Source organism: Parasteatoda tepidariorum, chromosome 5, assembly GCF_982258835.1.
Source record: "Parasteatoda tepidariorum strain Cologne lab strain chromosome 5, Ptep-v5.0, whole genome shotgun sequence".
NCBI classification, from domain to species: Eukaryota; Metazoa; Arthropoda; class Arachnida; order Araneae; family Theridiidae; genus Parasteatoda; species Parasteatoda tepidariorum.
Genome location: NC_141759.1, coordinates 77,022,722 through 77,094,810, shown reverse-complemented (window position 1 = coordinate 77,094,810; position 72,089 = coordinate 77,022,722). Strand labels below are relative to the sequence as shown.

The 72,089-nt window shown below is 29.1% G+C and overlaps 2 protein-coding genes across 2 annotated transcripts; both read left to right on the top strand.

Annotated features, from left to right (window-relative positions):
• Positions 1 to 617: 617 nt before the first annotated feature.
• Positions 618 to 1,841, top strand: LOC139426559 (putative glutamate receptor). The gene has a single exon (XM_087162865.1). It carries the CDS (start codon positions 618 to 620, stop codon positions 1,839 to 1,841), a length of 1,224 nt encoding a protein of 407 aa, XP_087018991.1.
• Positions 1,842 to 20,265: 18,424 nt separating this feature from the next.
• On the top strand, positions 20,266 to 71,530 carry LOC139426466 (uncharacterized). The gene is made up of 10 exons (XM_087162864.1): positions 20,266 to 20,380; positions 28,420 to 28,471; positions 29,520 to 29,615; positions 30,746 to 30,952; positions 31,547 to 31,654; positions 33,262 to 33,354; positions 34,934 to 35,055; positions 64,272 to 65,497; positions 65,606 to 66,214; positions 66,356 to 71,530. Exons 1-10 carry the CDS (start codon positions 20,266 to 20,268, stop codon positions 71,528 to 71,530), a joined length of 7,803 nt encoding a protein of 2,600 aa, XP_087018990.1.
• Positions 71,531 to 72,089: the final 559 nt, after the last annotated feature.

Here is a 72,089-nt window from a genome sequence, read left to right as displayed (position 1 = left end):
ACACACCGAGATTCGTGAGAATAGATTACAGTAATATTTTTGCATATTATTATGGAAATTGTGTTATAATTGAAGGTGTGAGTGGTTATTTATCCCACCACTCTGAATTACAATATAAATACCTACTTTAAAATTCTGAAAGAAAAAAGAGAAAAAACTTACCGTTCGTTAGAATATTTTTGAACTGATTTTCAGACTGAAAGTTTCCAAACTAATTAGCATTTAATAATTCATTATAAATTATAATTTAAGCATAAAAAGGAAACTATAAACCAATAGAAGAGAAAGATAAAAAAAAAGGGTAGATAAACCAATTTTTGAACCAATTCATGAACATAAACCAATTTTTTTGTCAATGTTTATCCTTTTTTTCTCTGTCATATTTTAAGAACTGAATTGACTTCGAACACGAATATCAACTAAAAATTTTATGCACAAACGCAAAATTTTCACGCTTATTCCAGAAGATTATTTCCATGAAGAAAATATTCATGTTATGGAGAACTGCTAACTTTTCTGAAAGGCGCGACATCTCTATACTCTGTTAGTATTCAAGAACTGATTTAACTATAAGAACTTGATCTGAAAATTAACCAAAAAGGATTTTGTTAAAGAAGATGGCATATTTTCCCTCGAAACTTAGACTAGCAGTTGAACCCTTGAGCAAAGCCATAAAAGTTACAAGAATCGACAACACTACCATTATTTCGGGAGTTGAAGCCGAATTTATTAAAGTATTGGCTCAAGCATTAAATTTCGAATATGAGGTTTTTACTTCCCCAGATCATTTCGGGGAAATGGATACATCCGGAAACTACACTGGAGTGATGGGAATGCTGCAAAGGAATGAAGTTGATATGGGATTGACCTATTTAGATATTACCTATGAGCGTTCAAAAATTGTAGACTCCAGTGCGCCTTACTACTATCTTGAAAAAAAGTTTATGATGAATTATGCTCCGTTCTTGTCAAAAACATCAGCATTCATGTATCCTTTCAGCACACTCACATGGATTTTATTCCTTATCACGCTGCTCTCGGTGTCAGTTCTATTTCGAACTTTGATTTCACCAAAAGATTCAATTATTTCCGTTTTCTTCAATTTGTGGGGATCTTCTTTCGGACAAGGAATGAGCTACAGCCCTCGTTCCCTGACCAGGCGGATACCACTTGGAATTTGGCTCCTTTATTCATACGTGCTAATTTTATGTTACAGCTCCGTCCTGTTATCATTTTTGACTTCTCCCATCAGAATGAAACAAATAAAAGATTTCAAGGATCTCTATCTCGCTGTCAAGGAGGGGAAAATGGTGTGTCTATCATTGAAGGTAACTAAGGAAGTAGATAATTTGATGGAAAGCCTTTCACCTCACTTAAGAGGATTAGGGGAATACATTAAAAAGAATGACTGGTATTATTATGACCCTGAAGAAGTCAAAGTTCCGGAACATGTAGCAATACTTGGTTCAGCTGATCTATTTCGTGCGGCTGTTGGGCCACCTGAAAAGTACTTTTATTCGGAGGACACTTTTGGATATTTTCATTACGGTATTGCAATCAAGAAAACATTTTGCTGCAAAGAGCGCTTGAATAGAATCGTACTCCGAATTGTAAGTAGTGGCTTATATGAAAAATTCAAAGAAGATTACTTCTTTAAAAAAGATGCAATGAGAAATTTAAATAAGAGCCATCCTGAGAGCACATTAGCATCACCTATAAGGCTATCAAATTTTAATGGGGTGTTTATTATTCTTGGTATGGGCTGGGCGGCAGGTATTATTGTTCTAATGATGGAAATCACCTACTTTCGATGGTCACGCCCAAAACATCGCCAAACCTGAAATGCAAATGAGTTTTTGCTTATATAGCCTTCACTATCACCTTTTTCAAAGCATATTATTATTATAAACTTTCAAATTAGTTGAGTTGTTAAATCGTATTTTAACTCCGTGACCAACTTTCCATTCTAAATCTTGTACAACTAAAATGAAACACGTCATATTTAGAACATTATATTTAACACTCCTTTATTATATCTAAATTGTAACTTTCCAAAATCGTACCTTCGCTGATTAATAAGAAAATGTAGTTTTCTGATATTTCTGGTGGATAATTTAAGAAGTTTTTTTAAGGCGATGATCCATACAGAAAAGTCAAGTCCCTTTAAACTTGCGACAAATTATTCTTTAAAACAATCCTTTTCATAAATTTTAATTTTGAATTTTAAACATTCTCTCTATGTTCAAAATTTTCTGCATGGATAAACCGGATCAAAAGTAATGTAAAGATTATTAAATACATCATACGTAAATGTTAAGCAATTTATTTTTTATGTTCCTCCTGTTACTTTGCTAGCTAACTATTGCTTGAAGCTTGAAATGGCACTTTGCTTCTGTCTGAATCTTACCATCTACGTTCGCAGTTTTAAATCGTACCGTGTATTAAGTAGGATAAACTAAAACATATGAACTCTTACTACTAAACAGGTCCATTTTTAGGCCAATTAAACTGCACTGCAGTCAAACTGTCGAAAAATGGGTGAGAGTGCTTGCTTGCACCCCAGACCTAATTTCTCATCATGTCAGTGAAGATTACTACCAAAATTGAGAACACTGCTTAAAAGAATTTGACTGTTCTGGCTTTAATAAAACTAACTTTTCGAAAGCTGAAAATTTCTATTTATAGTTGAATCAATTGAGAAAAAAACGAAACTATTTCAGTACATTCCAATACTTATGACATTTATGTTCCTAATATCCAGGAAGGAAAATGTGATGTGTTTTATAATGATAAATAGAATCCTTAAAATATACAACTAACACAACCATTAATAAAAGTAAAACAGCGACCTCAAGGAAATATTTTTTTTAAAAAAAAGAAGAGAATCTAATAACGGCGGATTTAATGGTATGAAGTTTATAAATTTTGATAAGCATTTTGTTTGGTTTTAAAACTAGTAATAACTCAAGATAAGAAAAAGTCCATTGATAAAAGAGATCTAGTCTATCTTTACGTTTTAGATATGGACACATAAATTTCTTCGTATTTATTTCATGTTAAGTAAAATTTCAACGTATGTTTAAGTTCGGATTTTTTTTAAATATTTTAGCTTGCGAAGAGCCTTTATTTTAGTTTGCGAAGAGAGAATAAAAGCCTTTTTGATGCATTATTGATGTTTTAATCTATTAACATGCCATGTGTATTATAAATGATATAAGCCTTTTTGAAGCTGTATTGAAGCTCTAATGTTGTAACCCGCTCCTGGAATTGGGAATAATATAATCCATTTTGAAGCATTATCATGTTTTAAACTATTAACATGCTATGGGTATTAGAAATGATATAAGCTTTTTAGATGCTGTGTTGATGTTTTAATGTTCTTAACCGCTACGGGAAATGGAAATAATAAAAGCCTTTTTGATGCATTATTGATGTTTTAATCTATTAACATGCCATGTGTATTAGAAATGATATAAGTTTTAGGTGTTGTATTTATGTTTTGAAGTTCATACCCGCTATGGGAAATGTAAATAATTAAAGCCTTTTTGATGTATTATTGATAATTAATCTATTAACATGCCATGTGTATTAGAAATGATACAAGCTTTTTTGATGCTGTATTGAAGCTCTAATGTTGTAACCCGCTGCTGGAATTGGGAATAATATAATCCATTTTGAAGCATTATCATGTTTTAATGCACTAACATGCTATGGGTATTAGAAATGATATAAGCTTTTTAGATGTTGTATTTATGTTTTAAAGTTCATACCCGCTACGGGAAATGGAAATAATTAAAGCCTTTTTGATGCATTGTTATAATTAATCTATTAACATGCCATGTGTATTAGAAATGATATAAGCTTTTTTGATGCTGTATTGAAGCTCTAATGTTGTAACTCGCTGCTGGAATTATTGATGCATTATTGATGTTTTAATCTATTAACATGCCATGTGTATTAGAAATGATATAAGCTTTTTAGACGTTGTATTTATGTTTTAAAGTTCATACCCGCTACGGGAAATGGAAATAATTAAAGCCTTTTTGATGCATTGTTGATAATTAATCTATTAACATGCCATGTGTATTATAAATGATATAAGCCTTTTTGAAGCTGTATTGAAGCTCTAATGTTGTAACCCGCTCCTGGAATTGGGAATAATATAATCCATTTTGAAGCATTATCATGTTTTAAACTATTAACATGCTATGGGTATTAGAAATGATATAAGCTTTTTAGATGCTGTGTTGATGTTTTAATGTTCTTAACCGCTACGGGAAATGGAAATAATAAAAGCCTTTTTGATGCATTATTGATGTTTTAATCTATTAACATGCCATGTGTATTAGAAATGATATAAGTTTTAGGTGTTGTATTTATGTTTTGAAGTTCATACCCGCTATGGGAAATGTAAATAATTAAAGCCTTTTTGATGTATTATTGATAATTAATCTATTAACATGCCATGTGTATTAGAAATGATACAAGCTTTTTTGATGCTGTATTGAAGCTCTAATGTTGTAACCCGCTGCTGGAATTGGGAATAATATAATCCATTTTGAAGCATTATCATGTTTTAATGCACTAACATGCTATGGGTATTAGAAATTATATAAGCTTTTTAGATGCTGTATTGATGTTTTAATGCTCTTACCCGCTACGGGAAATGTAAATAATAAAATCCTTTTTGATGCATTATTGATGATTTAATCTATTAACATGCCATGTGTATTAGAAATGATATAAGTTTTAGGTGTTCTATTTATGTTTTAAAGTTCATACCCGCTACGGGAAATGGAAATAATTAAAGCCTTTTTGATGTATTATTGATAATTAATCTATTAACATGCCATGTGTATTAGAAATGATACAAGCTTTTTTGATGCTGTATTGAAGCTCTAATGTTGTAACCCGCTGCTGGAATTGGGAATAATATAATCCATTTTGAAGCATTATCATGTTTTAAACTATTAACATGCTATGGGTATTAGAAATTATATAAGCTTTTTAGATGCTGTATTGATGTTTTAATGTTCTTACCTGCTACGGGAAATGGAAATAATAAAAGCCTTTTTGATGCATTATTGATGTTTTAATCTATTAACATGCCATGTGTATTAGAAATGATATAAGCTTTTTAGACGTTGTATTTATGTTTTAAAGTTCATACCCGCTACGGGAAATGGAAATAATTAAAGCCTTTTTGATGCATTGTTGATAATTAATCTATTAACATGCCATGTGTATTAGAAATGATATAAGCCTTTTTGATGCTGTATTGAAGCTCTAATGTTGTAACCCGCTGCTGGAATTAGGAATAATATAATCCATTTTGCAGCATTATCATGTTTTAAACTATTAACATACTATGGGTATTAGAAATGATATAAGCTTTTTAGATGTTGTATTTATGTTTTAAAGTTCATACCCGCTACGGGAAATGGAAATAATTAAAGCCTTTTTGATGCATTGTTATAATTAATCTATTAACATGCCATGTGTATTAGAAATGATATAAGCTATTTTGATGCTGTATTGAAGCTCTAATGTTGCAACTCGCTGCTGGAATTATTGATGCATTATTGATGTTTTAATCTATTAACATGCCATGTGTATTAGAAATGATATATGCTTTTTAGATGTTGTATTTATGTTTTAAAGTTCATACCCGCTACGGGAAATGGAAATAATTAAAGCCTTTTTGATGGATTATTGATAATTAATCTATTAACATGCCATGTGTATTAGAAATGATATAAGCCTTTTTGATGCTGTATTGAAGCTCTAATGTTGTAACTCGCTGCTGGAATTGGGAATAATATAATCCATTTTGAAGCATTATCATGTTTAAAACTATTAACATGCTATGGGTATTAGAAATTATATAAGCTTTTTAGATGCTGTATTGATGTTTTAATGTTCTTAACCGCTACGGGAAATGGAAATAATAAAAGCCTTTTTGATGCATTATTGATGTTTTAATCTATTAACATGCCATGTGTTTTAGAAATGATATAAGTTTTAGGTGTTGTATTTATGTTTTGAAGTTCATACCCGCTATGGGAAATGTAAATAATTAAAGCCTTTTTGATGTATTATTGATAATTAATCTATTAACATGCCATGTGTATTAGAAATGATACAAGCTTTTTTGATGCTGTATTGAAGCTCTAATGTTGTAACCCGCTGCTGGAATTGGGAATAATATAATCCATTTTGAAGCATTATCATGTTTTAATGCACTAACATGCTATGGGTATTAGAAATTATATAAGCTTTTTAGATGCTGTATTGATGTTTTAATGCTCTTACCCGCTACGGGAAATGGAAATAATAAAATCCTTTTTGATGCATTATTGATGATTTAATCTATTAACATGCCATGTGTATTAGAAATGATATAAGTTTTAGGTGTTCTATTTATGTTTTGAAGTTCATACCCGCTATGGGAAATGTAAATAATTAAAGCCTTTTTGATGTATTATTGATAATTAATCTATTAACATGCCATGTGTATTAGAAATGATACAAGCTTTTTTGATGCTGTATTGAAGCTCTAATGTTGTAACCCGCTGCTGGAATTGGGAATAATATAATCCATTTTGAAGCATTATCATGTTTTAATGCACTAACATGCTATGGGTATTAGAAATTATATAAGCTTTTTAGATGCTGTATTGATGTTTTAATGCTCTTACCCGCTACGGGAAATGGAAATAATAAAATCCTTTTTGATGCATTATTGATGATTTAATCTATTAACATGCCATGTGTATTAGAAATGATATAAGTTTTAGGTGTTCTATTTATGTTTTAAAGTTCATACCCGCTACGGGAAATGGAAATAATTAAAGCCTTTTTGATGTATTATTGATAATTAATCTATTAACATGCCATGTATATTAGAAATGATACAAGCTTTTTTGATGCTGTATTGAAGCTCTAATGTTGTAACCCGCTGCTGGAATTGGGAATAATATAATCCATTTTGAAGCATTATCATGTTTTAAACTATTAACATGCTATGGGTATTAGAAATTATATAAGCTTTTTAGATGCTGTATTGATGTTTTAATGTTCTTACCCGCTACGGGAAATGGAAATAATAAAAGCCTTTTTGATGCATTATTGATGTTTTAATCTATTAACATGCCATGTGTATTAGAAATGATATAAGCTTTTTAGACGTTGTATTTATGTTTTAAAGTTCATACCCGCTACGGGAAATGGAAATAATTAAAGCCTTTTTGATGCATTGTTGATAATTAATCTATTAACATGCCATGTGTATTAGAAATGATATAAGCCTTTTTGATGCTGTATTGAAGCTCTAATGTTGTAACCCGCTGCTGGAATTAGGAATAATATAATCCATTTTGCAGCATTATCATGTTTTAAACTATTAACATGCTATGGGTATTAGAAATGATATAAGCTTTTTAGATGTTGTATTTATGTTTTAAAGTTCATACCCGCTACGGGAAATGGAAATAATTAAAGCCTTTTTGATGCATTGTTATAATTAATCTATTAACATGCCATGTGTATTAGAAATGATATAAGCTTTTTTGATGCTGTATTGAAGCTCTAATGTTGTAACTCGCTGCTGGAATTATTGATGCATTATTGATGTTTTAATCTATTAACATGCCATGTGTATTAGAAATGATATATGCTTTTTAGATGTTGTATTTATGTTTTAAAGTTCATACCCGCTACGGGAAATGGAAATAATTAAAGCCTTTTTGATGCATTATTGATAATTAATCTATTAACATGCCATGTGTATTAGAAATGATATAAGCTTTTTTGATGCTGTATTGAAGCTCTAATGTTGTAACTCGCTGCTGGAATTGGGAATAATATAATCCATTTTGAAGCATTATCATGTTTAAAACTATTAACATGCTATGGGTATTAGAAATTATATAAGCTTTTCAGATGCTGTATTGATGTTTTAATGTTCTTACCCGCTAAGGGAAATGGAAATAATAAAAGCCTTTTTGATGCATTATTGATGTTTTAATCTATTAACATGCCATGTGTATTAGAAATGATATAAGCTTTTTTGATGCTGTATTGAAGCTCTAATGTTGTAACTCGCTGCTGGAATTGGGAATAATATAATCCATTTTGAAGCATTATCATGTTTAAAACTATTAACATGCTATGGGTATTAGAAATTATATAAGCTTTTCAGATGCTGTATTGATGTTTTAATGTTCTTACCCGCTACGGGAAATGGAAATAATAAAAGCCTTTTTGATGCATTATTGATGTTTTAATCTATTAACATGCCATGTGTATTAGAAATGATATAAGCTTTTTTGATGCTGTATTGAAGCTCTAATGTTGTAACTCGCTGCTGGAATTGGGAATAATATAATCCATTTTGAAGCATTATCATGTTTAAAACTATTAACATGCTATGGGTATTAGAAATGATATAAGCTTTTTAGATGCTGTATTGATGTTTTAATGTTCTTACCCGCTACGGGAAATGGAAATAATAAAAGCCTCTTTGATGCATTATTGATGTTTTAATCTATTAACATGCCATGTGTATTAGAAATGATATATGCTTTTTAGATGTTGTATTTATGTTTTAAAGTTCATACCCGCTACGGGAAATGGAAATAATTAAAGCCTTTTTGATGCATTATTGATGATTAATTTATTAACATGCCATTTGTATTAGAAGTGATATAAGCTTTTTTGATGTTGTATTGAAGCTCTAATGTTGTAACCCGCAGCTGGAATTGGGAATAATATAATCCATTTCGAAGCATTATCATGTTTTAATGCACTAACATGCCATGGGTATTAGAAATTATATAAGCTTTTTAGATGTATTGATGTTTTAATGTTCTACCCGCTACGGGAAATGGAAATAATAAAAGCCTTTTTGATGCATTATTGATAATAAATGTATTAGCATGCCATTTGTATTAGAAATGATATAAGCTTTTTTGATGTTGTATTGAAGCTCTAATGTTGTAAAACGGTGGGGGAAATGGAAATAATAAAAGCCTTTTTGATGCATTGTTGATAATTAATCTATTAACATGCCATGTGTATTAGAAATGATATAAGCCTTTTTGTTGCTGTATTGAAGCTCTAATGTTGTAACCCGCTGTTGGAATTAGGAATAATATAATCCATTTTGAAGCATTATCATGTTTTAAACTATTAACATGCTATGGGTATTAGAAATGATTAGGACTGGGCTATAAATCGATATATCGCGACATATCGATTTAACGCCTATATCGGCAAACCGATACAGCAACTTTCATTCCAAGCGATACATCAGAAATGTGATTTAAGCCGTCGAGTGAAGAAGACGATATAACGATATAGCGATATAGCGATACACGCAAGGACTTTCTCTTACGTTCCGATGCCAACTCGCGCTGTGGAAGACGATATTGTTTCGTTATGTTGAGACGGCCTTGACTGATGAGCGGTAGAATCAGAATCACTTTTGAGACTTTATATCGTTATATCACATGTTCGTTTTCGCACCTTCGCGATTTGAAATCGTTTCTTGTAGATTATTTTCAATGGGATTAACTTCGTGATCGCCGTCGTAACCTTGTTCTGAACGCAATCTATTATTGAAAAGAATTTATAAAGAAAAGTTTCTTCATTAATTAGATAAGTTTTTTATTTATTTTCTGACAAAACTTTTTTTATATTTTTAAATGTGAAAATTATCGGAAATCTAATTTAAGGCACCCATAAGGAATTAAATTACAAAGTAAATAAATTTGTTAGGTTATTTTTTTACTTTCTTTTAATTTATTAAAAACCTTTCGGATAAAACTTCTAATAATTTAATGGGCTTCTATTATTGATTTTAAATTTATAAATCTTGAGTTGCTTTTATTTTTAGAAATAAAGTTAAAACAAAACTTATTTTTTGGACATAAGTCAATAAACTTTATTTGTTCAAAAGAATTTGAAAAGTTTGCGAATTTTATTCATTTCTTTTTTTTTTTATCAATTACTACTTCGTTTTATTACAGAGTAAAATCATTATTTTTTTTTAATTTTCGTTTTATATTATTAGTTAATTAGCTAAATATATTACCGAATATCACAATTCTTTTGTTTTTATTTTTAAGAATTTAATTAAGAAACTTTGCCTTACTTTGTTTTTCGTTCGTTCATTATTTAATTTAATTTAATTATTTATATGAAATAATAATAAAAATAATGTTTAAGAAGCATTTTTTTTCTAAAATTTATTTAACTCTTTGTTTTAAGCATACAAATAATTTTTTAACGAACTTATTTTTTAAATTTTGTTCCTATGCTGTTAGGTAAATATATTGATAAATTTCACTTTTATTTATTTTTTTATTTTTAAACTAAGAAATCTTTTGTTTTGCGTGATCATTTTTAGAAAATATAACAAAACTTGTGTTTACTTCTTCATTAAGAATTTGAACATTACGATCGAACTTAATAATTCTGTAATTATTTACGCATAATAGTACAAGCAAATATTGATTTGTTAAAAAAAGTTTCTTTTTTTTAAAAAGAAAAATATATATTTTTAACACTTTGTTTTAAGTGTATAATGACTTTCTTAACAAACTTTTTTTTCAATTTTTTAAATTTTCTTTCAATAATTTCAGCTAGATATCTTTATAAAATTCCCTTTTTATTTTTAAACTGAGAAATCTTTCAGAGAATGAAAATTTTAAGAAATTATTACAATTCTTATGTTTACTTTTTAGTTTAAAATTCGAACATTTTTAATTTTAAACTTCGGCTTTTAGTCAATCTAACTTTTATTTTAATTAAAATATATTTTGAAATTTTAAAATCAGCTTTTGTTTAATAACAATATTTTTTTCATTAAGGGTGTTTTAGGGGTTAACTTAAATTAAGACTGCTTATACCTTATAAACGATAAAGAAGTGCAAATATTTCATTCTGTATCTACACACATTTTTTCAATAAATATTTTAAGTAAGATTTGTACATCTTAGTCAATTTATTTAATATCTTTCTTTAGCAAAACATATATATATTTTCAAATTTATAAATTGATTTAAATCAATATGCGTATGAAGTCTTGATAGAAATCTGACTTTCTGTGCCTTAAAGTAAATGAAATTCAAAAATACTATATCGCGATACATCGCTATATCGCGATGCAAAACTGACGATATATCACGATATATAATTTCTAATATCGCCCAGTCCTAGAAATGATATAAGCTTTTTAGATGTTGTATTTATGTTTTAAAGTTCATACCCGCTACGGGAAATGGAAATAATTAAAGCCTTTTTGATGCCTTGTTATAATTAATCTATTAACATGCCATGTGTATTAGAAATGATATAAACCTTTTTGATGCTGTATTGAAGCTCTAATGTTGTAACCCGCTGCTGGAATTGGGAATAATATAATCCATTTTGAAGCATTATCATGTTTTAATGCACTAACATGCTATGGGTATTAGAAATTATATAAGCTTTTTAGATGCTGTATTGATGTTTTAATGCTCTTACCCGCTACGGGAAATGGAAATAATAAAAGCCTTTTTGATGCATTATTGATGTTTTAATCTATTAACATGCCATGTGTATTAGAAATGATATAAATTTTAGGTGTTGTATTTATGTTTTAAAGTTCATACCCGCTACGGGAAATGGAAATAATTAAAGACTTTTTGATGTATTATTGATAATTAATCTATTAACATGCCATGTGTATTAGAAATGATACAAGCTTTTTTGATGTTGTATTGAAGCTCTAATGTTGTAACCCGCTGCTGGAATTGGGAATAATATAATCCATTTTGAAGCATTATCATGTTTTAAACTATTAACATGCTATGGGTATTAGAAATTATATAAGCTTTTTAGATGCTGTATTGATGTTTTAATGTTCTTACCCGCTACGGGAAATGGAAATAATAAAAGCTTTTTTGATGCATTATTGATGTTTCAATCTATTAACATGCCATGTGTATTAGAAATGATATAAGCTTTCTAGATGCTGTATTGATGTTTTAATGTTCTTACCCGCTACGGGAAATGGAAATAATAAAAGCCTTTTTGATGCATTATTGATGTTTTAATCTATTAACATGCCATGTGTATTAGAAATAATATAAGCTTTTTTGATGTTGCATTGATGTTTCAATGTTCTTACCCGCTACGGGAAATGGAAATAATTAAAGCCTTTTTGATGCATTATTGATGATTAATTTATTAACATGCCATTTGTATTAGAAGTGATATAAGCTTTTTTGATGTTGTATTGAAGCTCTAATGTTGTAACCCGCAGCTGGAATTGGGAATAATATAATCCATTTCGAAGCATTATCATGTTTTAATGCACTAACATGCCATGGGTATTAGAAATTATATAAGCTTTTTAGATGTATTGATGTTTTAATGTTCTACCCGCTACGGGAAATGGAAATAATAAAAGCCTTTTTGATGCATTATTGATGATTAATTTATTAACATGCCATTTGTATTAGAAGTGATATAAGCTTTTTTGATGTTGTATTGAAGCTCTAATGTTGTAACTCGCTGCTGGAATTGGGAATAATATAATCCATTTTGAAGCATTATCATGTTTAAAACTATTAACATGCTATGGGTATTAGAAATTATATAAGCTTTTCAGATGCTGTATTGATGTTTTAATGTTCTTACCCGCTACGGGAAATGGAAATAATAAAAGCCTTTTTGATGCATTATTGATGTTTTAATCTATTAACATGCCATGTGTATTAGAAATGATATAAGCTTTTTTGATGTTGCATTGATGTTTCAATGTTCTTACCCGCTACGGGAAATGGAAATAATTAAAGCCTTTTTGATGCATTATTGATGATTAATTTATTAACATGCCATTTGTATTAGAAGTGATATAAGCTTTTTTGATGTTGTATTGAAGCTCTAATGTTGTAACCCGCAGCTGGAATTGGGAATAATATAATCCATTTCGAAGCATTATCATGTTTTAATGCACTAACATGCCATGGGTATTAGAAATTATATAAGCTTTTTAGATGTATTGATGTTTTAATGTTCTACCGGCTACGGGAAATGGAAATAATTAAAGCCTTTTTGATGCATTATTGATGATTAATTTATTAACATGCCATTTGTATTAGAAGTGATATAAGCTTTTTTGATGTTGTATTGAAGCTCTAATGCTGTAACCCGCAGCTGGAATTGGGAATAATATAATCCATTCCGAAGCATTATCATGTTTTAATGCACTAACATGCCATGGGTATTAGAAATTATATAAGCTTTTTAGATGTATTGATGTTTTAATGTTCTACCCGCTACGGGAAATGGAAATAATAAAAGCCTTTTTGATGCATTATTGATGATTAATTTATTAACATGCCATTTGTATTAGAAGTGATATAAGATTTTTTGATGTTGTATTGAAGCTCTAATGTTATAACTCGCTGCTGGAATTGGGAATAATATAATCCATTTTGAAGCATTATCATGTTTAAAACTATTAACATGCTATGGGTATTAGAAATTATATAAGCTTTTTAGATGCTGTGTTGATGTTTTAATGTTCTTACCCGCTACGGGAAATGGAAATAATAAAAGCCTTTTTGATGCATTATTGATGTTTTAATCTATTAACATGCCATGTGTATTAGAAATGATATAAGCTTTTTTGATGTTGCATTGATGTTTCAATGTTCTTACCCGCTACGGGAAATGGAAATAATTAAAGCCTTTTTGATGCATTATTGATGATTAATTTATTAACATGCCATTTGTATTAGAAGTGATATAAGCTTTTTTGATGTTGTATTGAAGCTCTAATGTTGTAACCCGCAGCTGGAATTGGGAATAATATAATCCATTTCGAAGCATTATCATGTTTTAATGCACTAACATGCCATGGGTATTAGAAATTATATAAGCTTTTTAGATGTACTGATGTTTTAATGTTCTACCCGCTACGGGAAATGGAAATAATAAAAGCCTTTTAGATGCATTATTGATAATAAATGTATTAGCATGCCATTTGTATTAGAAATGATATAAGCTTTTTTGATGTTGTATTGAAGCTCTAATGTTGTAAAACGGTGGGGGAAATGGAAATAATAACAGCTTTTTTGATGCATTATTGATGTTTTAATCTATTAACATGCCATGTGTATTAGAAATTCTGTAAGCTTTTTTGATGTTGTATTGATGCTCTAATGTAACCCGTTGCGGGAATTAGGAATGATAAAAGCCTTTTAGATGCTTTAATGTTGTTTTAAGGGAACTTTTTTTTATTTATTAATTTTTTTTAAAAGCTGTCTCCTCAGTACAGTGCTTTATTTGATACAGCATGAGCATGCTTTATTGGTGGTTGAGACGGGATCAGTTCAAGAAATGTTTTATTAAGAGTTGGCGATAAATCTAATTATGGTTTTCCATTTAAGAGGAAAAAAGGTAATTTATTAAGAAAAGATTGCAGTGAAAAAATTACAGGAAATCTGTATTAAATCAGCGAATCTTGAAAAACTGGATAGAGGAAACCTTTGATCAAAATTGTATCCCCTCTTAATTGATCGTAGAATTAGTGTATACGATAATAAAAATTTATGTTAAATATTTGCTATTTGACGGTATATTTTGAACTCTTTTTGATTCGTGTGAGTTACACCTAATTCCTTCTATTTAGCGAACAGTTGTACCAGAATGATGGAACCAAAAACTTTAGGAAATATCAAATTGGTCTTTGAATGAGAAGAAAATACTTTTAATTAAGCGTCAGATTTGAGGTCACCAAGTTTCAAGGCGTATAAAATAAAAAGAAATTCAGCAAATTTACATAAAGAATTGGAAGAAACTGAATAAGGAAGGAGTTGTGGAAAGTGTTAGAAATATTTTTTTAAGGACTCGGAAGGAAAAGAACCCAATAGTAGAAAAAGTTGAAGTGTTAAAAGTTAGTCCCTGTGTACTAAACACGGAAATCGAAAGAGAATCAAAAGACGAATTCGTTGGTGGAGTTTTCGAGAGAGATAATAAAAGTGGTAGAAGAAAAGGGATGTCAAAAGTGGTCAAGCGGTCAGTTTTGTGGTTCAAATAGCTCTGCTAATGTAACGGATAGGAGCATTACATGTCAACACTTTTCTAATCAAAAAATTGCGAAATGGTTTTGGTAGAAAGTGGAAAAGGTTTCTAGAAAAAAAGCGATGCGTTCATAAAATTTCAGAAGTAAAATCTGTTATAAAATACATTTATTTAATTTCGTGAAATTGTTCAATATTTTAGTCACTGGATTGCTCTGTTTTTTATTTAATGAATAACATTTTCACTTTCCTTCCGATCCAAAGTTTGGATTCGTTAATGTTAATTTTATTGTTTGCGTATTTCAACATATCTGGGGAATTTTTTAAAAGAATTGAAAACTTTGCGCACACAATTATGAATTTTGCTTATTCAAAGATAATTCGATGCAGAAAATAACTTTCAATGAATATTTATTATGCTTTATCATTTTATCTAAGAATGGTCGAAAAATTTCGAATTTTAATGAATATAATTTTTTGCATCGTTTTCAAGAATGTTATTTACATGGAAAAATGTAAACTTTGAGCGAAATCAATAGAATAGTTTTGAAAAATGGAATTTCAAAATTATCAGGTGCTTAAAATTCGATTTCACAGGAACTATTCGACCCATTTTGTTCAAAATGTGTATTTTGACATATGAAATTACATTATTAAAAATGATCCAAAAAATTTTATACATTACAATTCAAAATTTTTTTGACCATTCTCAAATGAAATAATAAAAAAATAATAAATATTGTTTTTTTTTTTTTTTTTTTTTTTTTTTTTTTTTTTTTTTTTGCATGGAATCAGCTTTGGATGAACGAATTTTAGATTTGAGTGCGCAACATTTCTATGGGAGCAACAAAACAATGGGAGCTTAAAAAGTTCTCGAGATCTAACGAAATAAAATTAACATTTAATTAAATATTAAATTAAATAAATTAACATTTAATTAAATATTAAATTAAATAAATTAACATTTAATTAACATTTAATTAACATTTAATTGAATAAAATTAACATTTAATTAAAATTAGCGCAATAAAATAAAATTAACATTAAAGAGTCTAAACTTTTGAAGCACTCTCCTAATCAAACTATGTTGACCATATTTCCCAGATTGCGGTTTTCCCGTATATTTTGAGGGTCAGAAATCCAAATCCGTCGAATAAAAGGTGTGTTTATTTTGAGAAACTATGTTTTTGTGTCTAATTTTGTAACTTAAAATGTCGTTGGCACTTATTACTTAGCCTATTTGAGGTCACGCCCTCGTGCCATTAAGATTAAGACAAAGAACGTGAAGATCTGATCATGAGATCAAAATTAATTCAGGGTAAATTTTTTTTGGTGGACTGTACGTATTTATCTCTTTAATGTTTCAGATCCATCATTATTATCATTTCCATCAATAGAATTCCATCAATAGAAAACAAAAAACAAATAAGAACTGAAGGAAGGTTCGTAAGTACCTGGAAAAAATTAAAAACTGGTATCAATTTTGTCATTTAAAAAAATGAAAATTTCTTAATATTGGCTTCCGATTTCGAATTTAAGATTCATTTACTCCACCTATAAAAGTACTTTAATATTTTTACCACTTTTTAATTTTTCAACTGAGCAGGAGCCCTGCTTTGAGTTTGACTTATTTTCCAAATTGAAAATAAAATTTATTTTGCTCCATTCATATTTATTATTATCCTTGATGTATAGTGCGGCTTTGAGGAGAACTCCTCCAGACTACAAGTCTGGGACTGACTGCTGCTATGGTTACAAGTTAGACCACATTTCTAATGGGGGCGCAATAGGGAATGAAGGTGTTGATTGCTTTACTCATGCTGACCTATGCAAAGATCAAGACAAAAACTATTCACCCCACACCCCTATTCGAAGTGACTTTTCCTTGTAACCATGGTACACGCCACGACGAGAGACTGATGTCTGGAGGAGTTCTCCTGAAAGCCGCACTATGGGAGGGAGTCCAAAAGGCTCCTTTGAATGTCAGCCCCAAAATTTGGAAGTCGAAATCAGAAAGAGGATAATGAAAGGGTGAGTCTGAATAGAAGACCTGACATTAGCAATGATAAATTGAAAAGGTGTTTTCATCGGGTTACTTTGAAATTTTGCTTGGCTTATTGGCATGTTGCCAAGAACCTATGAAGCAAGGAAGGTTAATATAATTATTGTTTATGGCTCGCCGCGAATTTCGCTAAAACTCTCATCGCACACAATTTTTAAAGAACAGAAACTTTTTCAATACAGTAATTTTTTAAATTATTAAAACGCATAACTTAGATGTATAAATAAGAAATATATTTTTTACTTCTTTTCTTCATTTTTCTGCTAGCCATGTGAATTTTGAAAACGCGAAAATTGTCATTTAAATATACCAAGACAAAAAGATATTCTTACTCTGGTATCTATGAAGCTGAAATAAACTCTCATCGCACACAATTTTTAAAGAACAGAAACATTTTCAATACAATAATTTTTTAAATTATTAAAACGCATAACTTAGATGTATAAATAAGAAATATATTTTTTACTTCTTTTCTTCATTTTTCTGCTAGCCATGTGAATTTTGAAAACGCGAAAATTGTCATTTAAATATACCAAGACAAAAAGATATTCTTACTCTGGTATCTATGAAGCTGAAATAAACTCTCATCGCACACAATTTTTAAAGAACAGAAACATTTTCAATACAATAATTTTTTAAATTATTAAAACGCATAACTTAGATGTATAAATAAGAAATATATTTTTTACTTCTTTTCTTCATTTTTCTGCTAACCATGTGAATTTTGAAAACGCGAAAATTGTCATTTAAATATACCAAGACAAACAGATATTCTTACTCTGGTATCCATAAGCCGAAATTAACTGAAATTTTTTTTATAAAAAGAAGTAAGATATTAAAGGTGCAAAATTTGTTAAAATAACATTAAAACACTTCATAAAGCAGGAAATTAGAAATAATAAGCATAAAAAAATCTTATGCTTAACTCTTTTTTTCCGTTTTAAGATTCTCTATTAAATATCAGCTAAGTTGTTCTAAAGGAATACAGTTATATTCATTTGTTATTGTTAAACTAGCGTTATTTGTTTTTATTCAAATGTTATTTTATATTATCCTAATGTATACGATTAATTCTACTTCAAAAAGTTGCGCAATCAAATTTTTGAACTCAGCAAATTTAGATCAATGTTGTTTATTGATTCCTTCTTTTTGTGATTATCACTACGAATTTCAAAAGTTTTAAAAAACCCGAAAATTTCAATACCGCATAATTATGATGCTGGAATTTCGAATTTAGTATTTAAAGCCCTTTATTTGAGTCTATTTCATAGTTAATTCAATTGACTTTCAGATTACTTTTAGATTTATTAAAAATAATTCATACTTTGTTGCTAGATATATTAATTTACGCATAGCTTTATGCATGTAAATTACATATACAAAATATAAATTACTGAGCAATCGCCATCAAATTGTATTTGCTTAATAATTTCTAAAGAAAATATTAAGAATATAAATATTCTCTTTGTTAGGAGCCTGCGAGTTATTTTATTTTCTTGTAATTCATTTATTTATTGGTTTTTATATTATTTCCAAAATTATTGTTAAGAACAAAGTGGTATATTTCTGATGAATTTCAAGAATTAATTATTTTTGGTGCTTTGAATCAATACCTAGGAACATTAGCCTTCATGATAAGTATAATTACACTTATGGACTCACTATTAAAATTTTATTCAATTAAAGGATTGATTTTTAATTTGACAAATCTTTGAAGTTACACTAGTTATGGTTTAAAGACAAATATTTCTCCTATTCACAGACTCCTGGTAGAACCCTACACTCGCCACTAGGCATAATGCGGTGAAATAAAGGATTTCTTTTTCCAAAACAGATGGCAGCACTTTTCAAAATTTTTTTTTTTTGCTCATTGAATATTTTTGTTTCGTTGTTCAAGATTTTCAAATCGGTGTCAGTACTTGAATAATTTATAATATTTTCTTACTGATTCGGCAATTTATATTTTGTTTTGATTTGGTTAATCTAACTGTAACTATTTTTATTTAGAAGTAGGCGTTTATTTTTAAGACTTACTATGTGTACTTCAAAGTAATGTTTGCTGGTTCATTATTTTTCTGTGCTTTTCAATTCTGGAAATTATTTTCTCTTAATTGTCTATCCATTATGTGGCTTCCGGGCAGTATCAGTTTTGGTTTTTCCATTGACAACAGAAAGGCTCCTGTGAGTTTGCGAGCAGTGTGTCCCCTGAAGATGTGATGTCTTACAAACACACATATGTTTTATTTTATTGCTTTTTATTACTTTTTCCTGCTTTAATTGTTTGCCTGAATATCTCAATTAAAATAAAGCAAATTTGGCTTTAGCTGCCTTAGGCGCTTTTCCATTTTAGTTTAATGTTTTAATTGTTAATTTAATTCCTTGTCTCTGGTTTTGTAAATTAGTTTCAATTTCTGATTTTATATATATATATATATATATATATATATATATATATATATATATATATATATATATATATATATATATATATATATATATATATATATATATATATATATATATATATATATATAAAGAAGAATGAAACAAAGAAAAATTAAAGACATATGAAAAATGGGGAATTCTTGTTTTTCTTAACTTTCTTCGCGTTTTCTTGTATTTATTTATTTATATATACATATATATAATTTATGTTGATATAATAATTTGATTTTTTAAATATATACGTCAGTTCTGTTTTTTAACTAATTGTAAATATGATTATTTTTTATTAAAAACTTATCCTAAATATTAAAAATGAATATAGATATCTTAAAACATTTAAATATCTACTACTATCATTGTTTCTGCAGAAATAAATTGTTATTGTAAGAAGAATTTATTTTAAAATAATAATAACTGAATTTTCGTTTAATAACAGGAAATTGAGTGGTGTTCCTAATAAAAGAGCAGGAATGAATAGTATTAGTGCAGAAGAGGAGCCGAAGATTTGCTGCGGAATTGGAAGAGCACGCGTAGCTCCTACGGAATTGTATTGTTTTGGAGTGAATGGAGAAAAAAAACTTTGATTGTGCCAAAAATAGTGATTTTAGCTGGAAGGAAGAATCAAAGTTTTGTTAAAGAATCGGAAGTGCAAGCACAGCTCCTTCTAAAATGTACTGCTTGAATATGGATGTAGAAGCTAACCTTGGTGGAGACAAAGGCTGTGATTTTCGTGTCGAGGTGGTGGCAAAGCTTTATTATAGAATTATAAGTGCTCGCATTTCTAATTCCAAAATGTTCGGTTTGAATATTGATCAAGAAAAAAAAACGATGTTGCGAAAGACTGTGATTTTGGCTAAAGTTATTTTACTGAATTGCAAGTGCTCGCATAGCTCCGTCAAAAAAGCAATGTTCCATGGTGTGATTTTGAAAAAAAAATTTCTGACATTAAAATTACTTTTACATTAAAATTCCTGACACTAAAATGACTTTGAAAGATGACTAGTATTAAAAATGACTTGAAAATTAAAAAGGACTGACATTAAAAATGACTTTGTAATCAAAGACAATTTTTTCGGTCAACAAAAAAAAAAAAAAAAAAAAAAAAAAAAAAAAAAAAAAAAAAAAAAAAAACAGGAAATATCTATCGATCGTAACAATATTATTTTATACAACTTGGTATTCCCAGCAGAACAGCTTTCTGGAAACTATTTTGTTGGAAGACACTCGTAAAGCTCCCACAAAACACCTCTGCTGACCCTCACCTCCACGAGGTATCGCCCGGGCAACGGTCAGTCCGGCTAGCGAGGGCCGCTTGACGTGGGAGCACGAGTATTATCGTAACGAATTCTACTATTCTACCAACTGATATTATCTAATTAACAACTAAATACTAAAATAAGAAATTATCAAATGGATAAAAGTAACACAAGTAAATCACATTTAAAGGCAAACCGGTTTAAAAAAACTTACACACGAGTGCAAAATCCCTAAAATAGTCTAATTACCAAAACATATCTTTTAGTGTAATAATTAACCTTATCTTCAATTATCACACTAAAAGAATCATCGGTGATTTTCACCAGGACCGACTTATAACTTAGTCGTGGATTGCTTCAGAGCTACTGTTCAAGAAGCAAAAATACTCTGACCCTACTGCAATGAAGTCGAGGATGAAACAAAAGTGGTATTTGACTGCCCACATAGGGAATACTTTAGGAATTAAGACTAAGTACAAAACAAATGATTGCACCCTAAAAAATACAGGAAACTCGTAAAACATCAAAAACGATAGTGTTAATTTCGGATGAAAATTATCAGACATATGAGTTAATAGAAACTTTCACGATAGTGACAATTCCAGATCTGTTTAATTAGATCTAATGCAGATTCACCGGATTTAAATTTTGAATTTGTAAATATTTTTATAACTAAAACTTTGAAAAGTTTTTAAAACTTAAGATATGAAATTTTTTTGAAAATATGTGTTTAAAATATAAATATTTTTAAGTTTTTGCATTATTTCGTGCAATGTAAGGAAGTAACGATTTTAAAACACAATTGTAATTTAAAATCTGCATTCAACTTTTATTTTATATCGAAAGCTTTCAAAATAAATCCATTTATAAAGTCTTTAAAACTTTTTTCTAATATTATTTCATTATTAAATTAAATGTACTTAATGCCTTTATATGTTATTTAAAGATTTTTTCCATCTTAAACGAGGATGGGGTATTCTTTGTATGAGTAAAGAAAAAATTTGTATTAGATGCAAATAGAGTAAAGAATTAGACAAACTATATTTTATGTTTTAGAAAAAGAAACACTGAGGAAAGTTCTAGTGAGACACTAAGGGAGTTTCTAATTCAGAAAACCGAAACTCTTATTTGTCTATATCTGTACTTAATTTGTATTTAACACATATATTTATTTTTCTTGCTTCAGAAATTTTTATAGTTCAATGTTTTATTTCTAAAGGATGTAATAGAAATTATTTAACAAATGTGACATAAAATCTCGAAATTAATGTGACATAAAATCTCGCAATCATTTATTTACAATTTTTCTAAGTTGTATGAAATAAATTAAAACATGTGGTGAATTACCATTGAAGTCTTCGTTGTAAGTTGTTTCCGGTACAGTTTCATTACTATATTTTAAAAATGAGTAAAGAAAGATATAGTTCATTAAGAAAGAGGATCGCTACAACAACTAAAATAGTAGCAACTATTCTTAAGTTCCTCGATTTAATTAGTTCCTCGATTCTTAAGTTCCTCGTTTCTTTATTTTCCTCGAATAAGATTTTTAAGTTTAACTTTCCATACAAAATTGTAGATACTTATTTTAAAGATAGTAAAATATCGACAAATCATCATTGATTCCAGTAAGACTTAAGGTAGTTATACACCATCAATAGCAAATTTTTGAAATTTCGATTAAATCATCATTTTTTATGATTTTATGAATGATTATGTATGAAAAACTAGGTGGAGGATTCAAGAACATCAGCAAACAGATTTGTTGTCATTTATGAATTTTTTTAGAAAGGTAAGAATCTATCATTCCTTAAAGATTTTAAACAAAAAATAAAAACTGTTCGTTCCCTTTTTTGAATTCCTCTATCTTGTGACTGCTCATTTCTTTCAGATTTTGTTCTGGTAACTTTCCTGGTCTAACTTGTGTGCAAACAATTTGAACATTTAATCTAATCGAATGAATTATCGCAGAGTTTCATACGGATAGTACATTTCCTAACTATTTTGTATTTAATAATCCCATAAAAATAAAAAATGAAAAGGAAAAAAAGAAACTCATTCATTTTGAGAAGAATGGAGAATTTTCTTTGTCAACTCAGTCTCTCTATTCACAGTAAGCTTTTAATAAAGGACTATAATAAATAAATCAATACTAATTTCACACCTGAGAATTGATACGAAACTTTATATTTAAGCGTAAATTTTCGCTCTCATTCAAAATGAAAGATAATTTCCATTAACAATTCATTCATTTTGTAAAGAGCTGCGAACTTTACGTTTCTGGTTTTCAGGAACTGGCTTAACTAGAAGGACCTAAACTGAATTCAAACTTAAAAATTGATGACAGAAGCTATAGATGCAAACGTAAAACCTTCACACTCATTTCAAGAAGAAGAATTCTATGAAAATTTTATAAAGAATGTAGGCATTTTTTCCCTCTAAACTTAGAATCTCAGTTTTACCTATTGCCAATTCTTACGAAATTAACAGAATCAGCAATACTACCATTATCTCAGGATTTGAATCAGAATTAATAAACCTTGTCACGCACACTGAATTTTCAGTATGAGATTCTTGTTCCCCCAGACTTATCGTACGGTTTTAAGGATACATACGGACCATATATGGCAGTACTTTTACTTTCGTTACTTGATCTGCCGGTACAAGTAAAAAGTACGTACTTTTACTTGTACTTCGTTACTTTTTAAATTTAGTACTTTTACTTGCACTTTCGATACTTTTTTAGGGGAAAAGTACAAGTATTTGTAACAGAAATGTCGAATGAAATCGTTACTTTTTTCTAAAACTCGGTAGGCTTTCTAAAAAAAAATTAATTAAAATTAAAAAAAATGTCGTCCACCGACTAAGTGGCTGGATGCAGTTGAGATGGACCTAAAGATAATAGGAATAACTAACTGGAAGGCCATGGTACAGAATAGATCAAGATGGCAAGAACTTATATATATATATGTATATGCGTATGTTTCGAAGAAATTTTGACGCGTTTTTTCTCAATTTTCCAAAACCCTCTGTCACAGTGAGGGCCCAAAATTTCAACACTCTTTTTACGAAACATTTGGGCTACATTTCATAAATTGTAACTGTCCCCATATTTTGAATATTTTGAGGGACACAAATCTAGATCAGTTCAAAATAAATTATAGCACCAATTAATTAGCTTGATTGCTGTCACCCCTCAAATATGAATGAGACTTTTTTTATTGCAGCAGACTATTTTTATTCTCATTAACGCGACAACAACGAAACTTTATATAAAGTCTAAATATTTTTTGGCAGTGTTTCGTCCTTTGTATTTTTTTTTGTATTGTATTGTAACTTTGCATTATAATTTCTAGAAATAAGGATTACACATATGATATTCGAATTCTTCAAAATAATATTAAAATCTACCGGAAAATTTGAAATCCAATGTTTGCATAATTAAATAAAAATCACATACTAAGAAGCGAAATCACAAGAAAAAAACTTCCATTTAATAATTTTTTTAAATACTATTTTTAAATACTATATTCATATTTTTGAAAAATATAAAATAATCTCTATAAATTTGCCAAGATTTAACGTTTATAAATCATAAAAATTACTGTGTTTTACATAAAACTAAGATTTTTCCGCCAAGGCTCAGGCTACTTGATTTAATTTAGCGTTAATTTAACATAATTTTTGGCAATAAAGAACAGTTAAATTAATTTAAAGTAAAACTACAAAAAAGCATGCGACATTTTAACAAAATAACCTTTGGAACTATGATCCAGAGATCTAGATTAAGCTACGTAAAATTTGAAAAAGGAATTCAGTCTTAATGCGTTACATTTTCAAAAACGAGAAAAATTAAACTTTAAATACAAATCGTAAAAGTATTTTTCACAAAAGGAAAATTTCTAACATCTGTTTACATTTATAAAGTTTAAAATTTTAATATTTTCATCAAAAAGTTAGATTTTGTTGCAAAAAAAGTCAATTTTTAGATTTCTACATTTGAGCTAACTAATAATGCAATGTAAAAAAAAAAACACATAGTACACTTAAAACGTATTTAGACATTTTTTCTACAATATAATTGAAGGAAACTCATCAAACTAATGCTGATAGACTTCGCTTTTTAATCTAAAGAACGTTTGGTATTCGGATGTATTAGTAAACCAGATCATTTAAATACAGTGAAACCTGCAAAGTTGAACACCCTTGTAAGTTGGACACCTACATAAGTTGACCTCAATTATCAAGAACGGAATTTTTCCTATATAATATAAAGAAGCAAAACCTTTGTAACTTGACCACCTGTCTATCTTGTACGCTGACCACTGAAATAAGTCAATTTTGTCTAAGAGTATTATGAAATTCTATTCTAAAACCCTCCTAAGTTGACCAGAAAAAAAAATTCAGATAATTTTCTGTCATTTTGCAATGTATGTTAAAATTTCAATTGTTTGGTGAAATAGTGTAGAAAGCTAATCTAAACCCTTTTGTGAGTTGACCATCTGGGGAAACTGTAGGGGGTCAACTTTTGACCATTTCTTTCATTCATTCATTGAAAACAGGTGTGTTAGTTGAAAAGTTGCTCTTCCAGTTGCAAATAGTGAACATTTGAATAAATGGATGCGCTGAAATATGCTTCGATCTTTTATTTGAGGTCTTTGATCTTCAAATGCAGTAAATAAATTTTGAAGTGTTCAAACAATTTTGTTTTGTTAAAGTTTTCAAATTGCATGTTTTCGTGTTCTGATATTTTAAGAAATTATTTTAATTAAACACTTCACATGCATAACTAACGAAATAATTTTTTTAAGGAAGTTACTTAATTATTAGAATTATATGTAACAACTTGAAGTTCATTCAGGTTTAAGCACATTTCTTAAGATATTCATTTGGCTATTTGCTAAATAAAATTTTTTAGTCAAGTAAAAAAAAAATTTAAATATATAGCAACATGATATAGGAAACGAAAAAGCAAACAGTAACCCACCCTCTCTATATGTTGCCCACTTGTCTAAGTTGACCACTAAAACAATGCACCACAAGTGGTCAACTTACACAAGTTTTACTGTAGTCATAAAATTTTTGTTTTCTACCCTGCCGAGTAAACTGGTTTTGATTGGATTTGAAGTAAAATTCTCTATTTTCTTTAATTACTTAGGTAACTAAACTAAATATAACCATTTCTTAAATGTTTTAAAAAAATTGAGTTTCGTGGTACGAGATGTACTTTCAATGAAAAAAAAAAAAATAAGCTATCGATAAAAATGTGTGATGTACAGAGTTAGTGCTAATAGTCTTATTCCTTCCAGATATTAGTATCTTTTGCTCAAGAGTAAATTATAAAAAATTAGTACAAAAAAATTGCGTGTGCCTAGCTTCTGAATATTTTACATATTTTTTATGTTATAAATTCATCCATAAGATCTTACAAAGTGTGTAATTATTTTTTTTATGAATTTCTGTTTACTGAGAAATCAATATTGGAAAGATTAATGCAGTAGTTTGGTTTCTTTTTTTTTAACAATGTAATTTTTTCACATTTCATTTAAACAATTAACTACAAAAAAAGTATTATTGGAGTATAGCTATAACAATACCTAGATCGAAATAACTGAGAAATGTATCTAAAGTTTTATTGTTTAAACATTGTTTCCGAAAAAGTTAATTGTTGAGAACAGGAACAAGATCTTTTAAAAACCATTTGTTGTTCATTCTTTTTTGAGCTATACTCAGTGTATGTTGTCAATTGACGGCGATTTTGAAAAGCTTTAAAAAAGTGCGATTATGAGTGAATTATTTCACCAAACCTTTACGCCTATCTGGCGAATGCACAGGAAGCAATTTCGTTTGTTTAAACAAGCGATTATTAATCACTGGTTAGACCAGATGATGAAGTATCCTCGGCCTATGCGTAAGCCTATACTTTTTATTTTATTCAAATATTAGCAGTCATGCAATTTATAGAATTTTATGTAGATAATACTTAGAAAAGAGATTTACACTCTTTCAAAGAAAAGAAATTGCAAACGTTTGTAGCAAGACAATAAAAAGTTGCAACTAATGCTACTGGCACTAAATGTCATGATGTATATTGTGGTGCCACAATAGATATTGCATATTTCCTTGCTCTTAAAATTTCATTACTATCTTAATCTTATTATTTTTAATCTTTCGCAACCGAATTTTAATTAAATTGAACAGTATATTTAATTATTATTAAAATTTATTAAAAAGTGAATATAAAAAATATTTTATTCTTTTCATAAGAATCAATGTAACGGCTAACTTTTTATTCTAATACTTATGTAAGACACATTAATTCTCTAAACCGAAAACAAAAATCTGTTTATAACTCTTTGCTCGTTATTTTTTACCACAGATATGCTTGCTTACTTGGTAGTACAAATTCTCACAGTCCTTTGGGCAATTCGCTTTCGCCAAATTATTATATTGTTGATTATGGGGGATGGCGTTATTTTTGGCTTTGTTATTTTTCGATAAATCACCAATCTTGGATCTCTTTCCTTGCTTCTAACTCTTTGCTGGGAACAATTCAGTCTCTTTTTTATTTTGCTTTTGTTTAGGCTGATCATGGAGTATTTATCACCCATGGCCGGTCCTTATTAATGTTATTATTCAAAATTTACTTAACTTAGAAAGTTTAATTATGAATAAACATAATTTTGTATCTCCAGCTCTACAAATACTAAATAAAAGCTTTATTATAATTATAATTCTGTATTAATCTTCAACAGTCATTTTCATTATCCTATCTTCATCACAATCTTCAAATAGTCAATTATGCCTTTTATATATATATATATATATATATATATATATATATATATATATATATATATATATATATATATATATATATATATATATATATATATATATATATATATATATATATATATATATATATATATATATTAAAAATGAACACATAACAAGGTTTGGGAAGAATTTTGTGAATAAGCCACTTAAAAATGTTTGAGCTGTAAGTCAATATTATTTAATGGAGAAAAAAAGTCCTTCTGATATATACTAAGTTCCAAAATCAAAATTTTAGCGACAAAAACTTTGATTTATTCTTTCAAATCTGTTTGATTGATTCTTTTTTGAAATTTCATGCATCTCATTTTATTTTAGTTTTGGTGTTTTATTTCATGTTATTGACACATGAAATACGTAGTATAAAGGATTACACAGATTTCGTTAAAAAAATAGAGTAAAAAAAGTTTACACAGCTAAACAAAATAAAAAAATATATCGTTTTTTGCATAAAAAATATGAGATTTTTAGGTAATAATAGGTAAAAAAAATATTTGTGTCATTGAAACTTGCTTCCATAGTAAAACATGCAATTATAAGTAAATTATCATTAAATTTGAAATAAAATTATGACAAACATGCACGTTGAAGACATTTTTATAATTTTCATATTTGTAATAAATAACAGTTGCAATTTTTAAAGTGTTATAAAATTAAAATAATTCAAAAACCTTTAACTTTAGATTATATTATAAACTTTAAAAGTTTGAAAACTTGAATTTTTCCTAACTGTGAAATTTTATTTTAGCTAATGAGGATGATTATGATGAAATCGAAAGTGAAGATGAAGCAATCAATGAGTAAGTAAATATTTTTTTAAGTCGCTAAATAGGAAATAATCATAATTACACTTAATTCCCTAAGAATGAATGTAAATCAAGAGTGTAAAAAAAGTAGACACGAAAAGAAAAAGAAGAAAAGAAACTTACACTCAATAAAATAAGCATCAAATCTATCAGAATATGGAGTATTTCTCATCCTACGGTGACACAAAAAATCTTGGTAGTTTATACCAAACACTTTGTTAAAGATTTTGGTGAAATTAACAATAATATGTGATTAAATTTGATAGATGAGATAACATACAGTAATTTTATCATGATACCTTACACCATGATTCGAAAATCATTTATCCGGTTAAATTAACTTCGTATTTTTTTTACTAAGTGTGTGGATCTAAGAACTATATTTTTTATAAACTACAAAGTCCTTTAATACATTACCATATGAACAGAAAATGTACCAAACAAATGATTTATATACCATATATATTGATTTTCATTACCAGAAATGTCATTACCACACAGTGAGGCAACTTAACAATAATATTTTTATACTTCAGCAAACTTTTGGGTTGTGCGTGCATTTTTATTTTTACTCATTTTGTTTTGTAATGATCAGGGTGGTCATTGTGACACAATTTATATTTTCATAACCCTAAACAAAAATGCATAATAATATGAATAACTTTGAGGGTTTAAAATAAATTTTTAAGTTAGACGAAAACAAAACTGTATTCTCATCGATTGAATCACTATTGAGTAAAGCAGTGCGAAAAATTGTAAAACCTGCTTGATTGCAGGAAAAATCAGAAAGTAGTTGAAAGGTGAAGAAAGTCAAAGAATTTTAAGATGCTCTAAACTTGCATTTATGAATTTAAAAAATGCATATTTAAATTAAAATGTTATTCCCTGAGAAAAATATTGATATATATTTTTTAAAATGATGATTTTTTTTAAAATTGATAATGAACTCTTTTCTAAAAATGAAAAAACAAGCTTAGTTTAACTTATTTAAAAATATACATACACTGAAATTTATTGAGGTTCATTTTATGTTGTTTTTTAGGATTGCGGCAATTGATTTTGGGGGTTCTGAGGAACCAGGAATTGTTGAAAACATTTCGGCCCAACCATTAGGTGATGAGGTTTTCAAAAACATCGGGTATGCTAATTTTTCCTTAAATTGAATTTTCTTCAAATTTTCAGTTAGTATTTTTGGTACATTGTTTGCTTTCTGCTATTTTCCAAATGCTTACAATTACACAGAAAACTATTGAAACTCATAGTTACTAACACATAGTTGCTAATATACAATAATTCACTCTTTGAAATTAAATTGTTAATGATTATAAAAATTGCATCCAAATTATGATCTTATAACTATTCATCAACAAAACCTATACTTTTATGATGAAAATTTTAAATTTTTTTTTTTATTTTAAGATATTTTTTAAGTATGCAGGTTGTGATTTCATAAATATACAATCCTGAAAATTTCACTTATGCTACATCTTTTTAATAACTAAAGATATAGAAGAGGCTCTACCACAGGAAATATAGTATTGCCGGAGATTGGAACATGTAAATTATTAACTGTTTATACATTTATTGAGAAAAAAACTAATTAAATCCTTGAACGAACTTCGAGACCTCTATTATTAAAAATACAAAACTTAGATATAACTTAGATTTGAAAAAATCAACGTAACATTCATTTACGTAAAATATAAACAAACTGGTAAGAAAAAAGCTTCTCTTAAATGAAATATGATATTTGAGCAACTAAATACTAGTCTCCACAAATTCCAACAGTAATAAATATGTCACCTTAAATGTATTAGTGAAAAGTCTATTTAGCTACTATGCAAACATAAAATACGTCAGAAAAATTAATTTATTCTCCTTTTAACATTATAACGTTAAACAGGATAAAATATAAAAAAAGAACTAAACAGATAAAATTAACAAATTTTTAAACAACATAAAATTAATTTTTCTTTTGAATAACATAACCGATAACATTTTAATTAGTTTATTATTAAACAGAATTCTGCCAATGTTAGTGAGTTTTTTATCTCAGTTATTTGAATCAAAAATTTAAAGCATTACATGCAAAATATTACACCTTAAGCCGGTGTAATATTCAAAAATGTTTTTTTTAAATAATTTGCACTTACACAGTTTGCAAGAGAAAAATTCACCAGTTTTTACAAGTATTATACATCAAAATGTATTCATATATGTAATATAAATCTTGCCGAAATATTAAACAATGAAATATTATTATTCTAGTGTTGAACTTGATGTAAAATATGATGAATATGGTTGTTATGTTGAGGCCGATTGTATAGATGGATTTGTTGCTCAGACTCAAACGAGTGAGAATTTTAGTGTTGCCCTAGTTGGCAAAGGTGATGAATACGGATTTTACGTTGAGTCTGATGCTAAGGAAGGTTTAGTTGAGGAAAATCCAACTTATGAGAATGATGAGAATATTGGGTACGCAAATTTATATTTAAATTGAGTTTAATTAGTACTTTTAAACATCTTTCATAATATTGTCTGTGCTGAAAATACATAAAGCTCTTTAAAGTTTTTTTTTATTTTTTTCGAAATTAATGCTTAACATTTTGACTTCTTTAAAAACATCATAATAGTCAAAAAAGCGTATATTTTTAAACATTAAAAAAATTTCAAATGTTTTAAATAACTCTACACTTAATAGTTCTTAAAACATCAACGATTATAGTAGTCAATGATTTCCTATAAGTTAACACTAACTTTGTTTTTTAACTGAAAAAGATTTAAAAAATTTATGTTAGTGATTAGACAAAATTTCAATTTTTTAATATTCTAATTTTATAACTTTCATAAGGTTCTGAATACATATTATTTTATTTAACTGAATTCCATTTTCACTTGGCATTTACTACCCTATAAATTTAAATAATATTTTCATTTATAGTATATAAAATGCTGCACACTGTAAAAATTCATATAAAATACATATCCCTGTTTTTTGATCAGGTTAAAAATTTAAAATATATTCATCCATGTGTTGAAAATCGTAAAAATTATCTTTTATCATTTTAGTGGTGACCAAATAGTGAAATGGGATGAATATGGATTTTTTGTTGAATCTGACTGTATTCGGGATTTTGTTGCTCAAAATCTGACTATGGAGGATTGTGAGAATAATAGGTATGCTAATTTGTTTTCATTTTGAATATTTTTAGTATTTAAGTAAAAATGTTTTCTGAGCTTGTCTATCAATATTTGGGGCAACTGAAGGATAATTCTAAATTTATTTTTAGCTAATTTTTTCAAACTTCAATTGCTTTACAGGATTTAAATCTCAAAAAAATATATTATAATTTTCAGAAAGACAAATATTTTAGAAAAATATAATTTAAAATACTAGTGAACTTCAAACTACAGTACTTTGATAAAATTAGTTTTTTATTCATATATGTTATGATTTTTTTATTTATATTGTTCTGAGTTCTATTTGACAATTAAATATTACACAAGAATAATAAATTTGAAGAGTAATGGGCTACTTAAGCCTTAAATTTACTTTATTTAGTTAGAATCTTAACTAAAACCTGATGACTATAATATTTTCTGTTTAATAAGACTGAATAGTATGTTAAGTTTTGCAATTTCAGGAGTATGCTGAATACCAATATTTTCAATCCAAATTTGGCCGAAACGGAAATAAAAATTCAATTGTATTTGAATTTCCTTCTCTTGCCATTCTTTTTAATAAATTAAACGGGTGTTGGGAAACAACTCATTAAATTTTTATTTAGATTTGTACTTTTCGTCATTCTCCGTTATTTTTTAATAAATAAATTGAAAAAAAAGCAAGAATAAAAGCTAAAAGAAAATTTATGTAAATAAATGTGATAAATAAGGAATGGTATTTTGAAGGTCTTCAATGACTACACAATAAATTCACAAGATTTCACAATAAATTCACAAACATCTTGTGAATTCGATAAATTCACGATATGTTTTGTAATGACGGCTCTTAGTATACAATTATAAAATCCATGTCCTCAGTGTAGATTGAAAAATTAGACTCATTGGGGATTATGAATTTCAACAATGATAAGATACAAAATGCAAAAAAAAAATATAACCAATTCCTAATGAGGAAGATGTGACAGAAAACATCAAAAACATTTATATTACGAGAAGAAAAAATACAATTATTAAAAATGCCACTAAGCTTTATCAGGCAATTAAACTTGTTTCCATATTTAAGTCTCCCTTTCCTCAGTATTGATTCTTTAGAGTTTAATTGCTTTTTTTTTACTTGCTTAAACAATAATTTACGATAATGATGGTTTAGAAGTACATACACTAATTGCCAAGCAAAGTAAAGTTCATACGACAAAAGATTAAGAAATTAGTGAAACACTTTCTACAGTTTAAACCAACACTATTCTTAGTATAAAAAAATTGGGTATTTTTAGAGTATTAACATATTTTCAATTTAGAATTTCAGGCTTAAATATTTTAATGATAATCAGTTTTCACGTTTTATTAAAACAAAATTTGTGTATACTTTTTCCAATTACTCTCACACACATTAAACCTTTACCCTCTTGTATATTACAACCAAAATATTATTCTATGAAAAAAATCAATGCTGAATTTCTAAATACGTTTAAAGTTTACTCTTTGGATATAAAAAAACTAAGCATTTTTTAATCACAAAAAATAATGAAAATTTATCATATTTCTAAAATTTATGCATTGAAAATTATATTAAAATCTATTATGTTTGCTTATAATTATAGAGTGACATATGATGTTGGAGGTTCTGGGGAACCTGGAATTGTAGAAAATGTTTCTGATGAGAAACATATTATTGATGATTTTCAGAACAAAAGGTATGGTAATCTGTCATTGATTTGAGTTACCTTTGTAATCTTAATTTTTTATTGCTATTTCAAGTGTTTTTGCTTAAGCAGAGCGCTTACGATATTTCTTCTTTTTTTCACTTTTATAACAACATCATTTCTTGAAAAAAAAGAACAATATGTATCCTGCTGGCAAAAAGTAAACTGCGAAGCAATGATGCATGACCCGTGAATAAAACTTGAATAAAAAAAAGGACAATATTCGCCGTTTTCTGTAGCTGTAAAATATAAAATAAATTCGAAAAATAAATATATTATAATTTCGAAGAATAAATATATTAAAAACATATTTAAAAAATTGCTGAATAAAAAGAATTATGATTTCAAAACTCCACCTGCGATACAGTACATTCTTGACTTCAGAGACACTGTTAAAAAGTAGTGTTTTATTTTTGCTTTAAATGTGCCCAAAAAAATAATAACTTATAATTATAAGATATACAAGTACTTTTAAAAATTTAAAATAATCATATCTCATTGTTTGTAGTTTAAAATTATTTCCCTGGTAATACTCATAACATTCTCGTGCATAATTGGAAAACGAATTTATATGAGGAAAATAAATTAGAAAATATACTTTTAATAAAAAAGTTTTTTTATTTAATGATCCAAGTTATGATTTCGTAATTATATACCATTGTAACAATACTTTTTTTGTTCATCTTTTTAATAACTAAAAATTGTCAAAAGCATGTAAATTGTACGTAAAATATTATTGGAACATGAGTTTAAATGTTTATATATTAATTAAAGAATTAAATAATTCCATTTAATGAAATTGAGCCCTTTTTATCTAAAAATATACTTAAATTGAATAAAATTTAAGTTTTAGTATAAAGTATAAAAGTATAAAGTATAAAAGTAAAGTATAAAGCTTCAGTATAAAATATTTAATGTTAATTGATAACTTTACCGACTAAATTAAATGAAACTATAATAGTGAGATTATAAATGCGGCATGCAGTATATGTAAGGAATAACACAATTTAAATTTATTAATTCTCTTACGATGAGAATGTTACAATGAGATTACGATGAATAAAATCGTGTTATAAATTTATGTACCTTTTTGCAAGAAAATGTTAAAACAATATGAAACAATGAACAATTAAGTTCCATGAGCAAATATAGTTGATAGCTGATAGCAAATAGTTGATAGCAAATATTTGAAACTAACAGTAAGTTTTTTTAATTTTTTTAAAAAAGTTTAAATTTATTTAAAATAAATTTAACATTTATCATGAATTACGAAGCACTTTTTTTCGAAATTAAAGTTTGAAACTAGAACGGGTTTACACGTCTTAATAAAAATCTACTATTTTTAAAATAAATTGGTGAAACTATTCCCTGTTTCAGTTTAGAACATTCATATATTTTATTTCCTTTTAATGAAACTCATTGATGAAGAATCTTCCTTTAATAGTCTTTGGACACGAAATTTGTTGATTTCAAAAATAACATTACTTGTATTCTCAAATGAATTAGTTGTTTATCAAAATAATTTGGTACAGATATTACTTCAATTATAAGAAATTATTTATTTTTTCAGAAAGGATATTAAAGAGTGTGAGATCACTTTGAATGGTGAAGGAGTAGACTGCACTGCAGACAACAAAATAAAAAAGAAAGGGTTTTGGTCATCTTTGAAAAACCTGTTTTGTTCATGCTGCAGTAGGAAATAGGTTGGAATGAGTGGAAGAAGTATTGTGTAAAAAAAAAAAAAAAAAACTGAAAGGATGGAAAAGATTGTGAGATACTTGAATGACAAAGACGAAAAATGTATCGCAGGAAAAAAAAAGCAGTTCTGTACTTAAAAAACAATTAAGTCAATGAAAGCAATTTCATGATTTGATAGATATGATTTTGCTGAAAGGATGTTAAAGAACAACTTAAATAAAGAAGAAATTGTTTTACAGAGTGGAAAAAAAAAAGAAAAAACTATTTTGCACTTAAAAACAAAAATAAGCTATTTTTCATGCCAGCCACAGAATCTCAGTATAGTTAAATAGATATTTTTGCAAAAAAAAAAAAAAAGAACTTAAATTGTAAGAAAAGTGCATGATTGCTATTACAATAAAAAAATAATTTCACTCTGTATATAAAAAAAAAAAAAAAAAAAAAACAAGGGGTACGATTATAGATCCACCTCCTCGTGGTGTACCCCGGAAACGTTTCGACGGCTAAGAGATCTATAACTCCAACATCATCAGTTTTTTTCCCCTTCTGAGATTTTTAATCAGCTTATTGCTGCATTGAATTTCAACTGACTTCGCCCTGCTTAAAAGGCTTGACTTGCTACAATATTTAAGAAAACATTAAATTTAAATTTTCCCATGACAGGAAACAAATTTAGAGGTGAAAACTCTTTGTTGCGTCCCATTCTCTGGTTATCAACTTTATTTATTCCCCAAGTTTTGACAAACATAAAAAACAATCTATTATCTCAATTATACACCATTAAACAAATGGACAAAATTGATGATAAGTATGAAATTGTGAAATTTTAAGCATGGGAGGGGTGTCATTTCTTCAGAATCTATTCTTGATACTTCCCTCTATCATATAATCAGCTCTCTATAATCTTCTAATTGATGAAGAGCCAGTCTGATTGAAAATTTTAATGTCCACTCCAGGCGGTGGGGCTACACTGATATCAATCCTGTTAGTTAAGTGACAAAGAATCACCGCACATTAGTCGTGTTTTAGAAAAAAAAATTGGCTAAAACTTCGTACTTCGATTATATTTTCCTCAATATAAGGTTTTCGAGTACATTGATTAAGAATCTGAATTTGGAATTTCAATATTTAAAATGGCAGAGTTTTAATAACAAAAAATAGCCTAATTCACCATTTGATATTACTTTAAAAAAAGTCCTTTTTTTCTGTAGATTTGATGTTAGATATTACTATTTATTCCAAACTCATTATGGCATTTTGGCAAGTAACAAAAAACGAAAGAGAAAAATAATACAAAAATGAAGAAGAAAGAAAAAAAAAATAGTGCGTGAAGTCCCTCCGCGCGGAAGAAGTTAAACTTCGTACCCTGCAACGTTAATTGTTGAAGAAGCAGCAGTCGTAGAAGGATCACTAGTTCTATTCAACGACTCTTTTTCCTGCTCCGCTCGCTTCCATGCTCTGTAATAACGGTAATATTGTGCATTTCTCCCTCGTGGACCTCTTGAACCAGTGGAAGTGCCTTGCCATGGAACCAGTGGAAGCGCCTCATCGCCTTGCCATGGAAAATGTATTTGTATTAATAATGTATGTGAATGCGTCATAATGTAATTTCAAAAGAGAAAACCTAACAATCAATTGATATTCACAAGAGACGTACCTGGACATAGCCTTAAATCCGTCGCATTGTCAGTGGGATTGTTTTCACTCATTTTTTACAATTGTTATCCACTAAATTTGAAAATAAAAAATACTATCCTATTAAATCTATGTGTATCAAATCAAACTAAAAAAATATTTATAGAAAAACAATTCGCGATCGCAACGCTCGAGTACGCCCTCTATCGGGAGCCTGTAAATATCAGACATTAATTTATCACGTTTTCATTTAGTTCCATCAAAACCATCGGCCATGACGGACGCCATTTTCTTAGCAGCAAATAAAATCAAAATTTCCCTAAGGAACAGCTGAAGAACTTGAAAAAACTAACCAGAACATGCCAAACATTGAAGCAGAACACGCCAAGCATTTGAAGAACAATTTCTCAATAATTTTTACCTTTCTATAACCAACAACACAACTTACAATTTCATGATCACTTGCTGTTACAGATGTGTATATTACGGTAAAATAATTTTTTCTGTCTTCAATTCATTACAATTTAAAATGAAGTCAACATTGCTTTCGTCATTCCAATAAAGAAATGTGAATTCAGAACGTCAAGAACTGCAATAGTTATAGAATTCTTCTATGTTATAGAACAGTATATATTTCTGTATCTATATAATTCGGAAAACAACAATAAAGAATCCACCAAATTACCTGAAATAGTGTCATTTGTGTTGATAATTAATAAATTTTTTATCGTTTTCTTGGTAAGTATTTCTTAGTTTTGAAAGAATAGATAATTTCAACTAGAATTCAGCTGTTCTGTTTTTAAGCTACATATTCAAATTCATATCGAGATCTTACAATTATAAAATTTTGGTGCGTTGTATGTTATCTAAAAGTAATAAAGGGATAATCTATGTACATATTATTTGAAAATAAAACTTTCAAACGAAGAACATTTCATTTGGAACTCTGCGGATTTATGAAGAAGGCAAGTGTTATGATTTTTATAATAAAAAATTAGCTTGTAAAACTTTTTTTTCTTATTTTAATGATAGTTCTCTACAGAATGGTTTCTTACGTCTGATTAAAAACTATAAGAAAAGAAACTATATGAAAGTTTTTATTTCAATGTGAAGAATTCTTAAAATCGTTTTTTTATCATAAGAATTCTTTATTTTCCGTTTTACAGTTTATAATTTTTTGATAAAAATTGTTGTCAAAATACTTTTTTTGAAAACATAAATGGTACAACATTGTGTGTTTATGTATACTTCTTGCATATTCCAATGTTTCAAGTAATATGACTCAGAAAAGTATGAATAAAAATTCGGTACTTATGTATTAACGCCACAACAGCTACAGATTTGGCTGTTTTTAAGTGACGCCAATCTACACCTAAAGTTTGTGACAAATCATAAAACGAAACACTTTATTTAAAATCAAAGTAGTTTATCGGATTTCGGTGGACAATGGGCAAAATATTTCGCTCCAGAAAAAATAAAATTGCATCTTGTTCTAATTTTGGCAAATCCCAAAGACGCATTTTCGTAGCACTAAAAAATGGTAACAAAAATCGAAGAACAAATCATTTTGGAATTCTTCTAATTTATAAAGCAGGTAAGTGTTAATTTTTATAAAATAAAAAATTTTACTTTTAAGAAGTTTTTTTCTTGATGATAGCTTTCTATAGAATGGTTTTCTACGTCCGATTAGGAATTAAAAAAGAAAAAACATGAAAGTTGTTTATTTTAATATAAGGAATTTTTAGAATTGATTTTTTTTGTTTTTTATCGTAAGCATTCTTTACTTTACGTTTTTCAGTTTCTAAATAATGATTTTCATTAAAACTTAAAATTTTTCGATAAAACTACTTGTCAAGAAACTTTATTTACAAAATTAAATTACATAAAATTATGAAGCTTATGTATACTTTTTGCTTATGTTAATGTTTGAAGTAATATGATTCTTAAAACTATGGAATGTAAAGTTTAAATAGGCCTTTCAGGTTATATCATTAAATTTAGTAAAAGTATTTCTCAGGCATTAGATTTTAACTCTAATAAGAAGATACATATTTTTTTCTGTTTATTTACAAATATTTTTCAGATGTGTTTTGGATATTCCTTCTTTTAAAAAAAAAAGAGATACCATCTTGTTTTCGGTTGTATAAGAAAGGATATCAAACATTTTTCTTTTTTAAATTTAATAAGCCACATTAACGGAACCACATTAACGGAGAAGGAACGTTACAATGCTACAAGCTACATTAAAGACGTCTCCAGAGTAACTGAATGACGGTTCATATAGAAATCGCAGGTATGCGTCTCATACAACAACCCCCCTATAGTTCGTTGCGATCGCGAATACTTTTATGACTTTTATTATTTTTATGCTAGTGAGAACCAAAACAATAAGGAAATGAATGAGGGAAAACTGGATCCTACCACGTGATTTCCCGGCCAATAAAAATGTAGCGTTAAACGTTTAACGCAACCTTGTTGGAAGTCGCATACGAAGTATAACTTCAAAAATGCACTGTGGGGCTACTTTGTGCAAAGTTTCATTCGTTTTTTTTTTTCGACAGAAAAATGGTCAGACGTTATAAAGAAAATACCTGGAACGAGAAACTACCGTGATTACACTTTAGAAAATCTGCAACAATGTTTGCAAGCAGTTGCTGGTGGTATGTCGATTGCAGAAGCTTCTCGGAAGTACAAAATCCACAGAAATACTATCTTTAATAAAATTCATAAGAAACACGTGAAACGTGCTGGTAAACTATTATTTTTCTTCTACAAAGATTTTTTAATGAATTAATCAAACGATTTAACACATAAAAATATATTTTATTGGACATCAGGAGATTTTGACAGAAACTGAAGAGCAAATTCTGTCATGTTCATTCAAGCATGTTATGTTCAAATTTATCAATATTATAAATGCTAATGAATATGTAATAATTATTATTTTTGAAATTTCATCTATTTCAATGTTCAAAAATGTATATGGTTTCCTTTTGTTTAAACTCAAATGTTTCGAAATAAACATTCTTTTTAAGAAAAAATTCTTTATAAAAAATAGTTTTTTAACGCTGAAAATTATTTTCAAACTAATATCTTTTCATATCTTGATGTTTGTGTTATTAAAAATGTCAACAATTAACTTTTTTAACAATTTTATATCAATATTTTACTAAAAACATGATTATTAAACTGAATTCCTATCGCTGCACAAAGTAGCCCCACTTGGGGGCTACTTTGTGCAAGGTATGTTTTGAGTTATTATTTGAAAATATTACATACAAATAATGTCAATATTGATCAAATTCACTCGTCTGAGTCCAGTTATGAATATAATATCAATAAATTTCTCTAAAGTTTGAATTAACATAGTTTTTTTACATATCGAAGTTCAAAAACTGCGAAATCCTGCACAAAGTAGCCCCACATGACGGTAGATGATTTTATTTTTATAATTGATGGAAATCATTACCACCAATCGCTTAACCATGTGGTGATTTCCTTTTAGTTTTCCCGATGAAGTTTTTACCATTATTTGCATTTTCGATTTGCTGCATACAAAATTTTTTATGCTACGGCATCATTTAGATTTTGGAAGGCAATAACTGAAAAGATGCCTCAAATTTCGCAGTCTCTCAAAAGCTTAGCTGACATCACAAACTTATATTTATTTGAAGTACCCTATGCGAGATAAAATCATTATTAGCTTTCAATGCATCAGCTCGAGCTAAAAGTTTAATACGATTAGGTTAACATATAAAGTAAATATATGAATCTCAAAATCAATCGATCATTTTTAATGCTTTTCGGTATCGAGTTTTTATTCTAATATTAATCTTTTTTTTTTGTATTTTTTCTTCATATGTCAAATAAGAACACACACATAAGCACACCTTTTTTTCACAAGAAATCTACGTATAAGTCTTAGACACATGAAATGAGGGGTTCTATAATGTTTATTTGTATGTACCATTATTTTTCGCATAGAATTTAGGTTTGAAATATAGATTCTCTTTTTCGAAAAATAAACTCTGGTAGCATCTGAGAATGGATCAAAACACGAACTATAATTTTTGTATAATGACATATATAAATGAACATTATCGCAGTATTTGGTTCAATACTTGAATGCCTAATATGAATTTTAGGAATTTCAAATATACAGTCAAACCCCGCTATGGATGGTGTTTTCTACACTAGGGAACGCTGCAAGCTGGGTACCGCCTAAATTTCCGGGTTACTGTTTCCGTTGTATTTTAAAGCCATTTGGCATCATTGTGTTTTGAGATTCTTGCAAACAGTGTATTTTATTACTTATTACTTGTGTTTACAATGCTAACAATACTGTTGTTTACAATGCTAAAAGTGTTAACACTAACGTAAGATGGTGCACAGCTTGCAACAAGAACAAACAGTAATAAACTTATGGAAAGACGCCATATCAAGACTGCCAAAAAAGCGAGTTATTCAAAATCTAGCAACCATGTCACCTTCTTTAACAATATATCTCTAACAAACTAAAAGAAATTTTCACTTCAAACTCACCAGAATTACATATTTAATATTAATATGGCAGATTTGAGCTCAGAAATTATCTAATTTATTTCTTTTATTGAAAACAAAATTATCCGTTTGAAAACATCGCCTATCAGAATAACATGTAGTAAGCAGCGGCAAACTTTTTAACCGGAACTAGAGTAGGTCCCGAGCTCGAGATTGTTATTGTTTACTTTTCTACTGAAAACACCATCCATAGTGAACACGGTTTATAGTGAACTCCCGGATATAGTGAACGAAATGTTCGGTCCCGTGCCTTGCTATACACGTATAATGTTATTTTTCATGGATATAGTGAACCAAAAAAGTGAGGAAGTTGGATATAATGAACTTTTTTCTGTCTTTGATTGATTTCTTTTTCATTTTTTTTGTAATAATTTTGAAATTTCTACTTCAAAATAAGTACATACACCGATTCCTAAAACCATCTATAGAGGGGAATTAAGCAATAAGCATTTTTTCTTGTTTGCTTCTCAATCATTGCGTAGCATATTATTTCTCAAAGAGGAATGATTGAATTGAATGCCAATTGATTTATTTCATTTTAAGCAAATATGGAGCTTTGATATTTTTTAAACTTTTATAATATTTTGACGTTCTCTGCATTTTAGCAGAAATTGCGATATTTTGCTACAAGTTTTTGTATTGTTTGCATTTTAAAGTAATTTTTCAGGTATTTTTTTATTTTTCTGGGAATTATGAGTGTTTTTGTGGTCGATTCTGGTATTTTCTTGTAAATATGGGTATTTTTATACTAGTTATGGGTTAGGTTAGTTAACTCTAGTATGGTTATTTAACTCTTGTTAGTTAATCCTTTTGAAAAAATTAACTCAGTAATAAGGATTAAAAGAATCGCTAGTGACTTCACACAAGAACTATCAATGTAAAATCAATAAACAAATTATACACTCTGAAAAAACAAATATCTTTTTCAAAATCGGGAAACTTGTTCCTACCAACAAGACACTTAAAGTGCCTTTTTAAAAGACGTTTACCAGTCGAAATGTTTTTTTCTAAGGATAATTTGAGTAAGTGAAAAAGTGATTTCAATATATGGCTCACCTTTGGAACCTGTGGGAAAACCTTAGGCGCAGAAGCTACAAATTTGAAATTGTACTATAAAATAAATGAAATTTTATTTTACAATTAAAAGTATACGTGATATATATTAGAGATAGGTGTAAGATGTTACAAAAAAAATTTCAGCCACACAGATTTAACCAGAAAATTAGGAAAAATCCTCAAAGCAAAGCCATTTTTGGCTTCCTACCTTAAGTTTTGATTCAATAAGTTGTTTCACTTTAATAAGTTATTAAATATGTCGAAATGTATTTTGTTTTCCATGTGTTTGTGCGCTTTCCTTTCATACAGTTAATCAATTTTTTTAAAATAATATTTTCTCTTGAATATTCTCGCGCCACCCCTCTAGTGTGCTCGCGCCCTTCTAGGGGGGCACGCCCCACAGGTTGAGAATCACTGTCTTAGACTGAATGAGCCTATTTAGTGTTTTATTATTTCTGTCTCAATAAACATCTAAGCAGCTACGAATTTCACACAACTGGATAGCACCGGAAATAATTTCGATTTTTTGTGGCCTTTTAATTTTCTTACCTAAACTATTATCTTAATTGTAAATAGACCATTCCTCTATCGTTGGCCAGACACGTTAAAAAAGCTCCGAAGCGTTGGCCTGACGCTTTACTGCGAAATGTTAAGATTCCTTTATTTTCCAGCTCACCGTAAATGATGCTTGTCCAAACTTGATGTTACTAAGCCTCCATTAGAAATATTTAATCATTTGGCGCCCCCCCCCCCCATGAAGATTTCATAAAATAAAAACACAAACATTTTTACTCTTATAAAATTTATTCATACAAAGTAATAGAGAACGATTTTTTATTATTGTTTTTAATGTGATGGTGAGTAGGGCATGTGAATGAATTTGAATTTTTGATAAGCTTCAAAAGAAACTCGAAAAAAAATTTTTTTTACTAATTTTATCCTTTTTTCAATTTATCGGAAATATGTAAAAGAAATATTTTAACAAATTAAGCAATTTTTTTAAAATCTTTTTTCCGAATTTTAAAGTAAACATTTATATTACAATTCAAGAAGTAGATAAATAACTATATATTCAGAAAACTACGCCTCACACCCTTAACTATATCGCGATTTCCACAATAAAATGTGAAAATATTATACTAATGTTTTCTCACAAAATACCCAATGTGTACGAAAATTACTACTGCAAATTTGAATTTCTTTCAAATGATCGAAATATAATGTGAAAAACAAATTTTATCGTAACTATCACGAATTTAAAATCAGTGAAATTTATTCGCTCAGAACATTTTATTTTCTCCACTCCTGATAGCAAACCAATTCCAACCGTAGAATATAAAAGTTTTTTAAATAAAGATTGGAATATGGACGAATTAAATTACATATCAGAATAATACAGAAATGGCTTAAGGTTTGAGTTGAGTAGATCAGTTAATGAATCATTAAAGTGCCGACTGAAGACGTGATATATATATATATATACAGAAAAGGGCACTGCAAGTTTTGAAAGGGGTGATATTATGTAATAACGAAATTTGATCCTGAATTTTTAAATTACCCTCTTAAACTATTTTTGTGCATAATTCACAAAATAACACAAATACAAAATAAATATATATTTTGCGAAATATATAGTTAAAATAACGGAAATATTTTAAAGTTATGAAAAAATAGTTAAATCAAGCTAAAAGACAATCTCTGAATATAAATTTTCCTCAAAAAAAAAAGTAAACCAAAAAAAAGTTAATTAATGAAAAACTAGAAAGCTTTCTTTTATATTTTAAACTTAAAATTATGAGAAAATAAACATTTAAAGGTGTGTTTTTAAATGAAAAGTATTTTTCAAATAAAATAGTAAGATTTAAAATTATTGAAAAACTTAATATGCTTCCCAAGTAAAAGATGTGAATAACTTTGAGGCTAAATACCATGTAAATTTTAACTTTATAACTGATGGACTTCATAAAAAAGTTACTAAAATTAAGGAATAAAATTGATAATTAAAATTGAATGCTTATCATTAACTAATTATAGTCTAACACATAGTCTACCACTGAGGATATTTTACCTCAGCTCCGTGGTTGATGAGAGCCGGGTGCGGAATTTGTATCGTATCAACCAGCCATTGTTGGGATTCGAACCCAGGAGCCCGGGTCACCTCATTGGGATGCAGGACCTCTATACCCAGAGCCACTATGGCCCCCAATAAAGAGTTATTAATAAATTTGTTATGCTATTTCTTTGAAAATCCTATCAGGAGACACGACACAGATCCTAAACTTCTTTATACTCATCGTCCACTTTGCAAGGCAAAGTTTTTTTCAACGCCGCCTGAAAAAACGTATAACAAATATTTATGAAGCAAAAAGATTTTCTTGCATTCATTGATTTCGACATGATAAATTCTGGAATTTTATTTTTATTTTTACAAAAAAAAATTTACCTTTCGTGACAATAAACGTTAACTGCCGACTTCTAGGTAAAGCGTAAAATAACTTTTAAACTTACTTTGTTAGAAATCGCATATTTTGATGACATAGTTAAAATTTCACGAAGAATAGCTTGAACACAGAACAGAAAAAAATTTCAAATCAAGGCTTTCAATTTCAAACTTCGAAAATTACACACTTTAAAATTATATGAAAATACTTTACAATTCTAAATGTTTTTGACTATTATTAAATAAAGTAATAAAAAAATATAAATATTTACAAAAAAAATTTTTTTGTGAGGAACTATCTATGGATAAACGAATTTTATAATCGTTTGCAAAAAATTTTCAATTCGCTTAAAAAGTTCTCGAGATCTCTCGAAGTACTCAAGAACTAAAATTAACATTATGGGGTTTAAATTTTAGATCGCTCTGCTAACCAACTTATGGGGGACCATGGTCAGGGCTCCAGATATCCGAAACTATCGAAAAAAAGGGTATGTTTACTTCGAGAAAATACGTTTTTGTGTCTAATTTCGAGACTCAAAATATCATCTGCACTAATTAAAAAACATATTTAAGGTCATCTCATAAATCATAATTTACTTTACAAAATGCACGTTTGTCTTCAGTAACTCACGTCATCCTTAAATAAATAATATTTGAGTATTTCATATAGCTAAAACATAATAAATAACGAAACGAATACAAAGAACTTCATTAATTCAATAAAAAATAAGAAAAGAAAACGATAAACTTATTAACCTTTTTGCAGCAGCGTGTTACTTAAACCATTTGAGCGATTCTTGTATTTTTTCCCACATAGAAAAAAAAATGCATCGCTTTTTCATATGCTCCAACACTATATGGAAACTGTATTTTTTGGGTTCTAGTCTTGGTATATTCATGAATTTGTATATTATCGTAATGTCTATATTTTTTGTGGTGTATATACATGAACATGTATATACACCACTATATCATGTATATACACTTGTATATACATGAACATGTATAATATCGTAATTTCTATTTTGTGCATTTTACTCTCTATTACAAAGGATTAAAAACATGAGACAGAAAGGTAAAAGGCTTCTTCCAGATTTTATCTTGTGCACTTAGAAATGATGATTTGCGCTCTATCTGTAAGAAATGTGTTAACAGTTAAGGTAAGTTTAGTTTTAATAAAACTACGCCTCTGCATTTGTAACATTACCTGATAACCTTTGACAAAAAATCCCCTTCTAAGCCTCAATTTCATACCTCTATTAGAATATTATTAAACTCGAGTACATTTTTTAAAATTATTTAATGTTTTTCTGATCCTCCCTTACCCCCACTACTCTAAAAAATACAAGATGCTGACTTGTCTGCTTTATGGATAATATTTTTGATTGAGAGCAGAAGTGCATGGTTCTTGGTAAAATAAAACTGATTTCGAAAACAACTAATATTGTGCTCAACTACAAACATTCGTCCAATTCTCATTTTGTCGCCAAAGGAGATTGTCCAGACATTAGCTGAATGAACTAAGATTCTGTCAGTTTTTGTTTTCAAATCTCTTCCACCTAGTAAAATTTTTTGAAAGCTGTTGACATACCTCAAAATAACTTCATCTTAAAAAAAATTTCAGGCATGAAAGAATTTTTTTAGATCCCTTATTACGTTTTGCATCCCATATTCCCTAAAAATAACTCAATCACAAAAAAATTTTTTAATAATAATAATAATAAAATATAAAAATACAAAATATCTGATCTGAAAGGAGTTTCTTACAAACCCATATGACTCCTTACATCCCTGAAAATAGCTCAATCTAAAGAAGAAAACTAAATCCAGGTATGAAAGAGTTAATACAAAATTGATAAATATTATCACTGCCATAATCGATAGTAAGATAAAGTATAAATAGTTTTTTCATTATCATAATTCTGTCTATACCCTCTCTTATCTTATTAAAAAAACCTTTATCATTTGAAGCTTTCACTTCCTCCAAAATTTTGTGTTAATCAAATCAAAAGTGATGTGTGACAAGTGTGAGATAATTCAATTTTATTCCTTACACATTGTTATTTCTTCCCACGAGTTACTACCACGCCAGGTAAGATAAATTTTTTCAGGAATAATTTTAAACGAAACTGGTGGAAGAAATTTCTATCACTTATCATTTTTCTCTTCCTCAAATTCGAGTGCGCTACAAAGCGTTTGGCGGACCTCTCAGCCAAGAATCTTTGCTTTTAACTTAAAGTTTTTTCATTCAATAATGTCGCTGTTAACCTCTTTAAGACGAGTAAATCATTAATACATTCGCACGGAATTAAAATAGAGATGGGGGGAAAAAATAAAAGCAGTTGCTTAAATGAGGTCTTGGCCTATTTGAAAAACCTATTTTTGCTTTTACTTTAATACAAATATATCTAATCAAAGTGTAGCTGTACATTTTTTTAACTATGTTGTGACGAATTAAGGAAATTAAGCAATAGTTATTCCTCCCAGGAGTAAATGTGAGACAGAAAAAGTGTAAAGGCTAGTAGTGAAGCCGTATTACATATAACTTGTTTTTTCGGGAGGAATAAATCTAATCTACTTTCCAAGTTATTAAACAATATCCATACCTAACAAATTGAACAGTCGTTGAGGAGGATTTAATAAAGTGGTAGTAAAGCAACATTTAAGTTTGGGAAGAATTTTCTAAAGAGAAACTATTACATACATCAAAAACATAATTAGTCAACATACAGATCTTATCTACATATTTTTCTTAATTATTAAATTGACGTGGTTGCTTTAAAAATGTTTTGGAAACTTTTAAACTTCAATATTTAATACGCCAAAACGTTAATAATGCTACCACTATGAAAATTGTTTCTCAACGGCCGTACAATTTGGCAGACATTAATGTCTCCGAGAGAGAGAGAAGCAATTTTATATATATCCTATAATTGAAAATAAAATCTTAGTAGTTACAGAAATTTTATTTTTTTCAAAAAATGCTGGAATTAAATGTCTTTCGTACCAGCTTTTTTTCCTTTCCGTTTTCATATATACAGAGATGCCAACTGGTCCGGACACGCCAATATAATTAAAAAAAACGGTAAATAACTGCAAAGTAAATTTTGCAAATATTTGACTATTTTTGCTTGCTTTTTAAAAGGTATGGCATGACAAAGAACTTTAAAGTGGTGAATAATATAAGCTTGCGAATTATTTAGTAATAGTGGTTGTTAAAAATCTACGAATTTGAATTTATTAAACCAAGAATCACAATTGATAAACTACCACTTTAAAATATATATTTGTTGCCCGGAGCAAGCTGGCACCTCTGTATCTATGTTACCGGCAAGTATGAAATCCGGCATTGCATAGAATGCCTAAAATTAGGCGGCAAAGTATGAAATGATTTATATTTCACACATTGCCTAGGCATTCTATAGAATGCCAAATGAGAAACCGGCAAATTATAAAATGCATCTCCGATTCGGCAAAATGTCATTCAAAAATGACAAATTTAAAACGTCATCCGGTTTGATATTAATTTATTCCTGGATATAATTACATTATTCGATATTTTAATGCTTACTGACGATAGATTACATTTATTCGATATTTTAATACTTACTGATGATAGATTAGAAGAAACATCAGTCTTTGAAGTACTGGGTAAATATATACCGGGCAATGGCACTTGACCTTAAAAAACATCAGTGCGCGGTATACCGGGCAAATGTATATCGGGCAGTGGCACTTGACCTTAAAAAAAACATCAGTGTAGGGTATACCGGGCAATGGCACTTGACCTTAAAAAAACATCAGTGTAGGGTATACCTGGCAAATGTATACCGCACTAGATAATGCACTAGACCTAGTATATATTTCGGACATTTATCAAAGGTCTAGTCATACTAGGTCTAGTTAAGTGCCATTCCCCGGTATACATTTGCCCAGTATATCCCACACTGATGTTTTTTAAGGTCAAGTGCCACTGCCCGGTATACCCTATACTGATGTTTTTTTTTTTAATGTCAAGTGCTATTGCCCGGTATACATTTGTCCGATACTCCAAACACTGATGTTTCTTCTAATCTATAGTCAGTAAGTATTGAAATATCGAATAAATGTAATTATATCCACCAATAAATTGATATCAAATCGGATGTAATAAATATTTCGGACATTCACCAAAGCGACTATGTGATTGTCAACAACCACAAATTTCGGTCATTCACAGTAACATGCACATCATTTACATAATAACCTCATCAGAACGTTTATTTCATACTTTGCTTAACTAGCATTTGGCATTCTATAGAATGCCTAGGCATTTTATACAATGTGTAACGAAAGTATGTAATAATTCTGACATTTCATACTTGCCTAAACACATCCGGCATTCTATACAATGCTTTGTATAGAATGCCGGATTGTAAATTTCATACTTTGCCGGTAACATATATAAGTATTCAGCATTGATTTCACCAACAAGTAAACTACTAACGGAATAGTTTAGATACCAGTTTTTTTAATCTTTTTTACCCTGATTGTCGCCACTGCGAGAATGCATAGGTGACTCGCGCATCTCAAATAAAAATTAATTCGTTACGGTTTACTCCTTTTTCTTAACAGATTCCCGGGCACTTATACGCTTATATTGCTCTAGGGAAATATGCTTATTGTTCCCGGGATAATATGCTTATATTGTTCTGGCAGTAAAGATAAAAATTTAATCATCAATTTGTTTAACCAATGCGTTTAGAACTAAATGCGATGGGAAAAAATCTTAAAAAGAAAATGTGACGTGTTCTAATCTGCTTATATTAGTGGTGATATCTGAGTCATTAAAGATTTCTTGTAAATAAAGTCACTTTTGTTCAGAAACAGTACAAGGCTGAAAATATATCAAAAGCAGTATTACATTTTAATCTATGAATGAATTACATCATCACTTTTAATTTATGCCATTAACTGTTATTTGTTGGGCTTTGGCATCGTTTTTATTTTCAAGTAATTTTGGCGTCTGACGTTTCTGCATCATTTCGTTCACTACTTACAATATAGTACAAAGAATTTGATTTTAAGTATATTGTTATTTGAAACTTCCAAAAAGCAAAATTATTCTGAATATTCAACTTCCCAATATGATAAGTTGCTAATCAGATGATAAGTTGCAAATCTGTATACATAAAGAACTGTTAAAACTGTTAAGGCCTGGTTTCTTAGAACAGGACGTCGTCAGCTGGAAATCAGCGCTAACCTCTGATTGGTTCATTTGTGAGTTTGATGGTATACGTCATCGAACGCTCATCTTGAACTACAATTGCCGTCCAACTCAACTGCAGTTGGATTACAGCGTGACGTTAACCACAGAAGCAATGGTGGACAACATCCAACAGCACATTGAAATCAGCCAAGATTTTGATTTTGACATTAAACATAGCTTCTTCATTAAACATAGCACTCTTCATTTAGCTCAGCTATAATGTGTTTTTTCTTGGACAAAGTCATTACTTGTTCTCTAAAACACTGGTCGACAATAACAAAATCAATACAAATTCGAAACAAATATTTGTTTATGTTATTAACGCATGCGCAATGAGAGATAATGTCTGCGTTGGACCGACTGCTCACGCTGAGCTAACAAAAAAGTATTTTTTTGGCGTCAGTTCTACTTCAACTCTCCGCTGACGCCCAGATAAGGCGCTTGTCCTAAGAAACCAGACCTTTACATAAATTGCTACCAGTTTATCCTCTTATAAAATGAAAGACTTCTGATTCGAGAAGAGGTTATTTCTAGAAACAATCTAGAATGAAAGACTTTGAATTCCATGTTGTTTTCTCAAAGAAGAATAAGTATCCATGAATACCGAATTTTTTTTAATAGTTGTTGCAAACATATAAGATTGTTAAATTTTTCTTTCAAAAACAAAAAAAAATGCAAGTAGTAAACAGTTTAAAGTTATTAATAGATAAACTGCACCTGAAAAAAACTGGAATGCCAAAGACGAACAAAAATGTAAAAAGTAAATAGTTAATCCACAATTCCTTTTCATATTTATTTAATTTCTATAATTATTAAAGCGTAGCCACAACCGGGACATGCAATATAAAATAATGATATTTATATAAAAATTTTAAAAACTTTATCCCCTTTAATAGTAAACTGTAAAAGATATGTTAGAAAAAGTTGTTAATTTTAATTCTTCAATAGATTTTTGACTTTTATCAATCACCACTTATTAGATTTTTAGTACTAAGTTTAACCCAATTGTGCCTAACGTTTCCTGAACATGACGCTGTTCATCTTTTTTCTCATGAAAAGAAGAAAAAAACTGATAGGGCAAGAGTTTTATTATTTGAATTTATTTTCCTGAAACAAGAAAATTCTGTTTATCCTAATATATTAATTAAATAAATATTTAAATACGGTGATGAAGTCAACGCATAGTTCTTTATAAAATTTACAGTGCCAGGTATCAGAAAGAAATATCCACTTGGTTGTAAGCATAGACACACATTAATTACCACTTTTTTTGTGCTGGTGTTTATGTTATGTAAGAGACGAAGATAAATTATTAAAATTAATAAAAGAAAAACCATCCTCCCCAAAAATCAAATTGTTCTCTTTAATGAAATTATTCCCATAGTCAAAAGCGCAAAATACCTTGGTCTGGTCATTAACAGCAAATTTAATTGGAAAGATCACATCAAAACAGTTATCAACAAAGCACACGCAGCCTGCCACAGATTACAAATCCTTCTTCAGAACCCCAAAATAGAACTTAGACTTAAACGTATACTCTACATCTCAATGATCCGTCCCATCCTAATTTATGCATCTCCAGCTTGGTGCAACATCTCCACATCACTCCCTAAAAAACTCAAAATATGCCAGAACAAAATCCTCAGGAAAATAACAAAAGCAAGATGGTTTATCCGCAATAAAAACATACATCGCGACCTCAACATAGATTCTTTAGATCATCACACTGCAAAACTAAATTTCAGATATTTTGAAAAAAACATAAATTGTGACACCGCAGGATTCAACGAAATTTTTACTTTTGAAAACTTAAGAGAAGACATAAATCTCAGGCCGATGGCAGCTTAATTTTGTAGTGACGTAATTTTATCTAAAATTCAAAATATTTAAATTCCTTTTACTTCAATTGCATTCCAATTACCAGAAAGAGCCACCCTAAAGATCACAATTCAAGACGAATGGGGAAAAGGCCGCTAACGGCCCCAGGGGCGATTCTTTCGTTACGTGTGTTACTTTTACACGACATATTTCAACTTTAACACTTATTATAATAAACTTGTTAGATATTTTTTATGTTTTTCTTAATTTGTTGTTAAATCTATGTGTGTTGTAAGTTTTCAAAACGAAGATTGAAAGCGCAAATTAATTTGATGTTGAAAAAAAAAATTTCTGAAATTTTGTTACGTGTGTTACCCTTTATAATGCTAGATATTTGAAACTTTGAATATATTCATTTAATTCTGTGAAGTATAAAGGCAAAAAATTAAGATATTTTCTTTTATAGAGAGATACAATATCGAAGCTGTGTTTAGTGATTTTTAAAAATTTCTTGCAACAGTAAAAACTTCTTAATTTTGGTGAAATTGGTGCGTTACGTGTGTTAACTGAACGTTACGTGTGTTACCCTCTGTGAATATTTCAACGGAGAAGTCATAAATGTTACACTAAAACATTTATTTATTTTAATTTAGCAGAAGAAAAACAATTTATTTTAGCAATTAAAATAGTCAATGGTCTGGAAAGATGGTTGTAGCCCTTCTTTATACTGGTTTAGAGAGTAAAACATAGCAAATCTTAGGCACATCTATTCCTTCAAAATCATTTCTGTTTGGAAACAAACATATGCATATTTTCCAATTATTTTATGCAAATATTACATTTTAAGTTTACAAGCATGTGCATTTGCGTCAATAATGTTCCCAAGATAGAGCATATGTCGTTTTAATTTCAGTTATAGGAGCACTTCCGATCAGGAGGGAACAGAAATTGACTTACTGACTATTTGTGTGCCACAATGTGCATCTATGCATCTTAATCAAGTATCTAACGATACTTACGCATAGATTTTATGCTTTGTATTACCGTTGCAATGTATTGATCTTTTCAATTAATATCTTTATTTCCTTTTGGCTAATATATAATACTGTTGTATTAGGCATGAGTTGATTGGTTAGCTTTGCAAACAACACTGGATAGCAAATAAATTTTTTTTGTATAACAACACAATGATAGAAATAACTTTGCTTTTTGCTTCGCTTTCAAGATTTTGTACTACACACCTATCCCATAGAAGGAACTTCTGCATGTGATATCGTAAAATATTTCCAAATTAATTTCTTTTTTTATATTTTGATTGACAGAATATGAAATAATTCAACCATATATTTATTTTTAAATTCTTAACTTGACTTATTACTATAGAAGGTTTCTGTTAGCTCATCTTCTGAAGTAGAATCGTTTTTAAACAGTCTTAAAATAAAAGTGTAGACGTTGTTTCACCTTTGTCTTTGCCTTAGGAAAATATTGTAAAGGACTCTATTTTAAACTCTTTAGGAGAGTATCGTCCAAAGAAACAGCTGCTGTGAATAACGGAACTGTGGCTGGATAGCATAATGCTGATTGAAATTCGTTTTGATATTCAAAAGAATATGCCATTGCAAAGTCAACTTGAATTTTCCTGGTTTTAATGCTAGATATATTTGTTTGGAAAGTATCACCTCGGATTCTTTTAACTCTTACGTATTATTGAAAGTTAGTCCAATTTTCAAGAGTTATTTCAAAACATTCTTCTTGCACATTTGTCATTATATATTTTTTATTGTGAGCTATTGTCATCTTTTTCTCATCTTTACCAAACTACAATAAATGATGGTTAGAAACCTATAACAAGCAATGAGAAATTTTTGTAAGTATCAGAAGCACCCTTCCAACAATTAGATCCAAAATTTCTTTTATTTTATGTACATAAATACTTCTACCATCACCATGTATTGTCATAAACTTAATTTTAGCCTTCCAGTTAAAGAATAAAAATTTCATGATATTTGTTTTGATTCTAAGTTTTACAGTAGCAATACATTTTTTAGTCATAAAGCACTAAATATGGAAAATTAAACAATGTTTAAGATGCAACTGACAAAAATCAGTATAAGCCTCTCTTAGAAACATTGTTAGATAGTTCTTTCGTTTTATTGCCCGTTTTTCCCCGTAATAATCCAGAAAACCAGCTCTTGTTTCAATACAAGTATAGTATAAACAATCTAACTTTTGAAGAAAATCCATTTATTAATAATTAAGTTCATCTGAAATACTTAGTGGTGAACCTTTTACATCATTATTAATCTGTTTTGAAAGTTCAAGTCAAACTTTCATTATTTCCTTATTTTCTTTCCTTTGAAGTGCAGAATCTTATGCTCTTTTCTTTTTTTCTTCATCTTCTTATTCCTTTAAATCTAGATGAGGACAGTATTTTAAGCTTATCCATTTTATAATAATCTAGCAAATGCAGTCGAAATATTCTACTTAAACATAAACGTATAACAAATAGAAGTTTGGGAAAACAATTTCCAAAAGTTTCAAAATTATCGTCTTATTATGCTGTTTTTTTATTAATGCTTATACCGACCTGATTTTACAAAAAACCACAATCTTACAATTCCGTATTTGTGGCATTGAAGTTGCGCGGCGGTTATAAAAAATGTCCGAACATGATTTAAATCTTTTATTGAAAATAAATAAATAATTAAAGTGCATAAGTACCTCTAACACACATAACAGTAACGCGCGTAACTTTTCGTTACGTGTGTTACCTTGAATAAAATTAATTATAAAATTTTAACTGTTGGCAGTTTTAATTCGAGAATTTTTTCCGTTGCATATCTTGCCTTCTTAATTTATAAAACAAAAAATTTTTAAATTTTCTTTTTTACTAAAGTTTTTACAGAAAAAAATGCAAAATTATGTTACGTGTGTTACTGGGAAATTAGACTATCTTGATTCATCGACTTTCAAACAAGCAAAAAAATTTAGGCCAAATTAAAAAAATACATTAAACAATGATAAAAGAGTAAAATAGTTATATTTATTACTAAAAACTATTTTATTGCTCTTTAATATTTTAAGAACTCCATTGGAATATAACATAACAAAGAAGAGAACTCCTGTTAAAATTCATAGTGTTCCACCTTTTGTTAGAATTCACATAAATATTTTTCGTAATTCAAAAAACTATCTTAACTATTAAAAAATGTACATCTTCTAGATTCCGAAATTGTGTCATTTTTGATTTTACGATAATTTTGAAAATTTAGTCACTCAGGACCACTTTTCGTGGAATCGCCCCCAGGCGCCCAGATAAATATTGATGATGATGATGATGATTATTAAAATTAAATATTTTTCAAAATATTTTTAAAAAGATATTAAAAGACGGAAAACAAAATAATGAATAGTATAATCTCTTCATCAGCTCACACGATTACATCCGCAAAAAGGAGTGCTTTCTAATATGGTATACATATAGCCAATGCAAAATATATCAATACAATAGTGAGAAGAGCAATAAAGAAATTGATATGAAAATAGAACACATTAAGTAAAAAATATATATGAAATAAAAGATAAGAAGCCAACTAATGTTATTACTGCAGTACTGAAGCGTATTTGATTCTTAGTTACCTTGGATTAGCCCGGAAATAGGTGTGCGAAAGGTAATTATATTATACTGGATAGTTTAAAGTTTACAATTAATAAGGTTGATATTTAATTATACAATTTTAATGATTTTAGAAAATAAACATTTATTTAAAAAAAAGAAACAGGATTTGCTCATTTTTCTCAGATTTTGGGCCATGGTGTGCCGAATTGTATTTGAACATGGTAAAAATATAAATTAACGAAGAATTTTTATTAAATTTATTGATAATAACACACAATTAACTCAATGATTTTATATAATTAATTACATTAATTGGGTATCCATTGTTTTTTATCAAATTTTGAAAGTTTGTCTATTTGTTTTTTGGATAAATAAACATTACAACATATTCTTTAAATTCTATTCATTTGATTAAAAATAGTATTTAAATAAAGTTTTTTTTTCGAAACATTAAAATTCGAAGTAATTAGTTTATTTATATTAAAATCAAAATAACTTCTTTTATCGTATAAATCAACAAAGCAACAAAAAAAATTTTATTTTTAAATACCTAAATCTAAAAAATTAAAATTAATAATATCATCATGATTAGGTAGCAAGATTAATTCCTCGGGGTAAATATTATTTAACAAAATAGTATAATCTTGAAAGTAAATCTGGAAGATAATTAAATCATCAATAAATTTAAAAGCAAATTTAATATTAAGAGTATAATTTTTTTTTCATAATAGTGCAAAAATAAATTAGCTAAGAGAGATAAAAAACTAGATTCTTGTGGTATTCCATCAATTTGAATAAAAATATGTTTTACTTTGTAAAGATAATTATTGAAAGGAAAAATTTTTTTATAGAATTACCCAATAATCAAAATCACAATTGAGGATGTTAAAATCAGATTAATAATAACTCAAAAGAGCATCTTTTCGTTTAGAAAGGGGTGTGCTATTGAAGAGATCCTGGAAATCAAAGGTCGCAGTAGAATTAATTTTATTTGCTTAATTAATTTTAAAGTTGGTTGATTATTAATAATAGAAGAAAAACCCTCTTTAATAATATTTTTAAGATGTTAGAGAAAATGGTGCTAGGTTTAGTTAGGTAACTATTAGACCCATTTCTGATTGTTCTAAATTTTTTACGAATTTTATGAAAGTTTAGACTGATAATTTAGTAAGAAAATTGTATAACGCTAATTTTAAATTTTTTTTATCGCTTATAAAGTTAAAAAAAATTTCATTATAATATTATTATTTAAATTACTAAGGTTAAAAGTTTTACTATTTCTTAACCCCTTATTTAATAGTTCGACATAGAATTTCTTACAGAAGATTGCATAATTATTGATAGCTTTACCTATGGGGGTAATTACAAATTTTTGAAGTTGTTTATGTAATCGATAAATTTCAGAAAAATTTTTTGAATTGTTACTGTTATTTAAATTTTCCTTATTATTGAAAACAAAGTTTTTAAAGTAATAATAAACAGCCCATTTATATTAGTAACTATAAGCAGTAATAATAAACAGTCAATAGTAATAATAAACAGCCTATTTCTAGTTAACATATCAAAAGATAAAGAGAATCTAATTGATATCTTCAAACAGAAATTATTAAGATCATTAAGAAAGTAATTTAGAATTTTATTAATTGATATATGGTAAATGGGTCTAAATTTTGTTCTTTTTATCATTAAATTCCCAAGTTCTAAGTTTTCTATAATTTTAAATTACCAGTTATATAATATGTTTAGAATATTTATCAACTAATTCAAAATATTTCTCTTCTTCACAGTGGTATTAATAATCGAATATATTAATTTTCAATAAATTTTTGCTAATATCATTAAATTAGCTATTTTTAATTATATTGCATTTTTGCAATATAATTAAAAATAGTTCTACGAAGAGATTTATTTTATATAAAGCTTTTAATTAGGTTCAAATGTTTTAATGGAAATAAATTTTATAAATTTTCAAAAATATTCGGAAATTTAATGTTGTCGAAAGTAGGGTTTTGAAAGTAAATAACAAAACATGAATTATTAAAATTTTTCTTTTTTTTTGGGGGGGGGAGGAATTTTATTCATTTTTGCTTTTACAGGATCGAAACAAAGAATTTTGAAGTGTAAATTCATGAAATAAAAGTTAATAATGTCTTGAAGCTTATATACATCATTATTCTTATGAGAGAAAACAAAATATTTTATTGGTTTAATATTATAATGTTTATATTAAAATCATTTTTTACATTAGAAATAAAGATTACATTGAATTTTTCACTATTAAGAGAGTTTTTATTACGTTTTATTTATTATTATTATGTTTTATTTCGTATATACTTTTTACTTAATGTGGTCTATTTTCGTATCAATTTTTTGAGCGCTCCTCGCACTCAAAAGTTTGATAAATTAAAAAATAATAACCTTAAAATTGTTGCTTATCTTTATTATGTAGCGTAAATCAAAATACTCACAATTGTTATTATCCATTTATAAACAAAACACCATAATCAATTCAAAAACATCATAATCACAAGAATTGTTTTCCTATAAATTTTATTCATTACTATTCTAAATAGGAACATTTATCGAAAATAAATTTTTTTGAGAAAAAAAAAGGTTTAAAGTCAGATCTTTCTTTCCAAAGACTGGTTTTAAAACTAAACACATATATTGTTTTTTTTTTTTCATTTAAGATTTCTCTTTCAAAGAAATTGAAAGGAGTCGTTTAGTTTTTCTTCTGCAAAATTAAATCTCAACGACTGTTCCAGTTTAATTCCACATTGTTTAACATTATTTTAAAATTGCGACTTTGTCAAAGTTCGATTTCTCAGGAATTAATAGATTTCGCTCAAATTTCGTGCTTCGCCATGTAAAATTGCATTCTTGAAAGTGATGTAAAAATTTGTATACCTTATAATACAAAATGTTTTTCCCTATAATTAACCCTTTCGCGCCGACTGCATACCTGCCAACTTTTAATCCCTTCCATTATGATTTTTCCCAGTGGTATTAAAATGAAATAAAAATTTTAATTTTAAGCAAAAAAATACGTTGTATTTGAAAAAGCTTATGCTGCCTACCATGATAGTAGCGCATATTAATATATATGCTTAATTTTTCTAAGAATAGTGGTGATGAAAATCATTAAAAATTCTATTTATAAAAGAAAAAAATAGTATATATTTACTACCACTTTAAAAATAAAAATAAAATTTTACCCCAAATGCGTAAAAGTTGGCAGATATGCGACTGTCACAAATACGTGCCAGCATAAAACCGTATCAATCAGGGTAAGAAGATAAAACTGGTAATCAAAGTATTTCTTTAGCAGTTTATTTGTGGGCGGAGTTATAATTGTTTGATTTATTTAATACACCATTACTTTAGTTCAAAATAAAACTAGTTATACTTTGAATTAACATTGATTACATACATGATTAAACAAACAATAATTAAAGTAAAAGCAAAGTAAGTCTGTCAAATTAGCAACGACTGCATTTAAGTTACCGCTTTTTATATTTAATTACAACTTGATTCAGATTTTGTACGAATGCTTTTCTGAATCACCCGTCTCTAAGGGGTTAAATTAAATAATTAATGTTTACTTAAAGTTATTTTTTGATGTACATTATTTTTAGCTGAACGAATTTTATAATTTTGTGCAAAAATGTTTCAATTTGTTTCATAAGTTCTCGAGATATGGTGAAAACGCATAAAGTAAAATTAACATTAAGGGGTCTTTGAACTGCTCTCCTGACCAAACTACTGGAACCATATTTCCCAGATTGCTGCTACTCCCTACATTGTGAGGGCTAGAAAACTGAATCCATCGAAGAAAAGGTGGGTTTATTCAGAGAAAGTAGGTTTTCGTGTCTCATTTCGTAAATTAAATTATCGTTTGCATTAATTTACCAACATATGAGTATTTGAGGATTAAATCATAAGGTTTTAGTCATAGTCCGTCAAGATCTGATCATTAGATCAAAATATTTTCCCGGTAATCCGTCTATTGTTTTACGCACCGTGCAACACCGAAGTAATTCCTGCTATCTATTGCTGTTTCTTTTTATTCTTACAAATAACGTATTTAATTCATCTAGATTTCCATTTTTCAGAAATTTTTTGTTTCTTTTGATAAAAAAATAGCAAACTTTTCTGCCAACGAACTTAAGAAAAATTATTATAATAAAATAAAGTGCGTTTGTCTGTGTCTCTTTTATAATGCCTGAGTTCCTTCTACCATCTTGAAGTTTAGGCAGTGGCAGCAATGGTCAGTACTAAAAATAGTTTAAAAAAATTTCTATTAAATCGTTCTGTGCAGACATTTGAAAAATAGAATTTTATCATTGGTTTAGAATTAGCTATTGATTAAATACAAATAAAACTGCAGATGATTCTGGTTTGCAAAATTTTTTAAAGATAATTTTTTATTGCTAACTTATATTATTTTTCTAAAAACTTCTGAAACCTTGTGTTAGTTTTGTTTATAATTTCGCTTTAAAAAGGTGGTTCTATTAAATAATGGGATACCAGTAATGGATGTAGTGTGAGTATTTCGATCCTGATTGGTTGTTGTAACATGGCATTTGTTTAAGTTAGTAACTGTTCTTTCCATTCTATTTCGAGAAAGCCAATCCTGTCAAGTAACAAATTCTCTTAAGTGACGCGTTATATATTCTTTCATAAAGATTCTTTCGCAAAGATTTCTTCCCATAGATTTCTCCACATAGATTTCACTTCTTTCACTATATAATTGTTACTTAGCACAAAGACAAGCACTAAGCCATGTAGAACATAAACCTAATATGAATCGAAGTTGCCAGGTATTAAAAGTAAAAATATATCACAGTTACAATGAAATAAACAGAAACAAATTGTGGGGGGAAATACATCTAACTGAAATAAAACAAATATATGTATTAAAATGGAAAAATTAATGGAGGGAAGCTACTTACTCATTTAGAGGAACCGTAAAAAATCCCCATGCTTAATTAATGGCAATGGTGTTTAATTAGTTCAGAGATGCCAACTGCTCCGGACACACCAAAACAATAAAAAAAAACGGTAAATAACTACAAACTACACTGGTTATCATAAATTAAGGAAAAATCACAAAAATAGCGATAACTCTTTCAAAAGTAAGCCAAACCGTGCAAAATTTGCATATGTTGTCCACTAAGAGTAGCTGAGTAAAATTGCAATATGCAAATTAGTGGCGCTGCACTCGGCTTACGTCATCTGCCTGGAGCATAAAAGTCCAAGTTTGAGAGAAAGCACACAAATTTTACTGTGATTGCGACATTGAAAATCTGAGATAGCCAATTCGTAATAATGACCTCTAGGCATCATTTGCCTGAAGAACTACGATGGAGAGCCATCGGGAGACTAGAGGCAGGGCAGAGTCAATCAGAAGTGGCCAGATGGCTAAATGTGAGTCCATCTGTGGTTCATAGACTTTGGAGGCAATTTCAAACCACAGATTCGGCATCTAGGAGGTTCAGTCAAGGACGGCCAACTGTTACGACCAGTGCCGATGACCGATATTTGACATTAAGTGCACGCAGGAATAGAACCGCTACTCCGACACATCTTAGATCCTCTCTTGCTGCAGCCACCGGAAGGTTGGTGTCAACGTCAACTGTGCGCAGAAGGCTCCACGAAGGTGGTCTGTATGCGAGACGACCAGCCATTTGCGTGCCGCTCACATCACGCCATAGGAGAGACCGTTTGCAGTGGGCCCGACAACATGTCCACTGGACGTCAGATCAATGGAGGCCTGTTCTCTTTACGGATGAGTCCAGGTTTAGTCTAGAAAGTGACAGTAGACGTTATTTGATATGGAGAGAACCTGGGACCCGTTATCATCCATCAAACATCCGTGAAAGAGATGCATACGGAAGAGGCAGTGTCTGTGTTTGGGGAGGCATATCCTTAGGAGGGCGCACATACCTCCATGTCTTTCCAAGGGGAACCGTGAATGCTCAGGTTTATCGAGACAACATCCTTGATGCTTATGTGCGCCCATATGCCGGGGCAATTGGTGATTGCTTCCTGTTACAGGACGATAATGCAAGACCACACAGAGCTCGCATTGTTGATGATTATCTTCAACAGGAAACAATTACTCGCATGGAGTGGCCAGCTCGATCCCCGGACTTGAATCCTATCGAGCACGTTTGGGATGCTCTAGGGAGGCGTGTATCTGCCATCAATCCGCCCCCTCAGACCCTTGCCACGCTTGCAACTGCTTTACAAGAGCAATGGCTCTCACTTCCTATTGAACTGATAGACCGCATAATTGAAAGCATCACACATCGCTGTTTGTGCTGTATTGCTTCTAGAGGCAATCATATTCCATATTAAAGGTACTTTTTCTATTGCAAACCGATACTTCCAATTTGTTTATTTTATACATGTGCTAATTTCTATACTACTATTAATGTCTGATAATTTCTTTTTATGTTGTTTAATACCTTACTATGTGTTGTATATTGTGGGTAAGTTTCATAAAATTCCATGTGTAATTTCTTGAGTTATCGCGATTTTTGTGAATTTTCCTTAATTTATGATAACCAGTGTATATTTTACAAATATTTGACTATTTTTGCTTTCTTTTTAGAAGGTATAGCATAAAAATTTACTACAAAGTGGGGAATTATATAAGCTTACGAATTATTTAGAAATAGTGGTGGATAAAAATCTACTAAATTGAATTTATGAAATCAAGAATCACAATTGGGTATAATATGAAAAAAGCACAACTACTTCCACTTACTAGGAATAAGATTTACCTTTTAGTTTAATTAATAAACTGAGTTTTAAATATGCTTACTAAATTCATAAACTTCGGTAAAACAACACTATAAATTATTTCCAAAGAAACTAGACTAATACAATTCCAACCTTGCGAGTAGCGACTTATAACAAGACATTTCGTTTGATGCTTTTACTTGTTGCTAGAAATCAGGTTCGCAAAAATGCTGTTTACTAGTTAAATTTAGTAGGAATAGGCTATAGTATACCCCAATTGATAAACTACCACTTTAAAATATTTATTTGCTGTCCGGAGCACGTTGGCATCTCTGTTAGTCTTACTAAGCACACATAAGTGGTTTTGCGGTAATTCGTGCAGTTTTAATAGATGAAGAAAAAAACTTATATAAGTAGTACTATAATATAATAATAGCTATAAGTACTACAAAACATAACTTATATAAGTAGTAGTTGGGATAATGCATTACAGTCCCTGGACAAATTATTAGACGTACTATGAGATTCTAAGTAGAATCTTAATTACCAGGGGATAATATACAGCTTTATTGTTTTAAAGCGGCAGAAACCGGTTTGCGCTTGTTTACGTTCGTGTAACAATTGGTTAACATTGTAGTTGCAATACGTTAAAAATAAATACAAAAAGAAGGTACATAAAAAATTTCCTGAATAAAAACCCTGCATATAAACTCGTTACAAACCTACAGTGAGTCTAATAATTTGATCTAATTATTACAATATAATAATACCTGATATAATATATATATATATATATATATATATATATATATATATATATATATATATATATATATATATATATATATATATATATATATATATATATATATATATATATATATATATATATATATATATATATATAAATAAATGCAAGAAAACACTAAGAAAGTTAAGAAAAACAATAAGTTTCACTAATTTATTTAGAAATAGTGTAAATATTGAAATAATAAAAACTAATTTTTTTTTTTTTTACTTATTATTTCCCACCCCCTTTTTTTCATATGTCTATAATTTTTCTTTGTTTTATATATATATATATATATATATATATATATATATATATATATATATATATATATATATATATATATATATATATATATATATATATATATATATATATATATATATATATATATATATATAAACCGGTTTCAGCCGCATAAAGACAATAAACTGTATAGTATCACCTGATAATTAAGATTTTACATAGAATCTTATAGTGCGTCTGACAATTTGATCAGAGACTGTATATTAGTATATTTAGTAATTATAAAAACTGCATTAATTCTGCTCAGTTTGAATATAGATACTATTGAGAGAGGTTTTTTACTGCCCCTCTAAAGGGATACGTATTATAGAAAATTCTTTGTCTGTGGTAAATTTCGACTATCATGAGTTGACCCAACGCCTCCTATAAGTGAAAGCCTCCACACGAATTTTTATAGGTAGTCCGATCAGACCACTATGAAAGTAAATCAGTTTACAAAAGAGCCATTTAATAGTAAATCTACCAAACATTTGAAAGTGATAGTAAATATATGTCTAAAAAATTTTGTAATTTATGAATATAATTGTTTGCCTTATTTATTTATCAACCACTACACAGATTCAATTCTCAAATATGCATGATACATTTCTCTCAATTACTTTTAAAATAGAAATTGGGCTCATGCGCACAACTGGTTCGCTTTTTAAATAATCTGCGCAGACTACTTATAGAATCCGGTGTGGAGGCTTTCTTAGTGATTACATAATTTTAAAAAGATTGTTACAACTAGCTTAACTGTTTCCGATTTTCATTTTATTTTTGAAATTAAAATTAGTATTTTTTGTTTTCAGGAATGTTCTAAGGACTCAAAACATGAGCAGATTTGAAGATAAATTGCTTCGTACCTTTACTATATCTATGGTGAATTCATAATAAACTGTTACAAACTTGTTTTTTCAAAAGACGATACCCTTTTAACAGAACTTGTTTGCAATAACTTTAAATGTCATCCAATTTATTTCTATTATAATTTTTCTTTCATTTTTGATAGTTTGGCCAATTCTAATGGATAAAAAAAACATGGAAATCGATATCCAAGTACAGCAGCTATTAAAGTTGCTTAAGTCTGAGAAAGCAGCCATCATCGATCTATTTCTGAAATACGATGGACGAAGCCAAGGCTGTACTTACAAAAATATTTTAATAGCTATACGAAATGCTATTAAAGCCAATGATGAAGTTAACTTTAAAGAATTATCCTGCATTTTGGCATTACTGAGTGATGTAAACATCTTCCCCAATTTAATTTCCTGCTTTCAATGTGATGATAATCCCTTTAAATTGTCTAACGTAGTTATAATGGCTTGTAAAGACGAACGATTGGAAATCTTGAACCAAATATTCAATGATGATTCTTCGATTATCAGTGATCTCTCCACTAAAGTTGGTGGAACTTTTCCTTTGCCTGACGATAATGATGAAGAAAGTCACAATGCCTTTTATTATGCTGTGCGCTCAGGAAATACGAAACTTCTTGAAGTTTTAATGAAGAAGTGGCCATTGGATTATTTTTCATCACACGCTGAAGAACTGTGCTCTCTCCTGTCAAATAGCTTGAATGAGTTATTGTTAAAAAATGTAGACATATCAATCGAAATGAAGATATTTGTAAACAGTTTTTTACTCGATTACTACTTCGAGGAAAACCCTCCGTCAGACTCAAATGATTATTCTCATGATAATATCCAAGAAAGAATGTCACTCATTTTGGAGTATAGTGACTCACTTAAAATAAATTTCTCAAAATGCGAATCTAAAGACGCGGTGATTTTTTTGGCGAAGCGCATTGCTCTGAACTTATTCACTTTGAAAAAAATGCTGAAATCTACATACGACAGAATTCCTTGGGAAGAGATGGAATACCACCTAATTTCATTCATCAGATACCTGAGCAATCAAGGAAGTTATATCAACTGCTTTATAACAGAAAATGACTTCGTAAAATATCTTGGTTATTTTTGTGAATGCATGGTTAATGAAACCAAAGGAATCAAAGACGTTGATATTAAAGCTTTAAGTAAACTTCCAGACATTAGACGTTGCGATGTTGTAAACGGCATTACTGTTAAACATCCATATTTTAAAGAATTTTATCAAAATTATGATTACATTCGAGACTACGAATCCCTAAATATTATTAAAAAGTATGTCGACATAGTGAGTGAAGTGAATCCTTTAGAAAAAGGCGGGAAAATTGTCATTATTAGGGCCTTGCAAGTACTGGGGGAGAACTTAAAAAATTCGCTCCAGTCACCTAATCTCTCTTTCACAACAAATGAATTTTTGAAGTTTTTTATCCCAAATAAAACAAGTAAAATTTTAAAGATTTTGCGAGACTCTTTTTCGCATGGCTTTCCCTTATCAACCGCTCAAGAAATTGAGAGCGTTTATGGTTCCGATTTCTACACGTGCGTTAAGGATGATGTGAAAAGTTTAAACTACGGAATCACTTCTGTTCTCCAGAAAATAAAATTCAAATCTGTCAGATCTTTGTTGGAGAGAATTTGCAATTGCGAAGACGTAGATTCTTTCAAAGACATTTCTCGCATGATTCGGCTGATAAGTCTTGAGGAAGACGTAGAAAACTTTTTACCGAATAACGCCGATTTAATTGAGGTCGAAAAACTCATATCTGATTTAGACGAAATGATAAAGGTAAAAACACATTATGAAGAAATTATCTTTTCAAAATTATCAGATATAATAGATTTTGAAAAGAGCTATTTAAAAAATCTCGGTAGTGAATTTGCTACAGCTCTTTCATTGTTAGTTCTAACGCGCCTTCCAGAGTACCAAATGCATAGTTTTTTTATTTCTATGAGGAAGATGTTTATTAGGCACACTCTGAACAACATAAACCCTCATATGATATCACGGGGCTTAGCAAGAATTGGAATATTAGTCAATGAATTAACCAAAAGTGGGAAATGTAAAGTAGATGAACTGGATTTATTAAAATTCCACTCCACTATTTTCGAGATTTTTTACTATATCGAAAGACAGGGACACGAAGTCAAACATCTTCAAAAACTCAGGAAAACTTCTGAAAAAACAGTAAAAATAAACTCTGGGAAAATAAAAAATATTGAAAAATCACCTTCAGTATGTTATCAAGACATCTTATCGGATGATATTAAAGTTTTGAGAAAAATTGTAAGCGAGCATAATTTTTCTGAAAATAACATTGAGTCTTTTTTGAGGTATGAAAATAATTTAAAAGTACAAGCAGAAATTGAAATGCTTATTTTATCTATTTTATCCAGCTTAGAGTCTTCTAATCTTTATTTAATTGAAAGTCAGTTGTCTACAAATGATAATCCCTTATTGGTTGGGAGATATCTGAGGAATTATCTAGCTCATGGGAATTCTCTAGTGGATATTTTAATGGATTCAACTCAATTTATATTTTTATTTGCTTTGAAAATTATCAAAAATGATATTTATCGAAACAACAATTTAGTGATCAGACGCATAAGGAATAAATCGAAATCAAAATCCATCGTAGAAAATCAAGAAAGATTGTTTAGTGCTCTGTCAAGTAATTCATTTGATAGTGTGATAAATTTAATTAGAGAAGGAGCTGATGTATATGGGAGAGATAGCAACTTGATGACAACTTTACATTTTGCTTCAAAATCTTCCAACGTTAATATTATAAAGTTCTTAATTAACTACGGTTTGAATCCAAACGTTAAAGATTTTCACAAAAGAAATCTTCTCCATGTAGCTGCAGGATCTGGAAATTCTGTCATAGTTAATTACATTATAGACGAACTTAAAATAACAGTTGAGGAACAGTGTGCGCAAAACCAATCAGCGCTCCATGTAGCAATAGAAAATGGCTGCATTGATATCGTTGAAATTTTACTGACACACAAATCTGTAATTAATGCTGGCCCATTTTTTATGACACCATTATACACCGCTGTAGTCAATAATAAAATAAAAATTGTTGAATTATTTTTTCAAGAAATAGAAGATATAAATTCAATTAGAGTTGTACAGGGATTTAATTTTTTTCATCTAGCAGCAGAGATGGGTCTCCTAGACATGGTGGTTTATTTTCTTGGTAAAGGAGCTGATGTCAATTCTGTATCGGATAAATTGGTCACAGCCTTACACCAATCAGCTTATACTGGTCATCTAGAAATTGTCGCAACTTTGATTTCAGAAGGAGCAAATGTAAATGCTGAGGATTCATTTAATCGCACTCCACTGCATTACGCTGCTATGAATGGTCAGTCATTGATTGTTGAAGTTTTGCTGAAACATGGTGCAGATTTAAAAGCTTTAGACAATGAAGGACATTTACCATTGCATTTTGCTATAATGAAAGGAAATATTGACACATTAAAAACTCTTTTAAAACATGAAGCAAGTATTAAAGACGTTACGACAAAGCGTTCTTCTATATTTGGGTTTGCCATTCCTCATGGGAACTTAGAACTTATAGATTTTTTAATTGATAATGAAGCACCCATTAATATAAGAGACTCTAATGGTTTCACTCCTCTTCATCTAAGTATACAAAGTGGTTCAATAGATATTTCTCTGAGATTAATTGAACGTGGAGCTGAAATTAATGCCGTGACCAAAAATGGTTTTACACCTTTGAGTCTTTCAATTCAACTAGGGTATTTTGAGATATCTGATAAACTCTTATCTGAACAGGCCGATGTTACTACTGTTGATAAAAACAGGCAATCATTATTGCATATGTGTATCACATCTTTTGAAATTCGGAAATTAATGAAAAGCGATTACGAAATAAATGATAAAGATAAAGATAAAAAACTAATTTCTTACCGGAGTGGAACTAATTTATTTAAAAGGCTTGTTCAAAAGGGAGTCAGTGTTGAAAATATCGATATCTTTGGTATAACTCCTTTACACTTAGCTTGTCACTCCGGTTACATTGATATCGTGCAATACTTAATAAATATATTGACTCACATTGATATTCAGGACAAAAACGGATATACACCATTACATTACGCTATTTACAACAATCATCTTGAGGTAGTTAATATACTGATAGCGAGTGGAAAGTGTTCCTTAAAATCAAAGACATTAAGAGATGATACTGCATTGAGCATATCTTCAGAAAACAATTACGAGGAATTAACTCGGTTTTTGATCAATAAAGAAGCTGATGTAAATGATGGTAACCCACTCTACAAAGCTCTAATGCAAGGACATCAGGATATATGCATTCTTCTCCTGCAAAATAAATACACTGATATTGATAAACAGTTTAGAGACAGAGGTGAAACTCTTCTTCAGACTGCTTCAATAAAAGGCCTGGAACGGGTGGTTTCGTGTTTTTTAGGCAAAAAGAAATTTTCAAAATCAGTTGACATAAGAAACTCTTTATTTTTTGCCATTCAGCAGGGTTACGATGGCATTGTCAGCCTTTTATTAAATCGCAGAGCTGATGTGAACATAGTTTTTGAAAATAACGTTTCCCCTTTGCACCTAGCATCTTCACGAGGCCATTCAGAAATCATTAAAATATTGTTAGATAGGGGAGCTGATTCCAATAAACAGAATTCACAATATCGAAAACCTATTGAACTGGCTGTATGGTATGGTCATTTGGATTCGGTAAAAGTATTTTTCCAGAATACAATTGTAAGCGTAAATGAAAAATTATATGAAAACTATACTCTATTACATTTTGCTGCTGAACGTGGACACCTAGACATAGTGGAATTTCTAATTAACGAAAAAGCATCATTAAATGCAGCAAACAGCTTGGGCTCAAAGCCCATACACGTCGCAGCACGTGAGGGACATCTGCACATTGTCGAATACTTTATTCAATGCGACGAAACACTAGTAACAGAACGTGGGTGCTCAAACACGACTCTTCTACACTATGCAGCTCAAACAGGTCAGACAGATATTGTTAAATATTTAGTTCAAAAGGGAATTGATGTCAATGAGCCTAGTGATGATGGAGTCCGACCCATTCATATAACCTCATTGTTTGGTTTTGAAGAAGTACTCAAAGTACTTATTGACAATGGTGCTATTTATGACTGCACTTTTGATGTCTTTCAAAGAACACCATTACTTCTGACTGATAATGAAAGTGTTAAAAAAACATTGCTGATGATAGAAGAACTTTTTCACGCAGTTAAAAGTAACAATATTTCGAATGTAAAATCACTCATTAATAAGGGAGCTTGCGTCAATGCAAAGAATTCGAAGAATGCTACACTTCTGCATTATGCTGCATGGAAAGGAAATGCTGAAATTGTTCAAGTTCTATTGGAAAACAATGCAAATCATACCCCATTTGGAAAAAATCGTGCTACTCCGCTTCATTATGCGTCAAAGTCTGGAAAAATTAAAATAGTAAAAATTCTGTTAGAAAATGGTGCTATGTATAATACAATGACAGCTGATAGGAAAACTCCCTTAGATTTAGCTTCAAGCGAAGATGTTATTGCTGTATTAAAATTAATCGATAATGCATTCGAGAATGTTCAGAATTGCAATATTCAGATTTTAAATAGTTTCGAGAATTTTGAAAACTCTAATTCATTTAAATCGTTAGCGTGTGCAAAAAATAAGGAAGGAAAAACTCTAATGGCTTGTGCTGTTCTCCTTGATTTCCCTAACTTAAAACATCTCAAAAGTATATTTTTAAAAAATTTTGAAGCCTTGAAATCTAAATGTACCAATTTGTTTGAAAAAGAAGAATTCAACGAAGCTTTAAATACGCTCAACAACTTTCAGAAGAAAACATCCCAAGCTTTTGGTTTAGAAAATCCCGCAATGTTGGAATCCGAAGAACTTTCCGCAAAAATACTGTCTCAACAGCATAAATATCAAGAGGCACTTGATAAATTTCAAGCAATATTTCAAAAAAAGAAAAAGATGTTTGGGCTGAACGACAGTCGCACTTTGAGAACCCATTTCTTTATCGCTTTAAATCTCCACTGCTTAGGTAGAAATTTAGAAGCAATGGAAATTTTAAAGGATGTTCACTCGCAGCAATGCAAATTATTTGGATCAGATCATTCTGACACTTTGATTACACAGAGTCATATGGCAACAGTTATGGATGAGCTTGGTCGTCATAAAGAAGCACTGAAAAAAAATAACACTGTGTTTAAAAAGCTTCTTTCAATGTTTGGTCCAGACAATCTTCTAACTATACAAGCCCAAGAAAGTCTCGCAAATAGTTTTCATCGCTTGGGTAAATATAATGACGCTCTGTCTGGCTATAAATGTGTTTACGAACTTAGAAAGAAAAAACTAGGGCAGTTTCATACAGACACTTTAATCTCACTTCATAATGTAAAACATGTGTTGTGCATTCAAAACTTGTGTGATGAAACGCTCAAAGACTTTCGAGAAGTTTTACGTATTCAGGAGAAAGTTCTGGGTCCGAAACATGTCGTCACATTAAGGACTGAACATCATTTAGGTGTGTTCTTATTAAAAAGGGGTAAATTGAAGGAGGGTCATGAAATTTTAAAAGAAAATGTTGAAAAGCAAAAAAATATCTTTGGAAGTGAGCATACAGTACTTATGAAATCAGAACGAGCTGTGGAAAAGATTGATATGCTCAATTTGCATACATCAGCAGATTTGAATAAAACCAATGAAGTTCCGACATCAAATGAATCGCTTATAAAAGAAACTTTAAACTTCGCAAACATTGATTCCGACGGGAGGACAATTCTTCATTTCGCTGCAAGCGAAGGTCATTTATTTTTAGTGAACGATGCATTGCAGAATGGATGTAATGTTATGCACACAACCCGAAAAGGAAATACGCCTTTGCACATTGCATCTTCCAAAGGTCACGCTGAAATTGTTGAAAAACTTTTAAAGCATGCAAAAGAAAACAACTTCGATCAATTGACAACATTTATAAATGCTAAAACAATAAATGGAGGAAATTCTGCATTGCACGCAGCTGCTAATCTTGAAACTGTTAAGATTTTGCTTAAATACGGTGCCATTTATAATGTACAAAATAAGGAAAGTAAAACACCAAAAGATTACGCTACAGTAAAAGAAATTTCTGATTTTCTACAGCTTATTGATGAATTTTTCTTTGGTGCTTTGATCGGAGATAGCAAAATCATATCCAAATTCAATGATTTTGGATCAGAAGAAAAACTAGCAGTTTCAAATGCAAGAAATGAACAGAATCGCACATTGATCCAAGTTGGTGAGGCCAAAGGGCACAAAATTCTAATCAAAGAGATTGAGTTAATTTTAACAAGTTAATTTTAACAACATAAGTAACTGAACACTGAGTTAATTTTAACAACATAAATACAAACAATTATTTTGCAAAGCACCTTAAGAGAATTGTATGTTTCTAAAGTCTCGTTTTTGTTTTCATTGTATTTTTAGTTACTATATACTTAATTTTATATTATTAGTAAACAATTGCAAAACCTGTTAGCTGCTTTCTTTTCTGTTGACAAAACTCGGAAAGGGAGTAGCTTGATTAAATTTGTATAAAAAGGCCTTTCAACTCGAAATTTCTTTTTAAAAAATTTAAACATATATAAGTAGACAGGAATATTTTGAAAATTGCAGGAAAATCTATAGATGCAATGATATATGCAACTTTTTTCTGATAGTGGGTTTTGCACCTAAATGATATTTGCAACTGAATGATATGTGAAGTTTTTGTAAGATCTACTGTTATGATCTCGTTTTCACATACATAGTTGCATGCAAAATGTACAGGGTCTGTTCGAAAGTAATGCCACTGATTATATGTGCATCCATAATGAATTGTATTGGTATCGGCTGCAGGGATCGGTAATAGTGGCGA

Coding starts and splice junctions, on each gene's coding strand:
- LOC139426559 (XM_087162865.1), top strand. CDS start 618: ATGGCATATTTTCCCTCGAAACTTAGACTAGCAGTTGAACCCTTGAGC.
- LOC139426466 (XM_087162864.1), top strand. CDS start 20,266: ATGGATGTAGAAGCTAACCTTGGTGGAGACAAAGGCTGTGATTTTCGT. Junction 28,472..29,519: donor GAAGATGAAGCAATCAATGA/GTAAGTAAATAT, acceptor GTTGTTTTTTAG/GATTGCGGCAATTGATTTTG. Junction 65,498..65,605: donor TCATTATTAGGGCCTTGCAA/GTACTGGGGGAG, acceptor AAAATTTTAAAG/ATTTTGCGAGACTCTTTTTC.